Here is a 65,923-nt window from a genome sequence, read left to right as displayed (position 1 = left end):
CAGTCTGCTATAATACGAGACTATTAAAGGCCCAGTCTGCTATAATACGGGACTATTAAAGGCCCAGTCTGCTATAATACGGGACTATTAAAGGCCCAGTCTGCTAATACGGGACTATTAAAGGCCCAGTCTGCTATAATACGGGACTATTAAAGGCCCAGTCTGCTATAATACGGGACTATTAAAGGCCCAGTCTGCTATAATACGGGACTATTAAAGTCCCAGTCTGCTATAATACGGGACTATTAAAGGCCCAGTCTGCTATAATACGGGACTATTAAAGGCCCAGCCTGCTATAATACGGGACTATTAAAGGCCCAGTCTGCTAATACGAGACTATTAAAGGCCCAGACTGCTATAATACGGGACTATTAAAGGCCCAGTCTGCTAATACGGGACTATTAAAGGCCCAGTCTGCTAATACGGGACTATTAAAGGCCCAGTCTGCTATAATACAGGACTATTAAAGGCACAGTCTGCTATAATACGGTACTATTAAAGGCCCAGTCTGCTATAATACGGGACTATTAAAGGCCCAGCCTGCTATAATACGGGACTATTAAAGGCCCAGTCTGCTATAATACGGGACTATTAAAGGCCCAGTCTGCTAATACGGGACTATTAAAGGCCCAGTCTGCTATAATACGAAACTATTAAAGGCCCAGTCTGCTATAATACGGGACTATTAAAGGCCCATTGTAACAGTCCTGACCTGTTTTATGTTGTTTTTATGTGTTTATGGTCAGGGCATGTGTTTTGGGTGGGCAGTCTATGTTATTCGTTTCTATGTTGGTTTTGGTTTGCCTGGTATGGCTCTTGATTAGAGGCAGGTGGTTTGCATTTTCCTCTAATCAAGAGTCATATTTAGGTAGGGCATTCACACTGTTTGTTTGTGGGTGGTTGTCTCCTGTGTCTGTGTCTATGTTTGCACCATACGGGACTGTATACGGTTTGTTCATTTCATGTAGTCTGTTCCTGTTCATTTCGTTCTTCACGTTGTATGTAAGTTCGTAGTTCAGGTCTGTCTACTTTCGTTTTGTTATTTTGTATCATTTTCAAGTATAGTTCGTTTTGTCTTGTTAAATAAATTCATCATGTCATTTCAACGCGCTGCACCTTGGTTCAATCCCTGCTCCTCCTCTTCGGATGAAGAGGAGGAGGACCGTCATTACAGAACCACCCACCAAATTACCAGAACCAAGCAGCGGGGAAGAGGACAGCAACCGCAGAAATCCCAGGACTTGTGGACTTGGGAGGAAGAGTTGAACGGAGAAGGACCCTGGGCACAGGCTGGGGAGTATCGCCGCCCCAAAGCTGAGCTGGAGGAAGCGAAAGCTGAGCGGCGGCGATATGAGGAGGCAGCACGGCAGCGGGACAGGTACGAGAGGCAACCCCAGAAATTTTTTTGGGGGGGGCTAGAGAGGAGTGTGGCTAAGCCAGGTAGCAGACCTGAGCGCACTCCTCATGCTTATTATAAGCAACGCGTCACTGGTCATGCACCGTGTTATGCGGTTAAGCGCACGGTGTCGCCAGTGCGTGCCCATAGCCTGGTGCGCTATAGGGCAGCCCCCCGAAAGTGTCAAGTGAGTGTGGGCATCCAGCCGGGGCGTATTGTGCCTGCTCAGCGCGTCTGGTCTCCGGTACGCAGTTTCGGTCCAGGGTATCCTGCGCCGGCTCTGCGTGCTGTGTCTCCGGGGCGCTGGGAGGGTGCAGTGCGTCCTATGCCTACGCTCCGCTCGTACCGGGCTAATGTGGGAGTGGAGCCTAAGGGAGAAGTGCGCGTAGTAGGCACTAGATCTCCAGTGCTCATCCACAGCCCGGTTCAACCTGTGCCTGCACTCTGGAGGGTACGGGCTGGAGTAGTATGCCAGCCTGGGGGAGTGGTGCCAAGGCTGCGCACCAGAGCTCCAGTACTCCCCCACAGCCCGGTCCTTCAGGTGCCTTTTAACATCAAGCCTCCTGTAGGTCTCTCCAGCCTGGTGGGTCCTGTGGCAGCCCCACGCACCAGGCTGTCTCTCCGTCTCCTCCCTACAGGTGTGCCCGTCTGCCCAGCGGTCGCCTGAGCTGCCCGTCTGCCCAGCGTCGCCTGAACTGCCCGTCTGCCCAGCGGCGCCTGAACTGCCCGTCTGCCCAGCGGCGCCTGAACTGCCCGTCTGCCATGAGCCTGCAAAGCTGCCCGTCTGCCATGAGCCTGCAAAGCTGCCCGTCTGCCATGAGCCTGCAAAGCCGCCCGTCTGCCAAGAGCCTACAGAGCCGTCAGCCAGACAGGAGCCGCCAGAGCCTTCCGCCAGACCGGATCAGCCAGAGCCTTCCGCCAGACCGGATCAGCCAGAGCCTTCCGCCAGACCGGATCAGCCAGAGCCTTCCGCCAGACCGGATCAGCCAGAGCCTTCCGCCAGACCGGATCAGCCAGAGCCTTCCGCCAGACCGGATCAGCCAGAGCCTTCCGTCAGACCGGATCAGCCTTCAGAGCCGTCCAGCCAGGATCCGCCAGAGCCAGCCAGCCGGGACCTGCCCCTTGTCCCGGTGTTGCCCCTTGTCCCGGTGTTGTCCCTCAGTCCGGAGCTGCCGTCCCTCAGTCCGGGGCGGCCCCTAAATCCAGCGGGACCCATGTCTAGGGTTCCCAGTCCAAGGTCGGTGGCGAGGGTCGCCACCTTGAGGAAGACACAGAAGCGGGGATTTATTATGGTGGGATTGGGACAGCGTCCTGAGCCGGAACCACCACCGTGGTCAACTGCCCACCCGGACCCTCCCCTGGACTTTGTGCTTGTGCGCCCGGCGTGCGCATCTTGAGGGGGGGGTACTGTAACAGTCCTGACCTGTTTTATGTTGTTTTTATGTGTTTATGGTCAGGGCATGTGTTTTGGGTGGGCAGTCTATGTTATTCGTTTCTATGTTGGTTTTGGTTTGCCTGGTATGGCTCTTGATTAGAGGCAGGTGGTTTGCATTTTCCTCTAATCAAGAGTCATATTTAGGTAGGGCATTCACACTGTTTGTTTGTGGGTGGTTGTCTCCTGTGTCTGTGTCTATGTTTGCACCATACGGGACTGTATACGGTTTGTTCATTTCATGTAGTCTGTTCCTGTTCATTTCGTTCTTCACGTTGTATGTAAGTTCGTAGTTCAGGTCTGTCTACTTTCGTTTTGTTATTTTGTATCATTTTCAAGTATAGTTCGTTTTGTCTTGTTAAATAAATTCATCATGTCATTTCAACGCGCTGCACCTTGGTTCAATCCCTGCTCCTCCTCTTCGGATGAAGAGGAGGAGGACCGTCATTACACCCATCCTGCTATAATACGGGACAATTAAAGGCCCAGTCTGCTATAATACAGGACTATTAAAGGCCCAGTCTGCTATAATACGGGACTATTAAAGACCCAGTCTGCTATAATACGGGACTATTAAAGGCCCAGTCTGCTATAATACGGGACTATTAAAGGCCCAGTCTGCTATAATACGAGACTATTAAAGGCCCAGTCTGCTATAATACGGGACTATTAAAGGCCCAGTCTGCTATAATATGGGACTATTAAAGGCCCAGTCTGCTAATACGGGACTATTAAAGGCCCAGTCTGCTATAATACGGGACTATTAAAGGCCCAGTCTGCTATAATACGGGACTATTAAAGGCCCAGTCTGCTATAATACGGGACTATTAAAGTCCCAGTCTGCTATAATACGGGACTATTAAAGGCCCAGTCTGCTATAATACGGGACTATTAAAGGCCCAGCCTGCTATAATACGGGACTATTAAAGGCCCAGTCTGCTAATACGAGACTATTAAAGGCCCAGACTGCTATAATACGGGACTATTAAAGGCCCAGTCTGCTAATACGGGACTATTAAAGGCCCAGTCTGCTATAATACGGGACTATTAAAGGCCCAGTCTGCTAATACGGGACTATTAAAGGCCCAGCCTGCTATAATACGGGACTATTAAAGGCCCAGTCTGCTAATACGGGACTATTAAATGCCCAGTCTGCTATAATACGGGACTATTAAAGGCCCAGTCTGCTATAATACGGGACTATTATAGGCCCAGTCTGCTAATACGGGACTATTAAAGGCCCAGTCTGCTATAATACGAAACTATTAAAGGCCCAGTCTGCTATAATACGGGACTATTAAAGGCCCATCCTGCTATAATACGGGACAATTAAAGGCCCAGTCTGCTATAATACAGGACTATTAAAGGCCCAGTCTGCTATAATACGGGACTATTAAAGACCCAGCCTGCTATAATACGGGACTATTAAAGGCCCAGTCTGCTATAATACGGGACTATTAAAGGCCCAGTCTGCTATAATACGAGACTATTAAAGGCCCAGTCTGCTATAATACGGGACTATTAAAGGCCCAGTCTGCTATAATACGGGACTATTAAAGGCCCAGTCTGCTAATACGGGACTATTAAAGGCCCAGTCTGCTATAATACGGGACTATTAAAGGCCCAGTCTGCTATAATACGGGACTATTAAAGGCCCAGTCTGCTATAATACGGGACTATTAAAGTCCCAGTCTGCTATAATACGGGACTATTAAAGGCCCAGTCTGCTATAATACGGGACTATTAAAGGCCCAGCCTGCTATAATACGGGACTATTAAAGGCCCAGTCTGCTAATACGAGACTATTAAAGGCCCAGACTGCTATAATACGGGACTATTAAAGGCCCAGTCTGCTAATACGGGACTATTAAAGGCCCAGTCTGCTATAATACGGGACTATTAAAGGCCCAGTCTGCTAATACGGGACTATTAAAGGCCCAGCCTGCTATAATACGGGACTATTAAAGGCCCAGTCTGCTAATACGGGACTATTAAATGCCCAGTCTGCTATAATACGGGACTATTAAAGGCCCAGTCTGCTATAATACGGGACTATTATAGGCCCAGTCTGCTAATACGGGACTATTAAAGGCCCAGTCTGCTATAATACGAAACTATTAAAGGCCCAGTCTGCTATAATACGGGACTATTAAAGGCCCATCCTGCTATAATACGGGACTATTAAAGGCCCAGTCTGCTATAATACAGGACTATTAAAGGCCCAGTCTGCTATAATACGGGACTATTAAAGACCCAGCCTGCTATAATACGGGACTATTAAAGGCCCAGTCTGCTATAATACGGGACTATTAAAGGCCCAGTCTGCTATAATACGAGACTATTAAAGGCCCAGTCTGCTATAATACGGGACTATTAAAGACCCAGTCTGCTATAATACGGGACTATTATAGGCCCAGTCTGCTAATACGGGACTATTAAAGGCCCAGTCTGCTATAATACGAAACTATTAAAGGCCCAGTCTGCTATAATACGGGACTATTAAAGGCCCATCCTGCTATAATACGGGACAATTAAAGGCCCAGTCTGCTATAATACAGGACTATTAAAGGCCCAGTCTGCTATAATACGGGACTATTAAAGACCCAGCCTGCTATAATACGGGACTATTAAAGGCCCAGTCTGCTATAATACGGGACTATTAAAGGCCCAGTCTGCTATAATACGAGACTATTAAAGGCCCAGTCTGCTATAATACGGGACTATTAAAGGCCCAGTCTGCTATAATACGGGACTATTAAAGGCCCAGTCTGCTAATACGGGACTATTAAAGGCCCAGTCTGCTATAATACGGGACTATTAAAGGCCCAGTCTGCTATAATACGGGACTATTAAAGGCCCAGTCTGCTATAATACGGGACTATTAAAGTCCCAGTCTGCTATAATACGGGACTATTAAAGGCCCAGTCTGCTATAATACGGGACTATTAAAGGCCCAGCCTGCTATAATACGGGACTATTAAAGGCCCAGTCTGCTAATACGAGACTATTAAAGGCCCAGACTGCTATAATACGGGACTATTAAAGGCCCAGTCTGCTAATACGGGACTATTAAAGGCCCAGTCTGCTATAATACGGGACTATTAAAGGCCCAGTCTGCTAATACGGGACTATTAAAGGCCCAGCCTGCTATAATACGGGACTATTAAAGGCCCAGTCTGCTAATACGGGACTATTAAATGCCCAGTCTGCTATAATACGGGACTATTAAAGGCCCAGTCTGCTATAATACGGGACTATTATAGGCCCAGTCTGCTAATACGGGACTATTAAAGGCCCAGTCTGCTATAATACGAAACTATTAAAGGCCCAGTCTGCTATAATACGGGACTATTAAAGGCCCATCCTGCTATAATACGGGACTATTAAAGGCCCAGTCTGCTATAATACAGGACTATTAAAGGCCCAGTCTGCTATAATACGGGACTATTAAAGACCCAGCCTGCTATAATACGGGACTATTAAAGGCCCAGTCTGCTATAATACGGGACTATTAAAGGCCCAGTCTGCTATAATACGAGACTATTAAAGGCCCAGTCTGCTATAATACGGGACTATTAAAGACCCAGTCTGCGGCGTCCTCAGAACCCCAACTTCCCGCGGCTATGGTCTGTGCCAAGTGGGGTAGCTCCTCTATTCAGGCGATGTGAGGCCTCCCTCTGACAGATGGGACCACCACTAACTGCCAACGCTATAGCCTACAACTCAATGTGTTATTAGTCGCAGGCAGCCCTCTGCCCGCAGTAAAGAATAGGGGGCTATTAGCATTTTTTTGTGTGTGTCGTTTTAACAGCATGAGAAGAGGGACAGTTTGCATAATATTCCTATAGGCCTACTATTTTTTTTCAGGTTTAAAAAAGGTTTAAAAACTTTATTATTCGCTTTTTTTTTTGGTCTGTTCTTTAATATATAGTCTACTTATTTGTATATCAAGAGTTTAGACGATTTATTAGTAAAAGCTGCATCAATGGTGGCATTTCATAGGACATCAAGCATGTGTCCACTCACATGACCGATTTTGATAATCATTTGAATCATAATTTTATGACCCATTTAAATCTCGATGTATTATTTCACAAGGATATTTTTTTTTTTAAATCAGGCATTTAAAAAATGTATAAATATAGCCTTATCATTTAGGCTATATTCCGTCACAGTTCTTCAGTGTCAAATGTTGAATATCTACATTTAATAATATCTCTATTTAATCAGCTTTAATTCGTTTCAGCAAAGTCAGGTATTCCGGTGCAGTTTATTTTCTAGGATACATATTGGACCAAGTTAATATCCAACTTGTTTGTTTAAGACATAAAAGCTTCAAAACGAAAAAAAGAAAGATGTTTTGTTCTGATTAAAATGTTAAAACGTGCTGGTTCAGTATATATATATATATATATATATATATATATATTTATATATATATATATTTAATATATATATATATAGGCCTACCTGTGCTAAACTAAAACTAAACGTAAAACTGCGTCATGAGTGCGTCCTGAACCTACAAGACAGTGTGGCCTCCACCTTGCTCTCTGAATAATTTAAATCGCTGAATAATTACAGAACAAAACTGGAATTATTGTTGTTGAGGAGAAAAGTATCATGGTGGTGGAAGTCGATCTCGGACGTGGCACCGGGGGACCGATCCGGTTACACACCACCATCAATATTACAGTGGACTGGGCTATGATCGGTGCGCGTACACGCTTTAAACGGCCGGGGCAAACACACAGTAACACACATGCGCTAAACTGACTACGTTGGTGAAGTCAAACGATAATGAAAATATTTAGGCTACAATGGATTGTCAATGTTTAGAGAAGGGGGGGGGGGGGGGCATATTTTATTTACACCTTATTTGGGGTATAGGTCTGATGTGGTTACCCAAATTACCAAAAGGAACATTTTTTAAATATTTTTTGAATCCAATTTGTTTCTCCATTTGCATGTAGAAATCTTTGAAAATTATTGGGGGTAAAATGTGTTCTATTTGACTTATAACATGCGTGAAAGGCGACATGATTGATGCCTAATGATTGAACGACCTCTAGAGCAGCCGGTCATTGTCAGGACTCATGTCTGGAGGCTGCTGAGCTGAAGAGAGAGAGAGAGAGTCCGTGGGAACTCAACATATGAGGAAGGCCTGAGCCTCATATATAATCATTTCAACCCTCATTCACTATCAATGTGTCTTCACTGCCAGTCTGTCTTTACCACATGCCAAATCACAGTACACATATCATTATAATAACAATGCGTGTTTTATTTGGGTGAATGGTGTATTTGATAGCTGCAGACACAGTTCCGGGGGCGTGTTGTGTTGTGGTCATTTAACACCCTCTGATTGGGTAAAGTATTCAGAAGCATTTCATGACGACACTGTGATTCATTGCTGGTAGAACACGGTGTAGCACGTCAGAGACCGTCGAGAATGTATTTATTTTGTTAAATACATGGATAATCTTAACATGCATGGGATCTGTCTTATATGGACCGTTTATATCGACCGGGTACCAAGCCACCCCAGAAGTTGCTAAAACATTTTTATCAAAGATATTTGTCTTGACTGAAAAGCGAAGTTAACATAGTAGGTGAGATTACCTACATGCAGTTTCCAAACAGTCATCAATGTTGACAAAATGCTTGATTATTATTCTGTATTTTTGACTAGCTAGGATGAATCAGATGTAACTGCTTGGTGCGGCAGGTAGTGGTTAGAGTGTTGGACCAGTAACCGGAAGGTTGCAAGATTGAATACCCGACCTGACAAGGTAAAAAAATCTGTCGTTCTGCCGCTGAACAAGGCAGTTAACCCACTGTTCCAAGGCCGTCATTGAAAATACGAATTTGTTCTTTAACTGACTTGCCTAGTTAAATAAAATCAAAATAAATATGGCTGTCTGGCTTTCAAGCAGCAGCAGGATCACCATCACTTTCTCCCCTGCCTCTGTGACCGTTGCATGTCGGGAAAAATGTTAGACAACCTAGCTAACGTTTTTTATTTTACAATCCTGCTAGTTTGGTCCTGATCTTATTTCAAAGACTCACACAGACGTTTTCCCATTCGGTCGAACAAATAATGGATTATCACCAATAGCATAGTAATATAGTTAAATAGTTAAATACATCGTGGCGCTTGTTTGCAGACTTTTTGTTTAGTTTTAATGTTTATTTTTGTTTAACAATGCTACTGATCTTTGTGGTGGCGCTTGGCTTCTGCGCACACAACATTCAAAATATATATATATTTTTATGTGAGCGTCACATTAAATGATTATTTGACATACCTGTCCAACAGGTATGTGTCAAATAGTGAGACAGGTATATTTTTGGACACCCAAAGACTCAAACGGGGTTCCGTACTCTGTAGGGCCTCTACAATGTACAACTTCTATGAATGTGAATAGGCCTGTTTGAGAAAATATATATGAAATGGCAAATGATTTGTTTTCAATACCAATTATCTTACCAGTTGCTTACCTCTTTTGTTTGGTTTATTTAGTAATTTTAATAATGATAGGCTAATACGTACCCTTTAATAATGATATGCTATTACATACCCTTTAATAATGATAGGCTGATACGTACCCTTTAATAATGATATGCTAATACATACCTTTTAAATGCACATTTTACATAATTATCTCTATGGCCTGTCAATTTTAACACGGAGACTGCAAGGGAGAAATGCCTGTAATCGATCGCACCATAAACAGTTATTAATAATGAATAGGACACAACAGTCATCGGACATTAGCCTACACATCCACGTTCCCTAGACTGTTGCTTTAAATATTACACATCCACTTGAAGAATATCAATGCGGAGCAAGATATATACTGAGAGACGATCAATCTTTAAGTGCCACTAACCTTGGAATAAATGTTGGAAACCATTATTAAGTCAGTTGCTATCCATGTTTAAACCCTTATAGTCTACGTCTTTCTTTATTGTCTCTCTCTCTCTCTTTACATTTGGATGGAAAAGAAGTCAGGGCCACATTTAATTGTCCTCAGGCCTATAAAGAGCGCTGCTATTTTCCATTGATCCCGAAGGCAAACGGTTAATGTAAAGATGCTGGCACTAAGTAGGAGTGCCTTGCCATTACTTCAGCTGTCACTTGATGATGTTGAGGGCGTCGCGGGGGAATTTTCGTTGCAGTGGGCTGGTTGCTCTACCTAGCGGACGCTGTCTTTACACACTGCACACACACGGAACACACACACACACAGCCGCGAGAGTCGAGCTCCAGCGAGGGATACAAGAGCAGTCCGTGGCAAGCAGACATAATTATTATTGGACAAACCTTCCGGCAAAAAAAAATTCGGTGTTTGATCTTGTTTTTGCTCAAATCATCGGACGTGTGAACGCTGCTTTTTTCTTACCTAATTACAATAGTTGATCACTCATTTTTGTGTGTTTTGTTGTAGCTGACACAACGAGGAAGGGTTTGCACCATACAAAAAAGGTAAGCTTTGCCACGAGAAAGGATTAACGTGTCTTGTCCCTTTCTACCTTGTTGGTGCCATTTGACAATCACACTATTTCATAATGCATATTCGGGTACATTCAACAGCCATACATTTCATTCCATGCAACAATCTTTTGACATAATGTTTAAAAAAAAATCTTGAAACATTCCAAATAAAATAGATCAATATATTGGCTTGCTGTTTTACCAATCAGCAATACGCCTATTGATCTACGAGCTCACGGATGGCTTATCGGCTATATGTTTGTTTGTAAAATTAGAGCGTCAATTACAATATATATTTGATGAGGGATTAAAAATGCATTTTGCATGTCACTTAAATCGAAAAACAAACAAAAAAAAACGAATATGTTCTTGGAAACGTCTTAAATGTACCTCTTTTAGTGGCTGTGTTATCTTACCAACCGATCCAAGACCTACAAAGCTAGACCCTGGTAATTACACAGAAAGCTGCTTATAGGTTCAAGCCTCCAGGTTAAGCTGCTTGGCATGGCTAAATGTGTATTTTCCTTCTGTTCCGTATCGTGTTAGCCTCTTAGCTGGCCCTGTTCAGCTCTCCGCCCGGCTAAGGTCAGCTCTGGGACCGGCTAAATCAGCTCTGGGCCCGGCTGAGTCAGCTCTCATCACGTTAAAGACTGGTTTAGGCGGCAATAGCACTAGATCTGATTTGGAAAATAGGCTTTTACAAAATCCTGAGAAACCACCAAGCGTTTCTCGTGAAAGTATTATCTTTTACGCATGCATATAATACATTTTACTATACTTTTTAAAATATTGTTCTTATGGGTTATTTAAACAATATAGGTCAATTTTATTGTTTTTATAATGACTATGATTATGTCCATAGAATTGTCCGATTTTTATTAGGACTATTTGCTGTCATTATGGGCTAATCAATGCTATAACAATGCGCTAGATTATTTTGGAACCTGGAAAGAGGATACGGATTGTTTTAAAATCATTATTTTTATTCTTTATTTTTTATTTAACCTTTATATAACGAGGCAAGTCAGTTAATTAACAACAAAGTCTTATTTACAATGACGGTCTACACCGGGCCAAAACCCAGACGACGCTGGGACAATTGTGCGCCGCCCTATGGGACTCCCAATCACGGCCGGATGTGATGCAGCCTGGATTATAAATTAGTTTATAAGTATTATTGGTAAAAAAAATCATGATAATAATTGTTATGTTTTTCTTCTGCAGGCTTCCAGTAATGGAGTCTAATCCTAGTCTGCTACCTGTGACACGGGATTCCAGCTCTTCTCCGCCGAGCTCCAAACAGGACCTCCCAACATTCAACCCCAACCTGAAACCCAACCAGGTCAGCGAGACCGCGCTGTATGGAATACCCATAGTCTGCCTGGTGCTGGACGGCCAGGAGAGACTGTGCCTGGCGCAAATCTCCAACACTCTGCTGAAAAACTACAGCTATAACGAGATCCATAACCGGCGTGTGGCTCTGGGCATCACCTGCGTGCAATGCACCCCGGTCCAGCTGGAGATTCTGAGGCGTGCGGGCGCCATGCCCATCTCCTCGAGGCGCTGCGGGATGATTACAAAGCGCGAGGCCGAGAGGCTTTGTAAATCGTTTCTCGGAGCTCACAACCCTCCAAAATTACCGGAAAACTTCGCGTTTGATGTGTCCCACGAGTGCGCGTGGGGGAGCCGTGGTAACTTTATACCAGCCAGGTACAACAGCTCCCGAGCCAAGTGCATCAAATGCTCTTTCTGTAATATGTATTTTTCTCCCAATAAGTTCATATTTCACTCTCACCGCACACCAGAGTCAAAGTACACCCAGCCAGACGCAGCTAACTTTAACTCCTGGAGGAGGCACCTCAAACTGACTGACAAAGGCTCACCTGACGACGTGGCACATGCATGGGAGGACGTGAAGGCCATGTTCAACGGGGGCAGCCGGAAGAGGACGCTGCCCGTGCACGGTCACGGCTCTGAGCGTTCCTTTCCATTGAAACCACATCAAGGACCTAGCAACCTCTCCCGGAGAGACTCACCGGAGATCCCCCCTAAAATCCTCCGCTGCGAGGACAACCGGGGAGGCATGGGGAGTATGAGTACCTCGTGCAGCTATCCGGTTATCCCGGTGCCCAGTAAGAGCTTCGGTATGTTGCAGAATGTGAAGATTCCTCCGCCGCTTTACCCACATCCCTACGGGTTCCCGGCATTCGGGTTGTTACAGAAAAAGGATGACGGTGCTGTGATGGGAGAAGGGCAGAACAAAGCCCACCTCTCCGGGGTCTTCTCCTGGCCTAGCACCAAGGACAGCGCCTACCACTCTTTCCCCATGTTCTGGCCTACTGCAGGTGGCCTGACCATGCCCCCCTACCCCCAGCCCCAGCACAAACCGCACTCGGAGCTCCTGTGCGCCAGACAGAGTGATCTGGATGCATCCGAGCAGAGTGACAGAAGTAGCAACACTCCGAGGGACAGTCTGATGGACAGTGACCAGTGCTCTAGCACACAGTCCACCCGGAATGAGGACGACAAGTTTGGCGATGAGGCGAGGCTAATGGACTGTATAAGGCCAGTTCTACCACGGAAGATTAGCTACGTATCTGCATTCAGACCCGTCATCAAAGACGCGGAAAGTATAGCCAAACTTTACGGTAACCGGGGGTCGTACAACGGGGCTCGAGCTGGCTACCTGTCACCAGATTTCCTGAGCGAGAGCTCGAGTTACAGGTCCATGTCCCCCGGAAGCGTGGACAGTGTGGGAGAGACGGATGTGGATGTTGAAACCAATAAATCACAAGAGGATGAGGAGTCACTTCCGCACACCATTGAGGTCAGCAAGAGCCCCCTTGTTCCGGTTCTAAACTTGGCACAGGATGCTTCACTAAACTGCCCAGAATCCAAATCGGCGCCAGAGCAGGCGGCTGTGGTCGACTCACAGAGGATGAATCTACCTCTACACGTGGTACTGTCTTTAGACAGAGAGAGACAGGAGAACAAGACCACGTCTTTTGTTGAAGTGAGTGATTGATATGGACCCACTCCTTATATTCGATGTCCTACATACTAAGGAAAATACTTTTTGTTTTCTTTGTTATGAATTAGCAATTCACTGATAGGAATTAAAAAGTAACAATAGACCATCGTTAATTAATTGACTAATCGGAAAAGGCATCATCCTTTTAACTGTCACGTAAACATTTGGGCTTATTTTTCTATTTTACGTTCACGTTTGTTTTGTCTGTGTTAAATAGCAGAGAATCAAAGTTCGTTCAAATACACAATTTGTCCCCCCCAAAAAAATGTCAGAAAGCATGATTTGAATGCAATTTACCGATCATCTTCATTATCCTGTCCTGATTTATCTAGATATATTCACCGGACAGGAGTGATATGCAACAAAGGAGAAGTCCATATGCTTTTGGTTCAGCAACGAATTACCATAAAGATACTGTGGAATCGAAAGGTTGGATGTTGTTCTGTTTAAATGCTATAATAAAATACACTTCGGGAAAAAGCAACGAGACTCATTGATTTCCATTCGATGTATTTGCTGTTTATTTAGACGACAGTGTCAGTAGAGAGGAGCCGTCTTCGACAATGGAGGAGATTGAAGCGAAGTCTTATAACGGCCAAAGCGGCGAGGAGAGCCCGAGAGTAGCCCCGAATGAGGGTTAGTTCTAGTGATGCACTTCTCCGTCGATAAACACAACTTTTGGTTATAAAAAAAGAATTAAAGCCTCTTTTTTATTTTATTTTGCCTATTTGTGTATATTTTGTAACGCTATAAATGTTGTCTCTCTGTGTGTGTTTTCAGGCGAGGCAACGCACAATGTTAGCAGAGTATTACAAACTCAGAAAGACATAGAAAAACTGGCAAAAGGTAACACTGTACAATAACTTATTATTATTACATTGTTATTTATAAAATGTTTGCCTATTTTATTTTTTATAATAATGATATTATTTATTATAGGCTTTCTTTAATAATTGGAATGATCCCTAAATGATGCCTTACATGATCCCTGCAGAATAGAATAGACTGGCTTTCACCCTAGGCCTTTTACCAATCGCTTGACATGAATCGTTTAACATAATGTAGTCTACCATTTAGCCTATACCCCGCAGCCATTTTCACCCCATATTAATTTTTTATTTTTTAACACATTTGTTCATTCATTTTCTACAGAGGAATTGCAGAGACAGCTCGTTGAGCAAGTGGAGCAAAGGAAGAAATTGGAACGAGAATTCCAACATTTAAAAAGTATAAATCATTTAAATCAAATTTCAGTTTTCGATTCAAAAAGGGGTTTTTAAGAGAATGTTTCTCGGTGTGTATCACGATTATCACGATCAGCATGTTGACCGCTGAACAAAACACACGCCGCTATGGTTTTCACTACGTTAGGTATGTTAGCGCATGTCCGGTTTTTTTTTTTTAAATTGCACGATTCGAATGTCATTTATCTTTCAATCTAATTTTCATATGGCTATTAGTTTGTGTACTTGGCTGATTTAGGAGGCTTTATTCAATTTTGCCCGAGTAGGATGCCCACGAGTGTGTATAGGCAGCCATATTAAAAGAGTCGTTTATCGGCTATACTAAAGATGACTAAGCTATTGTAATTGCTCCCCAGATAATTTCCATCATCAGATGAAAAGGGAGCTGTCTTACAGGGAAGAGATGGTTCAGCAGCTTCATATTGTCAGAGGTGAGAACATACCAACATACCAACATACACCCCCCCCCCCCCCCCCAACCACCACCCCAACTCGAGGCTTATAAATCATTCTTACATCTGTCTCCTTCCCCCTTCATCTACACTGATTGAAGTGGATTTAACAACATCAATAAGGGATCATATCTTTCACCTCGATTCACCTGGTCAGTCTCTATGTCATGGAAAGAGCAGGTGTTCTTAATGTTTTGTACACTCAGTGTGTGTATATATATATATATATATACACATTTACTTTATTTATATATATATATATAATAATGCCTTTGATCATCCCCTGCCTTTAATCAATCAACCAATCACACACACACATATATATATATATATGTTGTGATTGGTTGGTTGATTGATCAAAGGCTATTATCTTTGCCTAATCAATTGGGGCCCGATTCCAACCCGAGTTCAACACAAGTAAATGGAACATAATTCCCTTTAATGCACGTTTCTCTCTACGCGTATTCTAACCTTGAACTTAAGCATGAGAATCTTGCTATTCATTTGGGGTGGGGAGGGGGGGGGGGGGGGGGGGGGGGGGTGGAGATCAAATTAATGAAGATGGAGGAGGAGGTGTGTCCTACAGATACACCGTATTCTAACCTTGACTCGATGACCTCATAATTCCAACACCTTTATGCGCGAGGAATAAGGTCGAGAGAACATACCCTGAAATGACAGCATATTCCACGCACTGTCATTTCCAACTTGGACACAAGCTCTTGGGTAAGAGCTAGGTAAATGAGTCATCTGTTTGGATTAGGGAATCTTGTTTAATATATATTTGACCTTTTTAATCGCCGGAGACAAATGACTGAAACCAGTCATATGGCGGCTAACTGAAACACATCGACAGTAAAGGTGATCTAAATGCTGAGCCATTATGCAGAATTTAACCTCTACGGCCTTTTAACTTGCAGCAATGGCCACTCTCTAATGTCTTAATTATAGGCCACCCTGACTTTCACTGTTTCCTATTTCTATCATGTTAAACATTAGACACCGTCAGTATCGACCATCCGTAAGGCCTAATAAACGACACATTCAACGGCCCAATTTACTGTTAGTTCTCTTCAGTTGGTACATCCTACATTATCATTCCATTTAATTCCATTTTTTTCCTTTCATTTGCTTCCTCTGTAAACGCCGTCACGGCCATTGTGGTTGTTGCCGAGGATCATTAGTAACAGTTGATAATATATATATATATATATTTTTTTTTAAAGACATGTAGGCTAGTTAAATCCTTATGGAGCGCAGACGAAGCAGTAACAAGTTGGAACCCTCGACGCATGGCGCAATACTTGGCTGTGACATCACACAGGTTTCCATGGTAATAGACGAGGGTATAAGCCTGCTATTGCTACACTATTCTCCCTATTATAGTTACAGGTACACTAATCTTCCAATATTTACCATGGGTTAAAGAACTGAATGTGACAATTTTCCAAAAATGAATCGAACCACAGTTTTCTTTCTTTAGTCCGTAAAAGCTCTCCAAACCTGTTTTTCATGATTTATAAATACTTTCCAACCCTAAATCATCTACAACACAAAAGTATTTTTTTAATCTACTAATTGGTTCTAAAACTGAACCTAATATACATATATTTACATGAATCTCTTTCAATCATCCCTAATATTCTTTAACCGTTTTCTCGATATTATCCTAGTGAGTCTGTCGAACAAAATTCTAACTAAAAGGTACACCATATTTAAAGGAAATGGCTTAAGATAAATGTACTGAAAACCCCCATTGAATGAAAATTCCACCAGAAAAAAATCTGTCTGCCAGCAAGCGGGAGGGATTTCATCAATTGAATTACATTTATTCAGCTCTGGCAACCACGCCTGCAAAGCCGTTACGCACCTTCATAAGGTAAGTCTGAATATCAACCGCTGAGAAGTGCATAGGAAAGGTGTACGTAAGAAAGGCACAATTTCCTAAGTCTGAATCGGGCCCTTGATGAATAGTAAAAATAGACGATATCTCAACACAGATGGATGTATACATAGGCCGACAGTTTGTAGTCATAACTGTGGACATCATTTAGGGATTTAAGTATATTAACTAATTCAAAAACAGATATTGTGTGTTTTATTCAACACTGGCGTTATTATTAAGAGAAACACCATGAATATCAAATAAAACAAACAAATGTGGGAAAAACATTTTTTTTACCAAAAATATTACAAAGATAATATTAGGTCAGAACAATGCATCTACATGAGTGATGATCAACTCAACCTAAATAAATAACGTAAAGCCGTCTCCAGCCACTCAGTTCAGCTATCCCACAGCTAACAGACCTGATATAACTACTAATCAACTATCCCACAGCTAACAGACCTGATATAACTACTAATCAACTATCCCACAGCTAACAGACCTGATATAACTACTAATCAACTATCCTACAGCAGACCTGATATAACTACTAATCAACTATCCCACAGCTAACAGACCTGATATAACTACTAATCAACTATCCCACAGCTAACAGACCTGATATAACTACTAATCAACTATCCTACAGCTAACAGACCTGATATAACTACTAATCAACTATCCCACAGCTAACAGACCTGATATAACTACTAATAAACTATCCCACAGCTAACAGACCTGATAAAACTACTAATCAACTATCCCACAGCAGACCTGATATAACTACTAATCAACTATCCCACAGCAGACCTGATATAACTACTAATCAACTATCCCACAGCAGACCTGATATAACTACTAATCAACTATCCCACAACTAACAGACCTGATATAACTACTAATCAACTATCCTACAACAGACCTGATATAACTACTAATCAACTATCCCACAGCTAACAGACCTGATATAACTACTAATCAACTATCCTACAGCTAACAGACCTGATATAACTACTAATCAACTATCCCACAGCTAACAGACCTGATATAACTACTAATCAACTATCCTACAGCTAACAGACCTGATATAACTACTAATCAACTATCCCACAGCTAACAGACCTGATATAACTACTAATCAACTATCCCACAGCAGACCTGATATAACTACTAATCAACTATCCTACAGCTAACAGACCTGATATAACTACTAATCAACTATCCCACAGCTAACAGACCTGATATAACTACTAATCAACTATCCCACAGCTAACAGACCTGATATAACTACTAATAAACTATCCCACAGCTAACAGACCTGATATAACTACTAATCAACTATCCCACAGCTAACAGACCTGATATAACTACTAATCAACTATCCCACAGCTAACAGACCTGATATAACTACTAATCAACTATCCTACAGCTAACAGACCTGATATAACTACTAATCAACTATCCCACAGCTAACAGACCTGATATAACTACTAATCAACTATCCTACAGCTAACAGACCTGATATAACTACTAATCAACTATCCCACAGCTAGCAGACCTGATATAACTACTAATCAACTATCCTACAGCTAACAGACCTGATATAACTACTAATAAACTATCCCACAGCAGACCTGATATAACTACTAATCAACTATCCTACAGCTAACAGACCTGATATAACTACTAATAAACTATCCCACAGCAGACCTGATATAACTACTAATCAACTATCCCACAGCAGACCTGATATAACTACTAATCAACTATCCTACAGCTAACAGACCTGATATAACTACTAATCAACTATCCCACAGCTAACAGACCTGATATAACTACTAATCAACTATCCCACAGCAGACCTGATATAACTACTAATCAACTATCCCACAGCTAACAGACCTGATATAACTACTAATCAACTATCCTACAGCAGACCTGATATAACTACTAATCAACTATCCCACAGCTAACAGACCTGATATAACTACTAATCAACTATCCCACAGCTAACAGACCTGATATAACTACTAATCAACTATCCCACAGCTAACAGACCTGATATAACTACTAATAAACTATCCTACAGCTAGCAGACCTGATATAACTACTAATCAACTATCCCACAGCTAACAGACCTGATATAACTACTAATCAACTATCCCACAGCTAACAGACCTGATATAACTACTAATAAACTATCCCACAGCTAACAGACCTGATATAACTACTAATCAACTATCCCACAGCTAACAGACCTGATATAACTACTAATCAACTATCCCACAGCTAACAGACCTGATATAACTACTAATCAACTATCCCACAGCTAACAGACCTGATATAACTACTAATCAACTATCCCACAGCTAACAGACCTGATATAACTACTAATCAACTATCCCACAACAGACCTGATATAACTACTAATCAACTATCCCACAGCTAACAGACCTGATATAACTACTAATCAACTATCCCACAGCTAACAGACCTGATATAACTACTAATCAACTATCCCACAGCTAACAGACCTGATATAACTACTAATCAACTATCCCACAGCTAACAGACCTGATATAACTACTAATCAACTATCCTACAGCTAACAGACCTGATATAACTACTAATCAACTATCCCACAGCTAACAGACCTGATATAACTACTAATCAACTATCCCACAGCTAACAGACCTGATATAACTACTAATCAACTATCCTACAGCAGACCTGATATAACTACTAATCAACTATCCCACAGCAGACCTGATATAACTACTAATCAACTATCCCACAGCTAACAGACCTGATATAACTACTAATTAACTATCCTACAGCAGACCTGATAAAACTACTAATCAACTATCCCACAGCTAACAGACCTGATATAACTACTAATCAACTATCCTACAGCTAACAGACCTGATATAACTACTAATCAACTATCCTACAGCTAACAGACCTGATATAACTACTAATCAACTATCCCACAGCAGACCTGATATAACTACTAATCAACTATCCCACAGCTAACAGACCTGATATAACTACTAATTAACTATCCTACAGCAGACCTGATAAAACTACTAATCAACTATCCTACAGCTAACAGACCTGATATAACTACTAATCAACTATCCCACAGCTAACAGACCTGATATAACTACTAATCAACTATCCTACAGCAGACCTGATATAACTACTAATTAACTATCCCACAGCTACCAGACCTGATATAACTACTAATCAACTATCCCACAGCTAACAGACCTGATATAACTACTAATCAACTATCCCACAACTAACAGACCTGATATAACTACTAATCAACTATCCCACAGCTAACAGACCTGATATAACTACTAATCAACTATCCTACAGCAGACCTGATATAACTACTAATCAACTATCCCACAGCAGACCTGATATAACTACTAATCAACTATCCCACAGCTAACAGACCTGATATAACTACTAATCAACTATCCTACAACAGACCTGATATAACTACTAATCAACTATCCTACAGCTAACAGACCTGATATAACTACTAATCAACTATCCCACAGCTAACAGACCTGATATAATTACTAATCAACTATCCTACAGCTAACAGACCTGATATAACTACTAATCAACTATCCTACAGCTAACAGACCTGATATAACTACTAATCAACTATCCCACAGCTAACAGACCTGATATAACTACTAATCAACTATCCCACAGCTAGCAGACCTGATATAACTACTAATCAACTATCCCACAGCAGACCTGATATAACTACTAATCAACTATCCTACAGCTAACAGACCTGATATAACTACTAATCAACTATCCTACAGCAGACCTGATATAACTACTAATCAACTATCCCACAGCTAACAGACCTGATATAACTACTAAACAACTATCCCACAGCAGACCTGATATAACTACTAATCAACTATCCTACAGCTAACAGACCTGATATAACTACTAATCAACTATCCCACAGCTAACAGACCTGATATAACTACTAATCAACTATCCTACAGCTAACAGACCTGATATAACTACTAATCAACTATCCTACAGCAGACCTGATATAACTACTAATCAACTATCCTACAGCTAACAGACCTGATATAACTACTAATCAACTATCCCACAGCTAACAGACCTGATATAACTACTAATCAACTATCCTACAGCTAACAGACCTGATATAACTACTAATCAACTATCCTACAGCAGACCTGATATAACTACTAATCAACTATCCTACAGCAGACCTGATATAACTACTAATCAACTATCCTACAGCTAACAGACCTGATATAACTACTAATCAACTATCCCACAGCAGACCTGATATAACTACTAATCAACTATCCTACAGCTAACAGACCTGATATAACTACTAATCAACTATCCTACAGCAGACCTGATATAACTACTAATCAACTATCCCACAGCTAACAGACCTGATATAACCACTAATCAACTATCCTACAGCAGACCTGATATAACTACTAATCAACTATCCCACAGCTAACAGACCTGATATAATTACTAATCAACTATCCTACAGCTAACAGACCTGATATAACTACTAATCAACTATCCCACAGCTAACAGACCTGATATAACTACTAATCAACTATCCTACAGCTAACAGACCTGATATAACTACTAATCAACTATCCTACAGCTAACAGACCTGATATAACTACTAATCAACTATCCCACAGCTAACAGACCTGATAAAACTACTAATCAACTATCCTACAGCAGACCTGATATAACTACTAATCAACTATCCCACAGCTAACAGACCTGATATAACTACTAATCAACTATCCTACATTAGACCTGATATAACTACTAATCAACTATCCTACAACAGACCTGATATAACTACTAATCAACTATCCCACAGCAGACCTGATATAACTACTAATCAACTATCCTACAGCTAACAGACCTGATATAACTACTAATCAACTATCCTACAGCAGACCTGATATAACTACTAATCAACTATCCCACAGCAGACCTGATATAACTACTAATCAACTATCCCACAGCTAACAGACCTGATATAACTACTAATCAACTATCCCACAGCAGACCTGATATAACTACTAATCAACTATCCTACAACAGACCTGATATAATTACTAATCAACTATCCCACAGCTAACAGACCTGATATAACTACTAATCAACTATCCTACAGCAGACCTGATATAACTACTAATCAACTATCCCACAGCTAACAGACCTGATATAACTACTAATCAACTATCCCACAGCTAACAGACCTGATATAACTACTAATCAACTATCCCACAGCTAGCAGACCTGATATAACTACTAATCAACTATCCCACAGCTAACAGACCTGATATAACTACTAATCAACTATCCTACAGCTAACAGACCTGATATAACTACTAATCAACTATCCCACAGCTAACAGACCTGATATAACTACTAATCAACTATCCCACAGCTAACAGACCTGATATAACTACTAATCAACTATCCTACAGCTAACAGACCTGATATAACTACTAATCAACTATCCCACAGCTAGCAGACCTGATATAACTACTAATCAACTATCCTACAGCTAACAGACCTGATATAACTACTAATCAACTATCCCACAGCAGACCTGATATAACTACTAATCAACTATCCCACAGCAGACCTGATATAACTACTAATCAACTATCCCACAGCTAACAGACCTGATATAACTACTAATCAACTATCCCACAGCAGACCTGATATAACTACTAATCAACTATCCCACAGCTAACAGACCTGATATAACTACTAATCAACTATCCCACAGCTAACAGACCTGATATAACTACTAATCAACTATCCTACAGCTAACAGACCTGATATAACTACTAATCAACTATCCCACAGCTAACAGACCTGATATAACTACTAATTAACTATCCCACAGCAGACCTGTTATAACTACTAATCAACTATCCTACAGCTAGCAGACCTGATATAACTACTAATCAACTATCCCACAGCAGACCTGATATAACTACTAATCAACTATCCTACAGCTAGCAGACCTGATATAACTACTAATCAACTATCCCACAGCTAGCAGACCTGATATAACTACTAATCAACTATCCTACAGCTAGCAGACCTGATATAACTACTAATCAACTATCCTACAGCTAACAGACCTGATATAACTACTAATCAACTATCCCACAGCTAACAGACCTGATATAACTACTAATCAACTATCCCACAGCTAACAGACCTGACATAACTACTAATCAACTATCCCACAGCTAACAGACCTGATATAACTACTAATCAACTATCCCACAGCAGACCTGATATAACTACTAATCAACTATCCTACAGCTAACAGACCTGATATAACTACTAATCAACTATCCTACAGCTAACAGACCTGATATAACTACTAATCAACTATCCCACAGCTAACAGACCTGATATAACTACTAATCAACTATCCCACAGCAGACCTGATATAACTACTAATCAACTATCCCACAGCTAACAGACCTGATATAACTACTAATCAACTATCCTACAGCTAACAGACCTGATATAACTACTAATCAACTATCCCACAGCTAACAGACCTGATATAACTACTAATCAACTATCCCACAGCTAACAGACCTGATATAACTACTAATCAACTATCCTACAGCAGACCTGATATAACTACTAATCAACTATCCCACAGCTAACAGACCTGATATAACTACTAATCAACTATCCCACAGCTAACAGACCTGATATAACTACTAATCAACTATCCTACAGCAGACCTGATATAACTACTAATCAACTATCCTACAACAGACCTGATATAACTACTAATCAACTATCCTACAGCTAACAGACCTGATATAACTACTAATCAACTATCCCACAGCTAACAGACCTGATATAACTACTAATCAACTATCCCACAGCTAACAGACCTGATATAACTACTAATCAACTATCCCACAGCTAACAGACCTGATATAACTACTAATCAACTATCCCACAGCTAACAGACCTGATATAACTACTAATCAACTATCCTACAGCAGACCTGATATAACTACTAATCAACTATCCTACAGCAGACCTGATATAACTACTAATCAACTATCCTACAGCTAACAGACCTGATATAACTACTAATCAACTATCCCACAGCTAACAGACCTGATATAACTACTAATCAACTATCCTACAGCAGACCTGATATAACTACTAATCAACTATCCCACAGCTAACAGACCTGATATAACTACTAATCAACTATCCCACAGCTAACAGACCTGATATAACTACTAATCAACTATCCCACAGCTAACAGACCTGATATAACTACTAATCAACTATCCCACAGCAGACCTGATATAACTACTAATCAACTATCCCACAGCAGACCTGATATAACTACTAATCAACTATCCCACAGCTAACAGACCTGATATAACTACTAATCAACTATCCCACAGCAGACCTGATATAACTACTAATCAACTATCCCACAGCTAACAGACCTGATATAACTACTAATCAACTATCCCACAGCAGACCTGATATAACTACTAATCAACTATCCCACAGCTAACAGACCTGATATAACTACTAATCAACTATCCTACAGCTAACAGACCTGATATAACTACTAATCAACTATCCTACAGCAGACCTGATATAACTACTAATCAACTATCCTACAGCTAACAGACCTGATATAACTACTAATCAACTATCCCACAGCTAACAGACCTGATATAACTACTAATCAACTATCCTACAGCTAACAGACCTGATATAACTACTAATCAACTATCCCACAGCAGACCTGATATAACTACTAATCAACTATCCTACAGCAGACCTGATATAACTACTAATTAACTATCCCACAGCAGACCTGATATAACTACTAATCAACTATCCCACAGCTAACAGACCTGATATAACTACTAATCAACTATCCCACAGCTAACAGACCTGATATAACTACTAATAAACTATCCTACAGCTAACAGATCTGATATAACTACTAATCAACTATCCCACAGCTAACAGATCTGATATAACTACTAATCAACTATCCCACAGCTAACAGACCTGATATAACTACTAATAAACTATCCTACAGCTAACAGATCTGATATAACTACTAATAAACTATCCCACAGCTAACAGACCTGATATAACTACTAATCAACTATCCCACAGCTAACAGATCTGATATAACTACTAATCAACTATCCTACAGCTAACAGACCTGATATAACTACTAATCAACTATCCCACAGCTATCAGACCTGATATAACTACTAATCAACTATCCTACAGCTAACAGACCTGATATAACTACTAATCAACTATCCCACAGCTAACAGACCTGATATAACTACTAATCAACTATCCCACAGCAGACCTGATATAACTACTAATCAACTATCCCACAACAGACCTGATATAACTACTAATCAACTATCCCACAGCAGACCTGATATAACTACTAATCAACTATCCTACAGCTAGCAGACCTGATATAACTACTAATCAACTATCCCACAGCTAGCAGACCTGATATAACTACTAATCAACTATCCCACAGCTAGCAGACCTGATATAACTACTAATCAACTATCCCACAGCTAACAGACCTGATATAACTACTAATCAACTATCCCACAGGTAACAGACCTGATATAACTACTAATCAACTATCCCACAGCTAACAGACCTGATATAACTACTAATCAACTTTCCCACAGCTAACAGACCTGACATAACTACTAATAAACTATCCCACAGCAGACCTGATATAACTACTAATCAACTATCCCACAGCTAACAGACCTGATATAACTACTAATAAACTATCCCACAGCTAACAGACCTGATATAACTACTAATCAACTATCCCACAGCTAACAGACCTGATATAACTACTAATCAACTATCCTACAGCAGACCTGATATAACTACTAATCAACTATCCTACAGCAGACCTGATATAACTACTAATCAACTATCCTACAGCTAACAGACCTGATATAACTACTAATCAACTATCCCACAGCAGACCTGATATAACTACTAATCAACTATCCTACAGCAGACCTGATATAACTACTAATCAACTATCCTACAGCTAACAGACCTGATATAACTACTAATCAACTATCCTACAGCTAGCAGACCTGATATAACTACTAATCAACTATCCCACAGCTAACAGACCTGATATAACTACTAATCAACTATCCCACAGCAGACCTGATATAACTACTAATCAACTATCCCACAGCAGACCTGATATAACTACTAATCAACTATCCCACAGCTAACAGACCTGATATAACTACTAATCAACTATCCTACAGCAGACCTGATATAACTACTAATCAACTATCCCACAGCTAACAGATCTGATATAACTACTAATCAACTATCCCACAGCTAGCAGACCTGATATAACTACTAATCAACTATCCTACAGCAGACCTGATATAACTACTAATCAACTATCCCACAGCTAACAGACCTGATATAACTACTAATCAACTATCCCACAGCTAACAGACCTGATATAACTACTAATCAACTATCCCACAGCTAACAGACCTGATATAACTACTAATCAACTATCCCACAGCTAACAGACCTGATATAACTACTAATCAACTATCCTACAGCAGACCTGATATAACTACTAATCAACTATCCCACAGCTAGCAGACCTGATATAACTACTAATCAACTATCCCACAGCTAACAGACCTGATATAACTACTAATCAACTATCCTACAGCTAACAGACCTGATATAACTACTAATCAACTATCCCACAGCTAACAGACCTGATATAACTACTAATCAACTATCCCACAGCTAGCAGACCTGATATAACTACTAATCAACTATCCTACAGCTAGCAGACCTGATATAACTACTAATCAACTATCCTACAGCTAACAGACCTGATATAACTACTAATCAACTATCCCACAGCTAACAGACCTGATATAACTACTAATCAACTATCCCACAGCTAACAGACCTGATATAACTACTAATCAACTATCCCACAGCTAACAGACCTGATATAACTACTAATCAACTATCCTACAGCAGACCTGATATAACTACTAATCAACTATCCCACAGCAGACCTGATATAACTACTAATCAACTATCCCACAGCTAACAGACCTGATATAACTACTAATCAACTATCCCACAGCTAACAGACCTGATATAACTACTAATCAACTATCCCACAGCAGACCTGATATAACTACTAATCAACTATCCTACAGCAGACCTGATATAACTACTAATCAACTATCCTACAGCAGACCTGATATAACTACTAATCAACTATCCTACAGCAGACCTGATATAACTACTAATCAACTATCCCACAGCTAGCAGACCTGATATAACTACTAATCAACTATCCCACAGCTAACAGACCTGATATAACTACTAATCAACTATCCCACAGCAGACCTGATATAATTACTAATCAACTATCCCACAGCTAACAGACCTGATATAACTACTAATCAACTATCCTACAGCTAACAGACCTGATATAACTACTAATCAACTATCCTACAGCAGACCTGATATAACTACTAATCAACTATCCTACAGCAGACCTGATATAACTACTAATCAACTATCCTACAGCAGACCTGATATAACTACTAATCAACTATCCTACAGCAGACCTGATATAACTACTAATCAACTATCCTACAGCAGACCTGATATAACTACTAATCAACTATCCCACAGCTAGCAGACCTGATATAACTACTAATCAACTATCCCACAGCTAACAGACCTGATATAACTACTAATCAACTATCCTACAGCTAGCAGACCTGATATAACTACTAATCAACTATCCCACAGCTAACAGACCTGATATAACTACTAATCAACTATCCCACAGCTAGCAGACCTGATATAATTACTAATCAACTATCCCACAGCTAACAGACCTGATATAACTACTAATCAACTATCCTACAGCTAACAGACCTGATATAACTACTAATCAACTATCCCACAGCTAACAGACCTGATATAACTACTAATCAACTATCCCACAGCAGACCTGATATAACTACTAATCAACTATCCCACAGCTAACAGACCTGATATAACTACTAATCAACTATCCCACAGCTAACAGACCTGATATAACTACTAATCAACTATCCCACAGCTAACAGACCTGATATAACTACTAATCAACTATCCCACAGCAGACCTGATATAACTACTAATCAACTATCCCACAGCTAACAGACCTGATATAACTACTAATCAACTATCCCACAGCAGACCTGATATAACTACTAATCAACTATCCCACAGCTAGCAGACCTGATATAACTACTAATCAACTATCCTACAGCAGACCTGATATAACTACTAATTAACTATCCTACAGCTAACAGACCTGATAAAACTACTAATAAACTATCCCACAGCTAGCAGACCTGATATAACTACTAATCAACTATCCCACAGCTAACAGACCTGATATAACTACTAATCAACTATCCTACAGCTAACAGACCTGATATAACTACTAATCAACTATCCCACAGCTAACAGACCTGATATAACTACTAATCAACTATCCTACAGCTAGCAGACCTGATATAACTACTAATCAACTATCCCACAGCTAGCAGACCTGATATAACTACTAATCAACTATCCCACAGCTAACAGACCTGATATAACTACTAATAAACTATCCCACAGCTAGCAGACCTGATATAACTACTAATCAACTATCCTACAGCTAACAGACCTGATATAACTACTAATCAACTATCCCACAGCAGACCTGATATAACTACTAATCAACTATCCTACAGCAGACCTGATATAACTACTAATCAACTATCCTACAGCTAGCAGACCTGATATAACTACTAATCAACTATCCCACAGCAGACCTGATATAACTACTAATTAACTATCCCACAGCTAACAGACCTGATATAACTACTAATCAACTATCCCACAACAGACCTGATATAACTACTAATCAACTATCCTACAGCTAACAGACCTGATATAACTACTAATCAACTATCCTACAGCTAACAGACCTGATATAACTACTAATCAACTATCCCACAGCTAACAGACCTGATATAACTACTAATCAACTATCCCACAGCTAACAGACCTGATATAACTACTAATCAACTATCCTACAGCAGACCTGATATAACTACTAATTAACTATCCTACAGCTAACAGACCTGATATAACTACTAATCAACTATCCCACAGCTAACAGACCTGATATAACTACTAATCAACTATCCTACAGCTAACAGACCTGATATAACTACTAATAAACTATCCCACAGCAGACCTGATATAACTACTAATCAACTATCCTACAGCTAGCAGACCTGATATAACTACTAATCAACTATCCTACAGCTAACAGACCTGATATAACTACTAATCAACTATCCCACAGCAGACCTGATATAACTACTAATCAACTATCCTACAGCTAGCAGACCTGATATAACTACTAATAAACTATCCTACAGCAGACCTGATATAACTACTAATCAACTATCCCACAGCTAACAGATCTGATATAACTACTAATCAACTATCCCACAGCTAACAGACCTGACATAACTACTAATAATGTCACGCCCTGGCCTTATTATTCTTTGTTTTCTTTATTATTTTAGTTAGGTCAGGGTGTGACATGGGTAATGTTTATGTTTTGTTGGTTTTGGGTGTTTATTTGGTAAAGGGGTTATGGGGTGTAGTAGATGGTTTTGTGTTGAGTGTATATGTCTAGCGTTGTCTATGTTGGTTAGTTATCTAGGAGAGTCTATGGTTACCTGAATGAGTTCCCAATTAGAGACAGCTGATTTCGGTTGTCTCTGATTGGGAGCCTTATTTAGGGTAGCCATAGGCTCTCATTGGTTGTGGGTAATTGTCTATGTAAGAACGTTTGTAGCCTGTTATGTTTGTGCACAACGTTTGTAGCTTCACGGTCGTTTTGTTGTTTTGTTAAAGTGTTTTGTTCGTGTTCATCTTCGTGTTGTTATAATAAAAGAAGATGGCTTATTTTCCAAGTGCTGCATTTTGGTCCGTTAATCCGCCAAACGATCGTGACAGAATTACCCACCATAGGACCAAGCGGCATGGAAGGCGGCAACAGGACCTACCTACACAGGATCTCTGGAGTTGGGAGGACGAATTGGAAAGAGATGGACCTTGGGATCAACCTGGAGAATATCGCCTCCCTCGTGAAGAGCTGGAGGCAGCGAAAGCCGAGAGGAGGCGATATGAGGAGGCAGCACGGAGACAAGGCTGGAAACCCGTGAGTACACCCCAAAAATTTCTTGGGGGGGGCCTTAAAGGGAGTGTGGCGAAGTCAGGTAGGAAACCTGCGCCTACTCCCTGTACTTACCGTGGAGAGCGGGAGTACGGGCAGACACCGTGTTACGCAGTAGAGCGCACGGTGTCTCCTGTACGCGTGCATAGCCCGGTTCGGTACATTTCAGCTCCACGTATCGGCCGGGCTAGACTGAGCGTTGAGCCGTATGTCATGAAGCCGGCCCAACGCATCTGGTCACCAGTGCGTCTCCTCGGGCCGGCGTACATGGCACCAGCCTTACGCATGGTGTCCCCGGTTCGCCTACATAGGCCGGTGCGGGTTATTCCACCTCCCCGCACTGGTCAGGCGACGGGGAGCATAGAACCAGGTAAGGTTGGGCAGGCTCGGCGTTCAAGGGAGCCAGTACGCCTGCACGGTCCGGTATTTCCGGCGCCACCTCCCCGCCCCAATCCAGTACCACCAGTGCCTCCTCCACGCACTAGCTATATGGTGCGTGTCTCCAGCCCTTTACCACCAGTGTCTAAACCACGCACCAAGCCTCCTGTGTGTCCCCAGAGTCCTGTGCGTCCTGTTGCTGCTCCCCGCACTAGCCCTGAGATGCGTGTCCCCAGCCCGGTGCCACCAGTCCCGGCACCACGCACCAGGCCTACAGTGCGCCTCAGCCGGCAGGAGTCTGCCGTCTGCACAGCATTGACTGAACTGCTCGTCTCCCCAGCGCCATCTGAGCCATCCGTCTCCCCAGCGCCATCTGAGCCATCCGTCTCCCCAGCGCCATCTGAGCCATCCGTCTGCCATGAGCCTGCAAAGCCGCCCGTCTGCCATGAGCCTGCAAAGCCGCCCGTCTGCCATGAGCCCACTGAGCCGTCCGCCAGACAGGAGCCGCTAGAGCCGCCAGCCAGACAGGAGCCGCTAGAGCCGTCCGTCAGACAGGATCTGCCAGAGCCGCCAACCAGACAGGATCTGCCAGAGCCGCCAACCAGACAGGATCTGCCAGAGCCGCCAACCAGACAGGAGCAGCCAGATCAGTCAGCCAGCCATGAGCAGCCAGATCCGTCAGCTAGCCATGAGCAGCCAGATCCGTCAGCTAGCCATGAGCAGCCAGATCCGTCAGCTAGCCATGAGCAGCCAGATCCGTCAGCTAGCCATGAGCAGCCAGATCCGTCAGCTAGCCATGAGCAGCCAGATCCGTCAGCTAGCCATGAGCAGCCAGATCCGTCAGCTAGCCATGAGCAGCCAGATCCGTCAGCTAGCCATGAGCAGCCAGATCCGTCAGCTAGCCATGAGCAGCCAGATCCGTCAGCTAGCCATGAGCAGCCAGATCCGTCAGCTAGCCATGAGCAGCCAGATCCGTCAGCTAGCCATGAGCAGCCAGATCCGTCAGCTAGCCATGAGCAGCCAGATCCGTCAGCCAGCCATGAGCAGCCAGATCAGTTAGCCAGCCATGAGCAGCCAGATCCGTTAGCCAGCCATGAGCAGCCAGATCTGTCAGCCAGCCATGGGCCGTCCCTCAGTCCGGAGCTGCAGTCCCTCAGTCCGGAGCTGCAGTCCCTCAGTCCGGAGCTGCCATTCCTCAGTCCGGAGCTGCCCCTTACCCTGGAGCTGCCCCTTCCCCTGGTGCTGCCCCTTACCCTGGTGCTGCCCCTTACCCTGGTGCTGCCCCTTACCCTGGTACTGCCCCTTATCCTGGTACTGCCCCTGACCCTGGTACTGCCCCTTACCCTGGTACTGGTTCTTAGTCCGGAGCTGTCCCTTAGTCCGGAACTCCCCCTTAATGCAATGGGGTTAATGTGGAGGGGGGTCGTTTGGAGGAAGCCTAGGAGGTGGTTAGGTACTGTGGTGACGTGGGGACTACGACCAGAGCCGGAGCCGCCACCGTGGAGGGGAGCCCACCCAGACCCTCCCCTAGACTGTGTATGGTGCGCCCGGAGTTCGCGCCTCAAGGGGGGGGTTATGTCACGCCCTGGCCTTATTATTCTTTGTTTTCTTTATTATTTTAGTTAGGTCAGGGTGTGACATGGGTAATGTTTATGTTTTGTTGGTTTTGGGTGTTTATTTGGTAAAGGGGTTATGGGGTGTAGTAGATGGTTTTGTGTTGAGTGTATATGTCTAGCGTTGTCTATGTTGGTTAGTTATCTAGGAGAGTCTATGGTTACCTGAATGAGTTCCCAATTAGAGACAGCTGATTTCGGTTGTCTCTGATTGGGAGCCTTATTTAGGGTAGCCATAGGCTCTCATTGGTTGTGGGTAATTGTCTATGTAAGAACGTTTGTAGCCTGTTATGTTTGTGCACAACGTTTGTAGCTTCACGGTCGTTTTGTTGTTTTGTTAAAGTGTTTTGTTCGTGTTCATCTTCGTGTTGTTATAATAAAAGAAGATGGCTTATTTTCCAAGTGCTGCATTTTGGTCCGTTAATCCGCCAAACGATCGTGACAAATGAACTATCCCACAGCAGACCTGATATAACTACTAATCAACTATCCCACAGCTAACAGACCTGATATAACTACTAATCAACTATCCCACAGCTAACAGACCTGATATAACTACTAATCAACTATCCCACAGCTAACAGACCTGATATAACTACTAATCAACTATCCCACAGCTAACAGACCTGATATAACTACTAATAAACTATCCCACAGCAGACCTGATATAACCAATCATTAAGCCCTTGAATAGGTGAATAAGGTGAGCTAGTTCAAGGCTACAACAACATTGTGAAACGTCTGATGGTCCCTGAGGGAAGATTTGACGAATCACTGATGTTAATGAGTCTACTGCTCCTCCTGTGTTATCATCCCTTACATATAGACACATTAGGCAGCGAGCTGGACCAAGAGAGATGCCATTCAACACAAGTTGAACGGTAAATGATATGTAGCCAGTAGGATTATGCTGATGAAATATATATATATAGATACTGTACCAGTCAAATGTTTTATTTCTTTTTTTAAACTGTTTTCTACATTGTAGAATAATAATGAAGACATCAAAACTATGAAATAACACATATGGAATCGTGTAGTAACCAAAGAAAGTGTTAAACAAATCAAAAATATATTTGAGATTTGAGATTTTTCAAAGTAGCCACCCTTTGCCTTGATGACAGCGTTGCACACTTTTGGCATTCTCTCAACCAGCTTCATCTGGAATCACCACAATCACCCGACCTCAACCCAATTGAGATGTGGTGGTAGTAGTCTTGGTAGTAGTCCGCAGAGTGAAGGAAAAGCATATGTGGGATTTATAACAAAACAAGAAACAACGCACATAATTAACATTGCAACAGAAACAATAATGCCTGGGGAAGTAACCAAAGGGAGTGATATACAGTTGAAGTCGGAAGTTTACATACACCTTAGCCAAATACATTTAAACTCCGTTTTTCACAATTTCTGACATTTAATCCTCGTAAAAATTCCCTGTCTAATTAGGTCAGTTAGGATCACCACTTTATTTTAAGAATGTGAAATGTCAGAATAATAGTAGAGAGAATGATTTATTTCAGCTTTTATTTCTTTCATCACATTCCCAGTGGGTCAGAAGTTTACATACACTCAATTAGTATTTGGTAGCATTGCCTTTAAATTGTTGAACTTGGGTCAAACGTTTTGGGAAGCCTTCCAAGAGCTTCCCACAATAAGTTGGGTGAATTTTGGCTCATTCCTCCTGACAGAGCTGGTGTAACTGAGTCAGGTTTGTAGGCCTCCTTGCTCACACACATTTTTTCAGTTCTGCCCACAAATTTTCTATAGGATTGAGGTCAGGGCTTTGTGATGGCCACTTCAATACCTTGACTTTGTTGTCCTTAAGCCATTTTGCCACAACTTTGGAAGTATGCTTGGGGTCATTGTCCATTTGGAAAACCCATTTGCAACCAAGCTTAAACTTCCTTACTGATGTCTTGAGATGTTGCTTCAATATATCCACAATTTTCCTTCCTCATGATTCCATCTATTTTGTGAAGTGCACCAGTCCCTCCTGCAGCAAAGCACCCCCACAACATGATGCTGCCATCCCCGTGCTTCACGGTTGGGATGGTGTTCTTCGGCTTGCAATTCTCACCCTTGTCCTCCAAACATAACGATGGTCATTATGGCCAAACAGTTCTATTTTTGTTTCATTAGAGGACATTTCTCCAAAAAGTACGATCTTTGTCCCCATGTGCAGTTGCAAACCGCAGTCTGGCTTTTTTATGGCGGTTTTGGAGCAGTGGCTTCTTCCTTGCTGAGCGGCCTTTCAGGTTATGTTGATGTAGGACTGGTTTTACCGTGGATATAGACACTTTTGTACCTGTTTCTTCTAGAGGTCGAACGATTATGATTTTTCAACACCGATACCGTTTATTGGAGGACCAAAAAGCCGATACCGATTAATCGGGCGATTTTTTAAAAATATATTTATTCATCTCGTGGATCTATTTAGTGATCTATTCCCTTCATCTAGTGGATCTATTTAGTGATCTATTCCCTTCATCTAGTGGATCTATTTTGTGATCTATTCCCTTCATCTAGTGGATCTATTTAGTGATCTATTCCCTTTCTTCATCTAGTGGATCTATTTAGTGATCTATTCACTTTCTTCATCTCGTGGATCTATTTAGTGATCTATTCCCTTCATCTAGTGGATCTATTTAGTGATCTATTCCCTTCATCTAGTGGATCTATTTTGTGATCTATTCCCTTACTTCATCTAGTGGATCTATTTAGTGATCTATTCACTTTCTTCATCTAGTGGATCTATTTAGTGATCTATTCCCTTACTTCATCTAGTGGATCTATTTAGTGATCTATTCACTTTCTTCATCTCGTGGATCTATTTAGTGATCTATTCCCTTCATCTAGTGGATCTATTTAGTGATCTATTCCCTTTCTTCATCTAGGGGATCTATTTAGTGATCTATTCACTTTCTTCATCTCGTGGATCTATTTAGTGATCTATTCCCTTCATCTAGTGGATCTATTTAGTGATCTATTCCCTTCATCTAGTGGATCTATTTTGTGATCTATTCCCTTACTTCATCTAGTGGATCTATTTAGTGATCTATTCCCTTTCTTCATCTAGTGGATCTATTTAGTGATCTATTCCCTTACTTCATCTGGTGGATCTATTTAGTGATCTATTCCTTTTCTTCATCTAGTGGATCTATTCCCTTTCTTCATCTAGTGGATCTATTTAGTGATCTATTTCCTTTAGTGACCTATTTCCATCTAGTGGATCTATTTAGTGATCTATTCCCTTCCTTCATCTAGTGGATCTATTTAGTGATCTATTCCCTTACTTCATCTAGTGGATCTATTTAGTGATCTATTCCCTTTCTTCATTTAGTGGATATATTTAGTGATCTATTCCATTTCTTCATTTAGTGGATCTATTTAGTGATCTATTTCCTTTCTTCATCTAGTGGATCTATTTAGTGATCTATTCCCTTTCTTCATCTAGTGGATCTATTTAGTTATCTATTCCCTTTCTTCATTTAGTGGATCTATTTAGTGATCTATTTCCTTTAGTGACCTATTTCCATCTAATGGTTCTATTTAGTGATCTATTCCCTTTCTTCATCTAGTGGATCTATTTAGTGATCTATTCCCTTTCTTCATCTAGTGGATCTATTTAGTTATCTATTCCCTTTCTTCATCTAGTGGATCTATTTAGTTATCTATTCCCTTTCTTCATTTAGTGGATCTATTTAGTGATCTATTTCCTTTAGTGACCTATTTCCATCTAATGGTTCTATTTAGTGATCTATTCCCTTTCTTCATCTAGTGGATCTATTTAGTGATCTATTCCCTTACTTCATCTAGTGGATCTATTTATTGATCTATTCTCTTTCTTCCCAGAAGCTCACGACGCGCTACAACATTTCTCCTGTAAGATGCTGACTCCTCGACACTGCACTGGAACCTGCTCCTTCAAACCTCCTCGCTGACTCCTCGACACTGCACTGGAACCTGCTCCTTCAAACCTCCTCGCTGACTCCTCGACACTGCACTGGAACCTGCTCCTTCAAACCTCCTCGCTGACTCCTCGACACTGCACTGGAACCTGCTTCTTCAAACCTCCTCGCTGACTCCTCGACACTGCACTGGAACCTGCTTCTTCAAACCTCCTCGCTGACTCCTCGACACTGCACTGGAACCTGCTCCTTCAAACCTCCTCTTCTACCACCTCTACCTCCTCTTCTACCACCTTAGTCCCGTCCCGGGTAGAAGTAGCAAGGCTACTTCTACCCAAAAGACTACTACCACCCCGAAGACTACTATCACCCCCAGGACTACTACCACCCCGAAGACTACTACCACCCCCAGGACTACTACCACCACCAAGACTACTATCACCCCCAAGACTACTACCACCCTGAAGACTACTACCACCCCCAGGACTACTATCACCCCCAAGACTACAACCACCCTGAAGACTAATATCACCCCCAAGACTACTACCACCCCCAGGACTACTACCACCCCCAAGACTACTACCACCCTGAAGACTACTACCACCCCAAGACTACTACCACCCCAAGACTACTACCACCCCAAGACTACTACCACCCCCAAGACTACTATCACCCCCAAGACTACTACTACCCCAAGACTACTACCACCCCCAAGACTACTATCACCCCCAAGACTACTACCACCCCCAAGACTACTACCACCCCCAAGACTACTACTACCCCAAAGACTACTATCACCCCCAAGACTACTATCACCCCCAAGACTACTACTACCCCAAAGACTACTACTACCCCAAAGACTACTATCACCCCCAAGACTACTACTACCCCAAGACTACTACCACCCCCAAGACTACTATCACCCCCAAGACTACTACCACCCCCAAGACTACTACCACCCCCAGGACTACTACCACCCCCAAGACTACTATCACCCCCAAGACTACTATCACCCCCAAGACTACTATCACCCCCAAGACTACTACCACCCAAAAGACTACTATCACCCCCAAGACTACTACCACCCAAAAGACTACTATCACCCCCAAGACTACTACTACCCCAAAGACTACTACCACCCCAAAAGACTACTATCACCCCCAAGACTACTACTACCCCAAGACTACTACCACCCCAAGACTACTACCACCCTGAAGACTACTATCACCCCCAAGACTACTATCACCCCCAAGACTACTACTACCCAAAAGACTACTATCACCCCCAAGACTACTACCACCCCCAAGACTACTACTACCCCAAGACTACTATCACCCCAAGACTACTACTACCCCAAAGACTACTACCACCCCAAAAGACTACTATCACCCCCAAGACTACTATCACCCCCAAGACTACTACTACCCAAAAGACTACTATCACCCCCAAGACTACTACTACCCCAAAGACTACTACCACCCCAAAAGACTACTATCACCCCCAAGACTACTACCACCCAAAAGACTACTATCACCCCCAAGACTACTACTACCCCAAAGACTACTACCACCCCAAAAGACTACTATCACCCCCAAGACTACTATCACCCCCAAGACTACTACCACCCTGAAGACTACTATCACCCCCAAGACTACTATCACCCCCAAGACTACTACCACCCTGAAGACTACTACTACCCCCAAGACTACTACTACCCCAAGACTACTATCACCCCAAAAGACTACTACCACCCTAAAGACTACTATCACCCCCAAGACTACTATCACCCCAAGACTACTACCACCCCCAAGACTACTATCACCCCCAAGACTACTATCACCCCAAAGACTACTATCACCCCCAAGACTACTACCACCCTAAAGACTACTATCACCCCCAAGACTACTATCACCCCCAGGACTACTATCACCCCCAAGACTACTACCACCCCCAAGACTACTACCACCCCCAAGACTACTACCACCCCCAAGACTACTACCACCCCCAAGACTACTACCACCCTGAAGACTACTATCACCCCCAAGACTACTACCACCCCCAGGACTACTACCACCCCCAAGACTACTACCACCCCCAAGACTACTATCACCCCCAAGAATACTATCACCCTGAAGACTACTATCACCCCCAAGACTACTACCACCCCCAAGACTACTATCACCCCCAAGAATACTATCACCCTGAAGACTACTACCACCCCCAGGACTACTACCACCCTGAAGACTACTATCATCCCCAAGACTACTACCACCCTGAAGACTACTATCACCCCCAAGACTACTACCACCCCCAAGACTACTACCACCCTGAAGACTACTATCACCCCCAAGACTACTATCACCCTGAAGACTACTACCACCCCCAAGACTACTATCACCCCCAAGACTACTACCATCCCCAGGACTACTACCACCCCCAAGACTGGTACCACCCCAAGACTACAACCACCCCAAGACTACTACCACCCCCAAGACTACTACCACCCCCAAGACTACTACCACCCCCAAGACTACTACCACCCCCAAGACTACTACCACCCCCAAGACTACTACCACCCCAAGACTACTACCACCCCCAAGACTACTACCACCCCCAAGACTACTACCACCCTAAAGACTACTATCACCCCCAAGACTACTACCACCCCAAAGACTACTATCACCCCCAAGACTACTACCACCCCCAAGACTACTATCACCCCCAAGACTACTATCACCCCCAAGACTACTATCACCCCCAAGACTACTACCACCCCAAAGACTACTATCACCCCCAAGACTACTACTACCCCAAGACTACTATCACCCCAAAAGACTACTACCACCCCAGGACTACTACCACCCCCAAGACTACTATCACCCCCAAGACTACTACCACCCCCAAGACTACTACCACCCCCAAGACTACTACCACCCTGAAGACTACTATCACCCCCAAGACTACTACCACCCCCAAGACTACTATCACCCCAAAGACTACTACCACCCTGAAGACTACTACCACCCCCAAGACTACTACCACCCCAAAGACTACTATCACCCCCAAGACTACTACCACCCCCAAGACTACTACCATCCCCAAGACTACTATCACCCCCAAGACTACTACCACCCCGAAGACTACTATCACCCCCAAGACTACTACCACCCCAAAGACTACTATCACCCCCAAGACTACTACCACCCCAGGACTACTACCACCCCGAAGGATACTATCACCCCCAAGACTACTATCACCCCCAAGACTACTACCACCCCGAAGACTACTATCACCCCAAAGACTACTACCACCCCCAGGACTACTACCACCCCAAAGACTACTATCACCCCCAAGACTACTATCACCCCAAAAGACTACTATCACCCCAAAAGACTACTACCACCCCCAGGACAACTATCACCCCCAAGACTACTACTACCCCAAGACTACTACCACCCCAAAGACTACTATCACCCCCAAGACTACTACTACCCTAAAGACTACTATCACCCCCAGGACTACTACCACCCTAAAGACTACTACCACCCCCAAGACTACTATCACCCCCAAGACTACTACCATCCCCAGGACTACTACCACCCCCAAGACTGGTACCACCCCAAGACTACAACCACCCCAAGACTACTACCACCCCCAAGACTACTACCACCCCCAAGACTACTACCACCCCCAAGACTACTACCACCCCCAAGACTACTACCACCCCCAAGACTACTACCACCCCAAGACTACTACCACCCCCAAGACTACTACCACCCCCAAGACTACTACCACCCTAAAGACTACTATCACCCCCAAGACTACTACCACCCCAAAGACTACTATCACCCCCAAGACTACTACCACCCCCAAGACTACTATCACCCCCAAGACTACTATCACCCCCAAGACTACTATCACCCCCAAGACTACTACCACCCCAAAGACTACTATCACCCCCAAGACTACTACTACCCCAAGACTACTATCACCCCAAAAGACTACTACCACCCCAGGACTACTACCACCCCCAAGACTACTATCACCCCCAAGACTACTACCACCCCCAAGACTACTACCACCCCCAAGACTACTACCACCCTGAAGACTACTATCACCCCCAAGACTACTACCACCCCCAAGACTACTATCACCCCAAAGACTACTACCACCCTGAAGACTACTACCACCCCCAAGACTACTACCACCCCAAAGACTACTATCACCCCCAAGACTACTACCACCCCCAAGACTACTACCATCCCCAAGACTACTATCACCCCCAAGACTACTACCACCCCGAAGACTACTATCACCCCCAAGACTACTATCACCCCCAAGACTACTATCACCCCCAAGACTACTACCACCCCAGGACTACTACCACCCCGAAGGATACTATCACCCCCAAGACTACTATCACCCCCAAGACTACTACCACCCCGAAGACTACTATCACCCCAAAGACTACTACCACCCCCAGGACTACTACCACCCCAAAGACTACTATCACCCCCAAGACTACTACTACCCCAAGACTACTATCACCCCAAAAGACTACTACCACCCCCAGGACAACTATCACCCCCAAGACTACTACTACCCCAAGACTACTACCACCCCAAAGACTACTATCACCCCCAAGACTACTACTACCCTAAAGACTACTATCACCCCCAGGACTACTACCACCCTAAAGACTACTACCACCCCCAAGACTACTATCACCCCCAAGACTACTATCACCCCCAAGACTACTATAACCCCAAGACTACTACCACCCCAAGACTACTACCACCCCAAAGACTACTATCACCCCCAAGACTACTACCACTCCAAAGACTACTATCACCCCCAAGACTACTACCACCCCCAGGACTACTATCACCCTGAAGACTACTATCACCCCAAAAGACTACTACCACCCCCAAGACTACTACCACCCCCAAGACTACTATCACCCCCAAGACTACTACTACCCCAAGACTACTACCACCCCAAAGACTACTATCACCCCCAAGACTACTACCACCCCAAAGACTACTATCACCCCCAAGACTACTACCACCCCAAAGACTACTATCACCCCCAAGACTACTACCACCCCAAAGACTACTATCACCCCAAAAGACTACTATCACCCCCAAGACTACTATCACCCCCAAGACTACTATCACCCCAAAGACTACTATCACCCCCAGGACTACTACCACCCTGAAGACTACTACCACCCCGAAGACTACTATCACCCCCAAGACTACTACCACCCCAAAGACTACTATCACCCCCAAGACTACTACCACCCCAAAGACTACTATCACCCCCAAGACTACTACCACCCCAAAGACTACTATCACCCCCAAGACTACTACCACCCCAAAGACTACTATCACCCCAAAAGACTACTATCACCCCCAAGACTACTATCACCCCCAAGACTACTATCACCCCCAAGACTACTATCACCCCAAAGACTACTACCACCCCCAAGACTACTACCACCCTGAAGACTACTATCATCCCCAAGACTACTACCATCCCCAAGACTACTACCACCCCCAAGACTACTATCACCCCCAAGACTACTACCACCCTGAAGACTACTACCACCCCCAAGACTACTATCACCCCCAAGACTACTACCACCCCCAAGACTACTACCACCCTGAAGACTACTACCACCCCAAAGACTACTACCATCCTGAAGACTACTACCATCCCCAAGACTGGTATCACCCCAAAGACGACTATCACCCCAAAGACTACTACCACCCCAAGACTACTACCACCCTAAAGACTACTACCATCCCCAAGACTACTATCACCCCCAAGACTACTACCACCCCCAAGACTACTACCACCCCCAGGACTACTACCACCCCCAAGACTACTACCACCCCCAAGACTACTACCACCCCCAAGACTACTACCACCCCCAGGACTACTACCACCCCCAAGACTACTACCACCCCCAAGACTACTATCACCCCCAAGACTACTACCACCCCCAGGACTACTACCACCCCCAAGACTACTACCATCCCCAAGACTACTATCACCCCCAAGACTACAAGCCACCCTGAAGACTACAAACCACCCTGAAGACTACAAGCCACCCTGAAGACTACTACCACCTCCAAGACTACAAGCCACCCTGAAGACTACAAGCCACCCTGAAGACTACTACCACCCCCAAGACTACAAGCCACCCTGAAGACTACAAGCCACCCTGAAGACTACTACCACCCCCAAGACTACAAGCCACCCTGAAGACTACAAGCCGTATTGTTCAGATAGCAGCCGATAAGACAGCTAACGATTAGCGGGCCTCAGATGAGCGTTCAGGTAACGCCGGGACGGAGGTGCCGGTTGGATAAATCCCTCGGGCAGATAACGTCGGCAGTCAGTCGTGAAGGCCCGGTGGGGTTCCGTATCTGCAGCAGCAACAAAGAAGCGGGTCCGGATGGTGATGGAACTCCTCAGCTGGCTAGCTCCAGCATGATTTGAGTTAGCTCCGGGGTCGACGTAAGCCAATAGTCACACGGTATGCAGCTAGCTAGCTGCGAAATCAAGGTGCAAAATAGAGGCTGAGGCTGCGGTTGGAATCCGGGGAAACTGAGAGAAAAAAAGTCCCTGCTAGTAGTGGAGACTACTAGCACCCCCAAGACTACAAGCCACCCTGAAGACTACAAGCCACCCCCAAGACTACAAACCACCCTGAAGACTACAAGCCACCCTGAAGACTACAAGCCACCTTGAAGACTACTACCACCCTGAAGACTACAAGCCACCCTGAAGACTACAAGCCACCCTGAAGACTACAAGCCACCCTGAAGACTACAAGCCACCCTGAAGACTACTACCACCCTGAAGACTACAAGCCACCCTGAAGACTACAAGCCACCCTGAAGACTACAAGCCACCCTGAAGACTACAGCTGCCTCAATAGGAAAGAGGAAGTGTCTGAGTTAGGGTAGCACATTTTCAGTGACTTTCCTCAAATTCCAAGGTTCTCCAGAAATCCCGGTTGGAGGAGTCCAGGATTTCCTGCTTATTCCATCCTGATTCCATCAATCTTCCAAACGGGATTTCTGGAGAACCTTGGCTATTTTGGGAAAGAATTTTGCAACCCTTGTCTGAGTAATGATCTAGGATCAGTTTCGCATTTTAGATCAAAATACCATCATATTATATGGACATGGAGGACCTGATCTTAGATTAGCACTGCTACTCAGATGCTTTATGACTTAAGGTCCCGTGTGGCTCAGTTGGTAGAGCATGGCGCTTGCAATGCCAGGGTTGTGGGTTCATTCCCCACGGGGGGACCAGGATGAATATTTATGAACTTTCCAATTTGTAAGTCGCTCTGGATAAGAGCGTCTGCTAAATGACTTAAATGTAAATGTTAATGACTGGACATGGAAAACCCTGATCCTAGATCAGCATTGTTACTCAGCGATGCTTTATAAATACGCCCCCCTGCCGGCCCTATCAAATGACCACATCATAGTACCAAAATTATGCTTTGACGCGAAGAAAACCTATAGACGTCACTGGTCTGGAAATTAACGATAAAATATTGGGGGCGTGTCAATTCAGACTAGGTGTATAATTTATAAAAAGTTCTAAAATACCACATCAAAAAAACATTTTATTTATACCACATTTTATTATACCATAACTTTTATTAAGCATTTATATATATATATATATATTTAGAGGCAAAGTGCAATGAATCTGTATCCTGTGATAGTTGTTAGTTAAATGTCTTTATAGAAGTATTATGTTATTATTTGAATGCGTGAGTAGTTTACGTTTTGATTTCATTTCTTAACGTTGTTAATTCATTACCACGGTTTGCTCTCTGTTCATCTTCCACTTCCTATTCGATGTAATGCACTTTAACCTTTAACCCCCCCTAAATGACTTTAATGTGTAATAAAATACCTGGTTTGGGATTCTCACGCTGATATTTTTGTGAAAGAATAACAACACAACATCATGGGTGTATTATAATGTATTATAATGTATTATATCACACTCTATATATATGTATTATAATGTATTATAATGTATTATAATGTATTATATCACGCCCTATATATATGTATTATAATGTATTATATCACACTCTATATATATGTATTATAATGTATTATAATATATTATAATGTATTATAATGTATTATAATGTATTATATCACACTCTATATATATGTATTATAATGTATTATAATGTATTATATCACACTCTATATATATGTATTATAATGTATTATAATGTATTATAACACACCCTATATATATGTATTATAATGTATTATAATGTATTATATCACACTCTATATATATGTATTATAATGTATTATATCACACTCTATATATATGTATTATAATGTATTATAACACACCCTATATATATGTATTATAATGTATTATATCACACCCTATATATATGTATTATAATGTATTATAATGTATTATAATGTATTATATCACACTCTATATATATGTATTATAATGATTGAAATTACTCAAATGCACTGTTAATAGTGTGGCTATAGCTTGTCATAGTGGTGACAGACTGTTAATAGAGGGGCTATAGCTTGTCATAATGGTGACAGACTGGTAATAGAGGGGCTATAGCTTGTCATAGTGGAGACAGACTGGTAATAGAGGTGCTATAGCTTGTCATAGTGGTGACCGACTGGTAATAGAGGGGCTATAGCTTGTCATAGTGGAGACAGACTGGTAATAGTGGGGATATAGCTTGTCATAGTGGGGTGACAGACTGGTAATAGAGGTGCTATAGCTTGTCATAGTGGAGACAGACTGGTAATAGAGGGGCTATAGCTTGTCATAGTGGTGACAGACTGTTAATAGAGGGGCTATAGCTTGTCATAATGGTGACAGACTGGTAATAGAGGGGCTATAGCTTGTCATAGTGGAGACAGACTGGTAATAGTGGGGCTATAGCTTGTCATAGTGGGGTGACAGACTGGTATTAGAGGTGCTATAGCTTGTCATAGTGGTGACAGACTGGTAATAGAGGGGCTATAGCTTGTCATAGTGGAGACAGACTGGTAATAGTGGGGCTATAGCTTGTCATCGTGTAGAGACAGACTGGTAATAGAGGGGCTATAGCTTGTCATAGTGGAGACAGACTGGTAATAGTGGGGATATAGCTTGTCATAGTGGAGACAGACTGTTAATAGAGGGGCTATAGCTTGTCATAGTGGTGACAGATTGTTAATAGAGGGGCTATAGCTTGTCATAGCGTGACAGACTGTTAATAGAGGGGCTATAGCTTGTCATAGTGGAGACAGACTGGTAATAGAGGTGCTATAGCTTGTCATAGTGGTGACAGACTGTTAATAGAGGGGCTATAGCTTGTCATAGTGGAGACAGACTGGTAATAGAGGTGCTATAGCTTGTCATAGTGGTGACAGACTGTTAATAGAGGGGCTATAGCTTGTCATAGTGGAGACAGACTGGTAATAGAGGGGCTATAGCTTGTCATAGTGGAGACAGACTTGTAATAGAGGGGCTATAGCTTGTCATAGTGGAGACAGACTGGTAAAAGAGGGGCTATAGCTTGTCATAGTGGAGACAGACTGGTAATAGAGGGGCTATAGCTTGTCATAGTGGTGACAGACTGGTAATAGACCGGCTATAACTTGTCATAGTGGTGACAGACTGGTAATAGTGGGGCTATATCTTGTCATAGTGGTGACAGACTGGTAATAGAGGGGCTATAGCTTGTCATAGTGGCGACAGACTGGTAATAGAGGGGCTATAGCTTTTCATAGTGGTGACAGACTGGTAATAGAGGGGCTATAGCTTGTCATAGTGGTGACAGACTGGTAATAGAGGGGCTATAGCTTGTCATAGTGGAGACAGACTGGTAATAGAGGGGCTATAGCTTGTCATAGTGGAGACAGACTGGTAATAGAGGGGCTATAGCTTGTCATAGTGGTGACAGACTGGTAATAGAGGGGCTATAGCTTGTCATAGTGGCGACAGACTGGTAATAGAGGGGCTATAGCTTGTCATAGTGGAGACAGACTGGTAATAGAGGGGCTATAGCTTGTCATAGTGGTGACAGACTGGTAATAGAAGGGATAAAGCTTGTCATAGTGGAGACAGACTGGTAATAGAGGGGCTATAGCTTGTCATAGTGGAGACAGACTGTTCATAGTGGGGATATAGCTTGTCATAGTGGTGACAGACTAGTAATAGACCGGCTATAACTTGTCATAGTGGTGACAGACTGGTAATAGTGGGGCTATATCTTGTCATAGTGGTGACAGACTGGTAATAGAGGGGCTATAGCTTGTCATAGTGGCGACAGACTGGTAATAGTGGGGCTATATCTTGTCATAGTGGTGACAGACAGGTAATAGAGGGGCTATAGCTTGTCATAGTGGCGACAGACTGGTAATAGAGGGGCTATAGCTTGTCATAGTGGTGACAGACTGGTAATAGAGGGGCTATAGCTTGTCATAGTGGTGGCAGACTGGTAATAGAGGGGCTATAGCTTGTCATAGTGGTGACAGACTGGTAATAGAGGGGCTATAGCTTGTCATAGTGGTGACAGACTGGTAATAGAGGGGCTATAGCTTGTCATAGTGGAGACAGACTGGTAATAGAGGGGCTATAGCTTGTCATAGTGGTGAAAGACTGGTAATAGAAGGGCTAAAGCTTGTCATAGTGGAGACAGACTGGTAATAGAAGGGCTAAAGCCTGTCATAGTGGTGACAGACTGGTAATAGAAGGGCTAAAGCTTGTCATAGTGGAGACAGACTGGTAATAGAAGGGCTAAAGCCTGTCATAGTGGTGACAGACTGGTAATAGAAGGGATAAAGCTTGTCATAGTGGAGACAGACTGGTAATAGAGGGGCTATAGCTTGTCATAGTGGAGACAGACTGGTAATAGAGGGGCTATAGCTTGTCATATTGGTGACAGACTGGTAATAGAGGGGCTATAGCTTGTCATAGTGGAGACATACTGGTAATAGAAGGGCTAAAGCTTGTCATAGTGGAGACAGACTGGTAATAGAAGGGCTAAAGCCTGTCATAGTGGTGACAGACTGGTAATAGAAGGGATAAAGCTTGTCATAGTGGAGACAGACTGGTAATAGAGGGGCTATAGCTTGTCATAGTGGTGACAGACTGGTAATAGAGGGGCCATAGCTTGTCATATTGGTGACAGACTGGTAATAGAGGGGCTATAGCTTGTCATAGTGGAGACAGACTGGTAATAGAGGGGCTATAGCTTGTCATAGTGGTGACAGACTGGTAATAGAGGGGCTATAGCTTGTCATAGTGGAGACAGACTGGTAATAGAAGGGCTATAGCTTGTCATAGTGGAGACAGACTGGTAATAGAGGGGCTATAGCTTGTCATAGTGGAGAGAAAGGGCTACTCTCTGTTCCACCAGAATCAGAACATGTCTGCATCCTAATTCACACACTAGTTTCCCCTACATAGTTCCCTATAGACCCTGGATAAAAGAAGTGCACTATATTGGAAATAGGGTGCCTTCTGAGTGGAATCCCATGCCTGATTGAAGCTATTACCACAATGTACACTATATCCTCTCAGATCTATGGGTGTATATATAGGATGTATCTAGGTAGCATGGGGTTGATTCAGGAAGATGCCAGATCTACATATAGGATGTATCTAGGTAGCATGGGGTTGATTCAGGAAGATGCCAGATCTACATATAGGATGTATCTAGGTAGCATGGGGTTGATTCAGGAAGATGCCAGATCTACATATAGGATGTATCTAGGTAGCATGGGGTTGATTCAGGAAGATGCCAGATCTACATATAGGATGTATCTAGGTAGCATGGGGTTGATTCAGGAAGATGCCAGATCTACATATAGGATGTATCTAGGTAGCATGGGGTTGATTCAGGAAGATGCCAGATCTACATATAGGATGTATCTAGGTAGCATGGGGTTGATTCAGGAAGATGCCAGATCTACATATAGGATGTATCTAGGTAGCATGGGGTTGATTCAGGAAGATGCCAGATCTACATATAGGATGTATCTAGGTAGCATGGGGTTGATTCGGGAAGATGCTGTATTTCTGTTGGCCTTCTAGTAATTGTCCTCTATAGCTCTTCAAGAACACAATAAACACCCTGGATTAATATAAAACTGAGCAGGCATATCACATTTGCTATAGCTTACACTTTTACAACCTGGTGAATTATTTATATACACAGTGACACAGACCTGTTAGATGCAGTGAAACGTGTTGTTTTATGGGGGGGGGGGGGGGGGAGCAGCCATGGTTATACGACACCCCTGGCGAAAATTAGGGTTCGGTGCCTTGGTCAATGACACATTTCTCCAGATATTTCACCCTGTCAGCTCAGCTACTTGAACCAGCAACTTTCTGGATTCTGGCCCAACGCTCTAACCACTAGGCTAGCACCCACCTGTGTCATAATGATATAAATAACACACCTCCAGGATAGGCTAGCCACTAGGCTACCTAACCACTAGGCTACCTGCCGGCCCAACGCTCTAACCACTAGGCTACCTGCCGGCCCAACGCTCTAACCACTAGGCTACCTGCCGGCCCAACGCTCTAACCACTAGGCTACCGGCCTGCCCAACGCTCTAACCACTTGGCTACCTGCCTGCCCAACGCTCTAACCACTAGGCTACCGACCAGTCCAACGCTCTAACCACTAGGCTACCGGCCGGTCCAATGCTCTAACCACTAGGCTAGCACCCACCTGGGTCATAATGATATAAATAGCACACCTCCAGGATAGGCTAGCCTAAAGTGTTTGCACACATAATTAGACATTTTTTTTGTAGCAAATAAAGTAGATTTATACATAGGCTACAGTCTATTGATTTATATACAGGCTACAGTCTATTGATTTATATACAGGCTACTGTCACGTTCCTGACCTATTTATGTTAGTTGTTATGTGTGTTAGTTGGTCAGGACGTGAGGTTGGGTGGGCATTCTATGTTTTCTGTTTCTGTGTTGGTTTTGGGTTGCCTGGTATGGCTCTTAATTAGAGGCAGGTGTTTGGCGTTCCTCTAATTAAGAGTCATATTTAGGTAGGCGTTGTCACAGTGTTCGTTGTGGGTGATTGTCTTCCGTGTCTGTGTAATTGTTTGCACCATACAGGACTGTATACGGTTTGTTCGGTTTGTGTAGTCTAAATGTCCTATTCATGCGTTCTTCTTGTTTTATGTAAGTTCGTCGTATAGGTCTGTCTTCACCGTTTTGTTGTTTTGTTAGTTTATACAAGTTCGTGTCGTTGTTAAATAAATATGTGTTCAAACTTCGCTGCGCCTTGGTTCCCTCAATACTCCTCCTTTTCGACCGAAGAGAAGGAGGACCGCCGTTACAGAATCACCCACCATACCAGAGCCAAGCAGCGGAGTAAACAGAGTAAGGGACAGGAAAAGAAGGAGGAATGGACTTGGGACGATATATTGGACGGAAAAGGTTGCTACACATGGGAAGAGATCCTGGCTGGTAGGGATCGCCTCCCATGGGAACAGCTGGAGGCACTGAGGAGAGCAGAGGCTACCGGAGAGAGGAACCGGAGTTATGAGGGAACGCGTCTGGCACGGAAGCCCAAAAAGCCCGTGAGTAACACCCAAAAATTTCTTGGGGGGGGCTAAGAGGTAGTGGGCCAAGGGCAGGTAGGAGACCTGCCCACTTCCCAGGCTTACCGTGGAGAGCGGGAGTACGGGCAGGCGCCGTGTTACGCAGTAGAGCGCACGGTGTCTCCTGTACGAGTGCATAGCCCAGCCGGCTCAACGCGTCTGGTCTCCAGTGCGTCTCCTCGGGCCGGCATACATGGCACCTGCCTTACGCATGGTTTCCCCGGTTCGCCTACATAGGTTATTCCACCTCCCCGCACTGGTCGGGCAACCGGGAGCATTCAACCAGGTAAGGTTGGGCAGGCTCAATGCTCAAGAGTGCCTGTACTCTCCACGGTCCGGTATTTCCGGCGCCACCTCCCCGCCCCAGCCTAGTACCTACAGTGCCTACACTACGCACTAAGCCTCCTGTGCGTCTCCAGAGCCCTGTACACACTGTATCTTCTCCCCCTACTAATCCTGATGTGCTTGTCCTCAGCCCGGTGTCACCAGTGCCGGTACCTCGCACCAGGTATAGAGTGGGCTTTGAGAGTACAGTGTGCCCTGTCCCTGCTCCCCGCACTAGTATGAAGGTGCGTATCCTTAGCCCGGTGCCTCCAGTTCCGGCACCACGCACCAGGTCTACAGTGCGCCTTATCCGGCCAGAGCCATCCGTCTCCCCAGCGCCATCTGAGCCATCCGTCTCCCCAGCGCCATCTGAGCCATCCGTCTCCCCAGCGCCGTCTGAGCCATCCGTCTGCATTGAGCCTGCAAAGCCATCCGTCTGCATTGGGCCTGCAAAGCCGCCCGTCTGCATTGAGCCTGCAAAGCCGCCCGTCTGCATTGAGCCTGCAAAGCCGCCCGTCTGCATTGAGCCTGCAAAGCCGCCCGTCTGCATTGAGCCTGCAAAGCCGCCCGTCTGCATTGAGCCTGCAAAGCCGCCCGTCTGCCAGGAGCCGCTAGAGCCGCCCGCCAGACAGGAGCCGCTAGAGCCGCCCGCCAGACAGGAGCCGCTAGAGCCGCCCGCCAGACAGGAGCCGCTAGAGCCGCCCGCCAGACAGGAGCCGCTAGAGCCGCCCGCCAGACAGGAGCCGCTAGAGCCGCCCGCCAGACAGGAGCCGCCAGAGCCGCCCGCCAGACAGGATCCGCCAGAGCCGCCAACCAGACAGGATCCGCCAGAGCCGCTAACCAGACAGGATCCGCCAGAGCCGCCAACCAGCCATGAGCAGCCAGAGCCGTCAGCCTGCCATGAGCGTCGAGAGCCGTCAGCCTGCCATGAGCGTCGAGAGCCGTCAGCCTGCCATGAGCGTCGAGAGCCGTCAGCCAGCCATGAGCGTCGAGAGCCGTCAGCCAGCCATGAGCGTCGAGAGCCGTCAGCCAGCCATGAGCGTCGAGAGCCGTCAGTCAGCCATCAGCTGCCCTTCAGCCAGAAACGGCTATTTACCCAGAACTGCCCCTCAGTCCAGAGCTGTCTCTCTGTCCGGAGCTGCCTTTCATTTCGGAGTTGCCCCTCTATCATTATCTCCCTCTCTATCTTGATCTACCTCTATATTCTTATCTATCCCTCTGTCCTGATCTATCTCTCTGTCCCGGTGCTGTCCCTATCAGTGATGATACTAAGAAGATTTTGTGGGGGTAAAAGGAGGGTGGACATTCTTAGAGGGAGATGGAAGTTAGGATGGATTATGGTGGGGTGGGGACCTCGCCCGGAGCCTGAGCCACCACCGTGGTTAGATGCCCACCCAGACCCTCCCCTAGACTTTGTGCTGGTGCGCCCGGAGTTCGCACCTTATGGGGGGGGTAATGTCACGTTCCTGACCTATTTATGTTAGTAGTTATGTGTGTTAGTTGGTCAGGACGTGAGGTTGGGTGGGCATTCTATGTTTTCTGTTTCTGTGTTGGTTTTGGGTTGCCTGGTATGGCTCTTAATTAGAGGCAGGTGTTTGGCGTTCCTCTAATTAAGAGTCATATTTAGGTAGGCGTTGTCACAGTGTTCGTTGTGGGTGATTGTCTTCCATGTCTGTGTAATTGTTTGCACCATACTGGACTGTATACGGTTTGTTCGGTTTGTGTAGTCTAAATGTCCTATTCATGCGTTCTTCTTGTTAAATGTAAGTTCGTCATATAGGTCTGTCTTCACCGTTTTGTTAGTTTATAGAAGTTCGTGTCTTTGTTAAATAAATATGTGTTCAAACTTCGCTGCGCCTTGGTTCCCTCAATACTCCTCCTTTTCGACCGAAGAGAAGGAGGACCGCAGTTACAGCTACAGTCTATTGATTTATATACAGGCTACAGTCTATTGATTTATATACAGGCTACAGTCTATTGATTTATATACAGGCTACAGTCTATTGATTTATATACAGGCTACAGTCTATTGATTTATATACAGGCTACAGTCTATTGATTTATATACAGGCTACAGTCTATTGATTTATATACAGGCTACAGTCTATTGATTTATATACAGGCTACAGTCTATTGATTTATATACAGGCTACAGTCTATTGATTTATATACAGGCTACAGTCTATTGATTTATATACAGGCTACAGTCTATTGATTTATATACAGGCTACAGTCTATTGATTTATATACAGGCTACAGTCTATTGATTTATATACAGGCTACAGTCTATTGATTTATATACAGGCTACAGTCTATTGATTTATATACAGGCTACAGTCTATTGATTTATATACAGGCTACAGTCTATTGATTTATATACAGGCTACAGTCTATTGATTTATATACAGGCTACAGTCTATTGATTTATATACAGGCTACAGTCTATTGATTTATATACAGGCTACAGTCTATTGATTTATATACAGGCTACAGTCTATTGATTTATATACAGGCTACAGTCTATTGATTTATATACAGGCTACAGTCTATTGATTTATATACAGGCTACAGTCTATTGATTTATATACAGGCTACAGTCTATTGATTTATATACAGGCTACAGTCTATTGATTTATATACAGGCTACAGTCTATTGATTTATATACAGGCTACAGTCTATTGATTTATATACAGGCTACAGTCTATTGATTTATATACAGGCTACAGTCTATTGATTTATATACAGGCTACAGTCTATTGATTTATATACAGGCTACAGTCTATTGATTTATATACAGGCTACAGTCTATTGATTTATATACAGGCTACAGTCTATTGATTTATATACAGGCTACAGTCTATTGATTTATATACAGGCTACAGTCTATTGATTTATATACAGGCTACAGTCTATTGATTTATATACAGGCTACAGTCTATTGATTTATATACAGGCTACAGTCTATTGATTTATATACAGGCTACAGTCTATTGATTTATATACAGGCTACAGTCTATTGATTTATACATAGGCTACAGTCTATTGATTTATATACAGGCTACAGTCTATTGATTTATATACAGGCTACAGTCTATTGATTAATATACAGGCTACAGTCTATTGATTTATATACAGGCTACAGTCTATTGATTTATATACAGGCTACAGTCTATTGATTTATATACAGGCTACAGTCTATTGATTTATATACAGGCTACAGTCTATTGATTTATATACAGGCTACAGTCTATTGATTTATATACAGGCTACAGTCTATTGATTTATATACAGGCTACAGTCTATTGATTTATACACAGGCTACAGTCTATTGATTTATATACAGGCTACAGTCTATTGATTTATACACAGGCTACAGTCTATTGATTTATATACAGGCTACAGTCTATTGATTTATATACAGGCTACAGTCTATTGATTTATATACAGGCTACAGTCTATTGATTTATATACAGGCTACAGTCTATTGATTTATATACAGGCTACAGTCTATTGATTTATATACAGGCTACAGTCTATTGATTTATATACAGGCTACAGTCTATTGATTTATATACAGGCTACAGTCTATTGATTTATATACAGGCTACAGTCTATTGATTTATATACAGGCTACAGTCTATTGATTTATATACAGGCTACAGTCTATTGATTTATATACAGGCTACAGTCTATTGATTTATATACAGGCTACAGTCTATTGATTTATATACAGGCTACAGTCTATTGATTTATATACAGGCTACAGTCTATTGATTTATATACAAGCTACAGTCTATTGATTTATATACAGGCTACAGTCTATTGATTTATATACAGGCTACAGTCTATTGATTTATACATAGGCTACAGTCTATTGATTTATATACAGGCTACAGTCTATTGATTTATACATAGGCTACAGTCTATTGATTTATATACAGGCTACAGTCTATTGATTTATATACAGGCTACAGTCTATTGATTTATACATAGGCTACAGTCTATTGATTTATATACAGGCTACAGTCTATTGATTTATATACAGGCTACAGTCTATTGATTTATACATAGGCTACAGTCTATTGATTTATACATAGGCTACAGTCTATTGATTTATATACAGGCTACAGTCTATTGATTTATATACAGGCTACAGTCTATTGATTTATACATAGGCTACAGTCTATTGATTTATATACAGGCTACAGTCTATTGATTTATACATAGGCTACAGTCTATTGATTTATATACAGGCTACAGTCTATTGATTTATATACAGGCTACAGTCTATTGATTTATACATAGGCTACAGTCTATTGATTTATATACAGGCTACAGTCTATTGATTTATATACAGGCTACAGTCTATTGATTTATATACAGGCTACAGTCTATTGATTTATATACAGGCTACAGTCTATTGATTTATATACAGGCTACAGTCTATTGATTTATATACAGGCTACAGTCTATTGATTTATATACAGGCTACAGTCTATTGATTTATACATAGGCTACAGTCTATTGATTTATATACAGGCTACAGTCTATTGATTTATACATAGGCTACAGTCTATTGATTTATATACAGGCTACAGTCTATTGATTTATATACAGGCTACAGTCTATTGATTTATACATAGGCTACAGTCTATTGATTTATATACAGGCTACAGTCTATTGATTTATATACAGGCTACAGTCTATTGATTTATATACAGGCTACAGTCTATTGATTTATATACAGGCTACAGTCTATTGATTTATATACAGGCTACAGTCTATTGATTTATATACAGGCTACAGTCTATTGATTTATATACAGGCTACAGTCTATTGATTTATATACAGGCTACAGTCTATTGATTTATATACAGGCTACAGTCTATTGATTTATATACAGGCTACAGTCTATTGATTTATATACAGGCTACAGTCTATTGATTTATATACAGGCTACAGTCTATTGATTTATATACAGGCTACAGTCTATTGATTTATATACAGGCTACAGTCTATTGATTTATATACAGGCTACAGTCTATTGATTTATATACAGGCTACAGTCTATTGATTTATATACAGGCTACAGTCTATTGATTTATATACAGGCTACAGTCTATTGATTTATATACAGGCTACAGTCTATTGATTTATATACAGGCTACAGTCTATTGATTTATATACAGGCTACAGTCTATTGATTTATATACAGGCTACAGTCTATTGATTTATATACAGGCTACAGTCTATTGATTTATATACAGGCTACAGTCTATTGATTTATATACAGGCTACAGTCTATTGATTTATATACAGGCTACAGTCTATTGATTTATATACAGGCTACAGTCTATTGATTTATATACAGGCTACAGTCTATTGATTTATATACAGGCTACAGTCTATTGATTTATATACAGGCTACAGTCTATTGATTTATATACAGGCTACAGTCTATTGATTTATATACAGGCTACAGTCTATTGATTTATATACAGGCTACAGTCTATTGATTTATATACAGGCTACAGTCTATTGATTTATATACAGGCTACAGTCTATTGATTTATATACAGGCTACAGTCTATTGATTTATATACAGGCTACAGTCTATTGATTTATATACAGGCTACAGTCTATTGATTTATATACAGGCTACAGTCTATTGATTTATATACAGGCTACAGTCTATTGATTTATATACAGGCTACAGTCTATTGATTTATATACAGGCTACAGTCTATTGATTTATACATAGGCTACAGTCTATTGATTTATATACAGGCTACAGTCTATTGATTTATATACAGGCTACAGTCTATTGATTTATATACAGGCTACAGTCTATTGATTTATATACAGGCTACAGTCTATTGATTTATATACAGGCTACAGTCTATTGTATTATGTGGTGTGAGTGCCATCTTCTGGTCAATTGTGAGAGCCATTCAAATTGTAAAGTCAAGCTATGGACAATAGACTATTAAGATGCACCTTGGGATTTAGTCTGCCTCCTAGTCTCCTTTCCTCCTCTCTCTCTCTCTTCTCTTTTATTTCAGGGTGGCTATCACGCCCAGGGTTGCCATGTTCATGATTGTCCTGATAATCGGGTTGCGTTGAAAATTGTTGAGGGTGAAAATCTATTAGATGTGGGTTGCAGGTTTTTGGGCTATTTCTGAATTTCAATATGGCACTCTCTTGATTTTTTTTTTTTTGGGGGGGGGGGGTGGATTACATTTCACTGACCTGCTCCTGCTGACTATCAGGCAGTGTGGCAGGCTGTTACTGAGTAAATGAGTGAGTGAGACGTGGGGAGGGAAGATGAGGGCCGGAAGGGTGTGTATGTGTTGAGCACAGTCATTGGTGTTGAGAGAGCTCTGCAGCAGGAAGTCACGACAGGTGATGTGAGAACAACAAACGCATTAACTAGCACTAGCTAGCTACAGACTCAACAAACTAATTACCTAGCACTAGCTAGCTACAGACTCAACAAACTAATTACCTAGCACTAGCTAGCTACAGACTCAACAAACTAATTACCTAGCACTAGCTAGCTACAGACTCAACTAACTAGCACTAGCTAGCTACAGACTCAACTAACTAGCACTAGCTAGCTACAGACTCAACTAACTAGCACTAGCTAGCTACAGACTCAACAAACTAACTAGCACTAGCTAGCTACAGACTCGACAAACTAACTAGCACTAGCTAGCTACAGACTCAACTAACTAGCACTAGCTAGCTACAGACTCAACAAACTAATGCAATTCCGCACGGTTTGCCATTGGGCATAGAGAAATGGCTATTGCCATTTTAAAGCAAGTTTGCTGCATTCCTACACATTTTGCCATGGGTCGGAGAGAAGATTTTACAATTTTACAGTTAATTTCCTGTAATTCTACACGTTTTGCGATAGGGTAGAAGCTGTTTTAAATATGTTAAGTGATGATGAATGAACCCCGGCCCGGTCAGTAATTCCACCATGTTTACTACAAGTTTACATAGCTGGTCGCTAGACGAACTGTCACGCCCTGACCTTAGTTATCTATGTTTTCTGTATTATTTTGGTCAGGTCAGGGTGTGACGAGGGTGGGTATGTGTGTTTTTAAACTTGTCTAGGGGTTTTTGTTTATCTATGGGGATTTTGTATTTTCTAGGTAATGTAGGTCTATGGTGGCCTGAATTGGTTCCCAATCAGAGGCAGCTGTTTATCGTTGTCTCTGATTGGGGATCCTATTTAGGTTGCCATTTTTCCATTTGTGGGTTATTGTCTATGTGTAGTTGCATGTCAGCACTCGTTGTATTAGCTTCACGTTCATTTTGTTAGTTTGTTTAGTGTTCTTCGTTTATTAATAAAGAAGAATGTACTCATATCACGCTGCGCCTTGGTCTCCTCACTATGACGACGCTAACTAATCAATCGGAGCAAAAAGGTGACATGGGCTAATTAAGTGACTGCTGATGAACAACCACATTGTGTATTCTGTTATTCTAACACCTCAACGGTAATTTGAGATCCCGACTGAGCCCCCACCCTAAAAATATATATATATACGTGTAACCGATGTGAAATGGCTTTTGTGGAGTGATGGGTAACGATGCTTCGAGGGTGGCTGTTGTCGATGTGTACAGAGGGTCCCTGGTTCGAGACCAGGTAGGGGCGAGGAGAGGGGCGGAAGTTAAATGGTGTGTGTGAAATTATCGCTACGCCCGCAATAACATCTGTATAATGTCTTCGCGAGCAGTACATTTTGATTTGGAATCATTCTCGTTTGCCTCATTCGTTGTATCCCGACCGCCCCCTACCAATCATTACTAGAGCCAACACAGAGAGCGGGAGAGAGGATCGAACGATGTGCTTTCTCTCTGGGTATATAGACAGGGCTCGAAATGAAAGGCGTCCAATCGTCCCGGGGACGATACAAAAAATATATCTGGGGCGGTTGAAAACAGACTCTGGGACAGTTCTGGGACGCTAGATCCGAAATTCATACAACTAATGTACATAAATAAAATAAGAGCAATGAGGCTAATGCACTAGATCAGAACGTTTAGTTTAAACTATTATTTATTCACATTATTATTGATTTATTCACACAGCGATATATATGCACGAAATGTTCCAAAATGCAGTTAGCGGGAACTATAAAGTGCACTTGTCACGAATCCCGCTTTCTGAGTCTGTTTTTGCCTGTGTTCTGTCCTGGGGTGTTTTTTTCCGGTGTCCTGGAACGCACCCTGTCTGGTTGCCGGCCGACGTAGCTAGTTGGGAGATCTCTGATTACCCACACCTGTATCCCATCAGCTATCTGCACACCTGGTCCTGATCATCACCCCTCCACTTCATAAGCGCTGACCTCACATCCATTCCCTGCCGGATCGTTAGCCATGAACAGTATGTTGTGCCAGTGTATCAGCCTCCAGTTTGATAGAGTTTGTTTTGTTGTTTTGTACGTCTTGCTTGCCTTGAACTCACCTCCGTTTGTTCTGTCTACAGTCATTCACCCGGAACACTCATCCCATCCCTGCCTGGTCGTCGGTGGCTTCTGTTACTTCCTTGGATCTGCCTATTCACTCCCATCAACTCACCTCCCCTGCCCGCTCCGCCACCTGGATCTTTCTACCTCTACATTTAAACTTGTAAATAAATACTCTCCTTGTCCTGGTCTGCTTCTGGGTTCTACTTTAGAAAAAGCGTGACAGCACTGCACACGCGAGCGATTTCATGTGAAAATATCTGTTAGACATGTAAAAAGAGGGAACATCTAACAACTAACAAGAGTTAATAATATGACTAGGATTGTGTCTTTGCCTGCTGGACGATACAGTTGATTTGAAAACCAATATTAACATAGAAATGTTGGTTTCAAAGACATCAGGATGTTTTTCATAAACAATTCCCTCAACATTTCTGTGGTCCGATTTCGGCTGTAGGCTACTTTAAAACAGGGTAAAACATGCCTCATAAAATGACACAAAAACTCCAAGTTTTAAACAACCAAATGTATGGTTATATAGTCTCAAAATGCTGACTGCCTTCGCTCAGATTGCAAAGTGGGTGCGGTGCGCAACAGGCACTGGCCTCTCGCTCCGCTCTTGTGACCATTTGATCTGAACGATCCGTCCCTCGAGTATCAAATCAAAGTTTATTTGTCACGTGCGCCGAATACGACAGGTGTAGACCTTGCAGTGAAACGCTTCCTTACGGGCTCTAACCAACAGCGCAAAAAAAGTATTAGGTGAACAATAGGTAGGTAAAGAAATGAAAACAACAGTAAAAAGACACTGAAAAATAACAATAGAGAGGCTATATACAGTAGAGAGGCTATATACAGTAGAGAGGCTATATACAGTAGAGAGGCTATATACAGTAGAGAGGCTATATACAGTAGAGAGGCTATATACAGTAGAGAGGCTATATACAGTAGAGAGGCTATATACAGTAGTGAGGCTATATACAGTAGAGAGGCTATATACAGTAGCGAGGCTATAACAGTAGCGAGGCTATATACAGTAGAGAGGCTATAACAGTAGCGAGGCTATATACAGTAGAGAGGCTATATACAGTAGTGAGGATATAACAGTGGAGAGGCTATATACAGTAGAGAGGCTATATACAGTAGCGAGGCTATAACAGTAGCGAGGCTATATACAGTAGAGAGGCTATAACAGTAGCGAGGCTATATACAGTAGAGAAGCTATATACAGTAGAGAGGCTATAACAGTAGTGAGGATATAACAGTGGAGAGGCTATATACAGTAGAGAGGCTATATACAGTAGCGAGGCTATATACAGTAGAGAGGCTATATACAGTAGGGAGGCTATAACAGTAGGGAGGCTATATACAGTAGAGAGGCTATAACAGTAGAGAGGCTATATACAGTAGAGAGGCTATATACAGTAGAGAGGCTATATACAGTAGAGAGGCTATATACAGTAGGGAGGCTATATACAGTAGAGGCTATAACAGTAGCGAGGCTCTATATACAGTAGTGAGGCTATATACAGTAGATAGGCTATATACAGTAGAGAGGCTATATACAGTAGAGAGGCTATATACAGTAGAGAGGCTATATACAGTAGAGAGGCTATATACAGTAGCGAGGCTATATACAGTAGAGAGGCTATATACAGTAGCGAGGCTATATACAGTAGAGAGGCTATATAGAGTAGCGAGGCTATATACAGTAGCGAGGCAATAACAGTAGCGAGGCTATATACAGTAGAGAGGCTATAACAGTAGCGAGGCTATATACAGTAGCGAGGCTATATACAGTAGAGAGGCTACATACAGTAGAGAGGCTATATACAGTAGAGAGGCTATATAAAGTAGAGAGGCTATTTACAGTAGAGAGGCTATATACAGTAGAGAGGCTATATACAGTAGCGAGGCTATATACAGTAGAGAGGCTATATACAGTAGCGAGGCAATAACAGTAGCGAGGCTATATGCGAGCGGTCGCATTTGCATTCGCTCTGCAGGTAGTATAACTTTTCATTACATTTCATTACATTTCATTATAGTACAACGGTTTAATTTGTCTAACCTTAGCAATTTCTTCTTAGCTAGCTACTTAGCCGTCTGTGTATAAAAGATAATTGCGTAATTATCGTATTTCGTCGCCTATCGTAGTCCACACTGCTATCTGCCCAGCAGCTAGCAAACGTCCACCGTCTACCGAATAGTAGTATAACTTTTCATTACATTTCATTATAGTACAACGGTCTGATTTTCATTTTCATTACAGTACAACGGTTTGATTTGTTTGATCTTAGCTAGCTACATAGCCGTCTTTGCATCAAACATAATTGTGTAGTTATTGAGGTTCGCCAGCCAGCTATTTTCGCCCTAACGTAACGCAACGTAGCCAACACTGCTAGCTAGCCAGCTTGCCACCGAATAGCAGCATTGTAGAAACGAGTGCATTACAACGGAACGACTTGATCAGTGTAGTGTTGGCTGACTACACAGTTGTCTTTGCTATCTTTGATTTGTATTTGTTCGATCTTAGCTAGCTACTTAGCTGGCTACATAGCCGTCTTTGTATCGGTGATAATTGTGTAGTTATCAAGGTTCGCTGAGGTTCGCTAGCCAGGTATTCTCGCCCTAACGTAACGTAACGTAACGTAGTCAACCCTGCTAGCTAGCCAGCTAGCCACCGATTAGCAGCACTGTAGAAACGATTACATTACAACGGAACGACTTGACTTGTGTAGTGTTAGCTAGCTACATAGTTTTCTTTGCTATCTTTGTATCTAAGATAATTGTGTAGCTTTGAGTAATTATCGGTTAGCTAGCCAGCTATTTTTCGCCTGCCGCGCTGCCGTCCTCCTACCTAGCCAACACTGCTAGCTAGCCAACTTCTACCGAATAGCAGCACTGTAGAAACTTACATTACAACGGAACGACTTGATTAGCGTAGTGTTAGCTAGTTGTCTTTGCTGTCCTTGTATCCATGATAATTGTGTAGTTTAGAGAAATTTAGTGAAATTGTCGAGGTTACCTAGCCAGCTTCACTTTCAACAACGTAGCCACTGCTAGCCAGGCTACTTCACCAGCCAGCAGTACTATATCATTTTAGTCAATAAGATCTTGTATTTTATTTTTATTTTTTTGCAACGTAAGCTTAACTTTCTGAACATTCGAGACGTGTAGCCCACTTGTCATTCTAATCTCCTTTGCATTAGCGTAGCCTCTTCTGTAGCCTGTCAACTATGTGTCTGTCTATCCCTGTTCTCTCCTCTCTGCACAGACCATACAAACGCTTCACACCGCGTGGCCGCGCCCACCCTAACCTGGTGGTCCCAGCCCGCACGACCCACGTGGAGTTCCAGGTCTCCGGTAGCCTCTGGAACTGCCGATCTGCGGCCAACAAGGCAGAGCTCATCTCAGCCTATGCGTCCCTCCAGTCCCTCGACTTCTTGGCACTGACGGAAACATGGCTCACCACAGATAACACTGCTACTCCTACTGCTCTCTCTTCGTCTGCCCACGTGTTCTCGCACACCCCGAGACCTTCTGGTCAGCGGGGTGGTGGCACCGGGATCCTCATCTCTCCCAAGTGGTCATTCTCTCTTTCTCCCCTTACCCATCTGACTATCGCCTCCTTTGAATTCCATGCTGTCACAGTTACCAGCCCTTTCAAGCTTAACATCCTTATCATTTATCGCCCTCCAGGTTCCCTTGGAGAGTTCATCAATGAGCTTGATGCCTTGATAAGCTCCTTTCCTGAGCACGGCTCACCTCTCACAGTTCTGGGTGACTTTAACCTCCCCATGTCTACCTTTGACTCATTCCTCTCTGCCTCCTTCTTTCCACTCCTCTCCTCTTTTGACCTCACCCTCTCACCTTCCCCCCCTACTCACAAGGCAGGCAATACGCTTGACCTCATCTTTACTAGATGCTGTTCTTCCACTAACCTCATTGCAACTCCCCTCCAAGTCTCCGACCACTACCTTGTATCCTTTTCCCTCTCGCTCTCATCCAACACTTCCCACACTGCCCCTACTCGGATGGTATCGCGCCGTCCCAACCTCCGCTCTCTCTCCCCCGCTACTCTCTCCTCTTCCATCCTATCATCTCTTCCCTCTGCCCAAACCTTCTCCAACCTATCTCCTGATTCTGCCTCCTCAACCCTCCTCTCCTCCCTTTCTGCATCCTTTGACTCTCTCTGTCCCCTATCCTCCAGGCCGGCTCGGTCCTCCCCTCCCGCTCCGTGGCTCGACGACTCATTGCGAGCTCACAGAACAGGGCTCCGGGCAGCCGAGCGGAAATGGAGGAAAACTCGCCTCCCTGCGGACCTGGCATCCTTTCACTCCCTCCTCTCTACATTTTCCTCTTCTGTCTCTGCTGCTAAAGCCACTTTCTACCACTCTAAATTCCAAGCATCTGCCTCTAACCCTAGGAAGCTCTTTGCCACCTTCTCCTCCCTCCTGAATCCTCCTCCCCCTCCCCCCCCCTCCTCCCTCTCTGCAGACGACTTCGTCAACCATTTTGAAAAGAAGGTCGACGACATCCGATCCTCGTTTGCTAAGTCAAACGACACCGCTGGTTCTGCTCACACTGCCCAACCCTGTGCTTTGACCTCTTTCTCCCCTCTCTCTCCAGATGAAATCTCGCGTCTTGTGACGGCCGGCCGCCCAACAACCTGCCCGCTTGACCCTATCCCCTCCTCTCTTCTCCAGACCATTTCCGGAGACCTTCTACCTTACCTCACCTCGCTCATCAACTCATCCTTGACCGCTGGCTACGTCCCTTCCGTCTTCAAGAGAGCGAGAGTTGCACCCCTTCTGAAAAAACCTACACTCGATCCCTCCGATGTCAACAACTACAGACCAGTATCCCTTCTGTCTTTTCTCTCCAAAACTCTTGAACGTGCCGTCCTTGGCCAGCTCTCCTGCTATCTCTCTCAGAATGACCTTCTTGATCCAAATCAGTCAGGTTTCAAGACTAGTCACTCAACTGAGACTGCTCTTCTCTGTATCACGGAGGCGCTCCGCACTGCTAAAGCTAACTCTCTCTCCTCTGCTCTCATCCTTCTAGACCTATCGGCTGCCTTCGATACTGTGAACCATCAGATCCTCCTCTCCACCCTCTCCGAGTTGGGCATCTCCGGCGCGGCCCACGCCTGGATTGCGTCCTACCTGACAGGTCGCTCCTACCAGGTGGCGTGGCGAGAATCTGTCTCCTCACCACGCGCTCTCACCACTGGTGTCCCCCAGGGCTCTGTTCTAGGCCCTCTCCTATTCTCGCTATACACCAAGTCACTTGGCTCTGTCATAACCTCACATGGTCTCTCCTATCATTGCTATGCAGACGACACACAATTAATCTTCTCCTTTCCCCCTTCTGATGACCAGGTGGCGAATCGCATCTCTGCATGTCTGGCAGACATATCAGTGTGGATGACGGATCACCACCTCAAGCTGAACCTCAGCAAGACGGAGCTGCTCTTCCTCCCGGGGAAGGACTGTCCGTTCCATGATCTCGCCATCACGGTTGACAACTCCATTGTGTCCTCCTCCCAGAGCGCTAAGAACCTTGGCGTGATCCTGGACAACACCCTGTCGTTCCCCACCAACATCAAGGCGGTGGCCCGTTCCTGTAGGTTCATTTTCTACAACATCCGCAGAGTACGACCCTGCCTCACACAGGAAGCGGCGCAGGTCCTAATCCAGGCACTTGTCATCTCCCGTCTGGATTACTGCAACTCGCTGTTGGCTGGGCTCCCTGCCTGTGCCATTAAACCCCTACAACTCATCCAGAACGCCGCAGCCCGTCTGGTGTTCAACCTTCCCAAGTTCTCTCACGTCACCCCGCTCCTCCGCTCTCTCCACTGGCTTCCAGTTGAAGCTCGCATCCGCTACAAGACCATGGTGCTTGCCTACGGAGCTGTGAGGGGAACGGCACCTCAGTACCTTCAGGCTCTGATCAGGCCCTACACCCAAACAAGGGCACTGCGTTCATCCACCTCTGGCCTGCTCGCCTCCCTACCACTGAGGAAGTACAGTTCCCGCTCAGCCCAGTCAAAACTGTTCGCTGCCCTGGCACCCCAATGGTGGAACAAACTCCCTCACGACGCCAGGACAGCGGAGTCAATCACCACCTTCCGGAGACACCTGAAACCCCACCTCTTCAAGGAATACCTAGGATAGGATAAAGCAATCCTTCTGCCCCCCCCCCCCCCCCCCCCCTTAAAAGATCTAGATGCACTATTGTAAAGTGGCTGTTCCACTGGATGTCATTAGGTGAATGCACCAATTTGTAAGTCGCTCTGGATAAGAGCGTCTGCTAAATGACTTAAATGTAAAATGTAAATGCTATATACAGTAGAGAGCTATAACAGTAGCGAGGCTATATACAGTAGAGAGCTATAACAGTAGCGAGGCTATATACAGTAGAGAGGCTACATACAGTAGAGAGGCTATATACAGTAGAGAGGCTATATACAGTAGAGAGGCTATATACAGTAGAGAGGCTATATACAGTAGCGAGGCTATAACAGTAGCGAGGCTATATACAGTAGCGAGGCTATATACAGTAGAGAGGCTATATACAGTAGAGAGGCTATATACAGTAGAGAGGCTATATACAGTAGAGAGGCTATATCCAGTAGAGAGGCTATATACAGTAGAGAGGCTATATACAGTAGAGAGGCTACATACAGTAGAGAGGCTATATACAGTAGAGAGGCTATATACAGTAGAGAGGCTATATACAGTAGACAGGCTATAACAGTAGCGAGGCTATATACAGTAGAGAGGCTATATACAGTAGAGAGGCTATATACACAGTAGAGAGGCTATATACAGTAGAGAGGCTATATACAGTAGCGAGGCTATATACAGTAGCGAGGCTATATACAGTAGAGAGGCTATATACAGTAGAGAGGCTATATACAGTAGCGAGGCTATATACAGTAGAGAGGCTATATACAGTAGACAGGCTGTATACAGTAGAGAGGCTATATACAGTTGCGAGGCTATATACATTAGAGAGGCTATATACAGTAGACAGGCTATATACAGTAGAGAGGCTATATACAGTAGAGAGGCTATATACAGTAGAGAGGCTATATACAGTAGAGGGGCTATATACAGTAGAGAGGCTACATACAGTAGAGAGGCTATATACAGTAGAGAGGCTATATACAGTAGAGAG

At 43.2% G+C, this 65,923-nt stretch overlaps 1 protein-coding gene across 2 annotated transcripts; it reads left to right on the top strand.

Annotated features, from left to right (window-relative positions):
* Positions 1–9,982: 9,982 nt before the first annotated feature.
* On the top strand, positions 9,983–37,208 carry LOC129842124 (SKI family transcriptional corepressor 1 homolog-B-like). 2 transcript variants are annotated; one of them, XM_055910524.1, is made up of 8 exons: positions 9,983–10,317; positions 11,551–13,339; positions 13,690–13,786; positions 13,886–13,993; positions 14,138–14,203; positions 14,510–14,584; positions 14,958–15,032; positions 36,226–37,208. In XM_055910524.1, exons 2-8 carry the CDS (start codon positions 11,561–11,563, stop codon positions 36,309–36,311), a joined length of 2,286 nt encoding a protein of 761 aa, XP_055766499.1. In that variant the 5' UTR covers positions 9,983–10,317; positions 11,551–11,560; the 3' UTR covers positions 36,312–37,208. The 2 variants fall into 2 exon arrangements, with proteins under 2 accessions (XP_055766499.1, XP_055766498.1); XM_055910523.1 differs by having other exon boundaries at positions 36,223–37,208.
* Positions 37,209–65,923: the final 28,715 nt, after the last annotated feature.

Source organism: Salvelinus fontinalis, unplaced genomic scaffold, assembly GCF_029448725.1.
Source record: "Salvelinus fontinalis isolate EN_2023a unplaced genomic scaffold, ASM2944872v1 scaffold_0015, whole genome shotgun sequence".
In the NCBI taxonomy this organism is placed as follows: domain Eukaryota; kingdom Metazoa; phylum Chordata; class Actinopteri; order Salmoniformes; family Salmonidae; genus Salvelinus; species Salvelinus fontinalis.
The sequence above is the reverse complement of the archived record's forward strand: the minus strand, read 5'-3'. Positions and strand labels throughout refer to the sequence as shown.

Coding starts and splice junctions, on each gene's coding strand:
- LOC129842124 (XM_055910523.1), top strand. CDS start 11,561: ATGGAGTCTAATCCTAGTCTGCTACCTGTGACACGGGATTCCAGCTCT. Junction 13,787..13,885: donor AGATACTGTGGAATCGAAAG/GTTGGATGTTGT, acceptor CTGTTTATTTAG/ACGACAGTGTCAGTAGAGAG. Junction 14,204..14,509: donor CATAGAAAAACTGGCAAAAG/GTAACACTGTAC, acceptor CATTTTCTACAG/AGGAATTGCAGAGACAGCTC.